Genomic DNA, 70,147 nt, shown 5'->3' with positions numbered 1-70,147 from the left:
TGAGCGGTGAGGGAGTCGGGCTAGTAATCTGAAGGTTGCCAGTTCGATTCCCTGGCCGAGTCAAATGACGTTGTGTCCTTGGGCAAGGCACTTCACCCTACTTGCCTCGGGGGGAATGTCCCTGTACTTACTGTAAGTCGCTCTGGATAAGAGCGTCTGCTAAATGACTAAATGTAAATGGAACAGACAATGTCTCTGTCTGAGACGGTTAACCCTTGTGTTATCTTCGGGTCATTCTGACCCATCAGTCATTGTGACCCACCGTCGTATTGCGACAGATTTACCAAAGACAAAGTGAAGCATTTTCTTTTAACAGCTAGGCTGTCTCAGACCCCCCACATTGCAAAGGTTAAAAGAAAATTATTTTTATTTGTTTTTGTATTGGGTAAAATTGGGTAAACACAACGATGGTTCGTTATGAACCTTTGGGTCATGTGACCCGAAGGCAGCACGATGGTTAATACATCTTCACTGGTATATATTCTTTTCAGATAGTAAAGAAGTGCCTTTAAAAGACGCCTCAGAAGTGATTTAATCTTTCAGTTCAGCTCCTCTGCCCACATCTGGCTGGCAAAGTTGCTGTGATAAAAACACTTACTAACATACAGTTTTCGCCCCGTATTGGTTCAACGGCTCAGAATGTTTTGTCTGTGTACTGGGTAGAATACCTCCTTCGATCTCAGAGAGATTCCATCCACCTCATCTATCTTCCAGTGAAGCTTCAGCGTGCTCGAGTCACTCTGCTTTTTTGACTCTTTCCCGTGTTTTGTGTCCCCACCTCACCTTTGTCTTTGTCCCCCTCCCTCTCCTGTCTGTCTCTGTACGCCCACAACCCTGCTCCAGGTACTCCATCAAGGAACTCCTGAACCACGCCTTCTTCGCCGAGGACACGGGCGTGAGGGTGGAGCTGGCGGAGGAGGACGACGGGCAGAAGGCGTGCATCGCCCTGAAGCTGTGGGTGGAGGACCCCAAGAAGCTGAAGGGGAAGTACAAGGACAGCGGAGTCATCGAGTTCACCTTTGACCTGGAGAAGGAGACCCCGGAGGGCGTGGCCCAGGAAATGGCAAGTGGTTGTTTAGTGCAATGAGTAACACGAAGAACGGGATCGATAGTCAGTCAGTCAGTTTCCCTTAACGCACGCCGGAGCTTTGTCACATACTTAAAAGCCCCGTCAATAAATAATACTGACGTTTTAAAACCCGGCTGGACTTGGCTTAATGGGAATTGTTTTACATTCCGACATTTTCCAACCATTCAAATGACTACTGATCAATTCCAATTGATTTTAAACCCACCATTCGATGAGATGTTTTAAGAGTATAGATGAGAGCACCTACTCCTGAAAAACATCCAGTCATAGATGCGCTGCCTTGCATGTCTCTGTGGTGGTATCAGATTATAATTATTTAGCATTATACACATTAAGAAAAGATATGGAGATGTTCCTATATAGGAATATATTTTACTAAGTGTATTTGTAAAATATATACAAATATAATTAAAATTATAGAGACCTCCAAGGCCTTTCACCCTAATCCACGTAACAGTCTATTTCCTGTCTCCCCAGACACATTTACATTACATTTAGTCAACGCTCTTATCCAGAGAGACTTACAGTAAGTACAGGGACATTCTGCCGAGCCAAGTAGGGTGAAGTGCCTTGCCCAAGGACACAACGTCATTTGGCACAGCCGGGAATCGAACTGGCAACCTTCAGATTACTAGCCTGATTCCCTAACCGCTCAGCCACCTGACACCTAACAGTCCATTTCCTGTCTCCTGTCTTGGCTAGGTGGAGTCAGGATTCTTCCTGGACAGCGATATGAAGATCCTAGGGAAGTCCATACGGGACCGTGTGGCCCTCATCAAGTGGAGGAGGGAGCGGAGAGTCCCGGGGAAGAGCTCCAGTACCGAGCAGAACCTGCTGCAGGTTCCCACGGCAGGCCTGCCCAAGGCTGCTCCTCTGGGCCTGGTGGAGCCGGAGGAACCGGAGGCCGACCAGTGCACCTTGATCTGCCCTGTGCCCGCCCAGGCCTCATCTGCCACGTGTAAGAAACACACACACACACAAACACACACACACACAAACACACCCACACACACAAACACACACACACACAAACACAAACAAACACACACACAAACACACACACACACAAACACACACACACACACACACACTATGTAGAATGTTGACACCTACCAACCCTTTTGTGCCTTCACACACACACACACACACACACACACACACACACACACGAAATAAACGCTGCAGTGTGAATAACAGTGTGTTAGTCTAGCTCTGAGTCATCTCCCTACTTGTGAATTTCAAATGAGGCTCTCTAACCCCCCCCGCCTCTGCATTCTTCTCCTGCTATCCCATCATCTTTCTCTCCCTCCTTTCATCTCCATCCGGGGGAGATTAAACGTGTTCCCTCCTCTCCCCTGTTATTATAGCTGACAGTGGAGCAGATTCCACGGTGCTGCTGGATTCTTTGATCAGCCAGCACAGCGCCCCCTACCAGTCCCTGCCAGAGCCCATCTCCACGGTCCAGATGGTCTACAGCCCCCCTGCACAGCCCCACCCTGAGCTGCACCAGGGAGCCTACCCGCAGCCCACTGCACAACCCCCTCAAGACGACTATTCACAAGCTACAGTGTGCCTGCGCCAGGGAGCCTACCAGCAACAGGCCACTCAGCTGCACCAGGGGGCCTATCAACAACCTACCGCGCAGCTGCACCAGGGGGCCTATCAACAACCTACCGCGCAGCTGCACCAGGGGGCCTACCAGTCTCCACAGGTTAGTTCACATGCAAAAAACTGGCTTCAACTTCGCTCATCTCAGATCTCTTGAGAGGCACCCCTTCTTCTCATCCTCAACCCACCTGTTCTTGTTTTAAATGTACTGGCTCTGTATGGCACAGCACCCAAGAAACTACATATTCACGTGGGAATGATAGAATGAAGACTTTTTAAAGTTTTGTGTTTTTTTTCCCCAACTAAACGTGTGTTTTCCTTTCTGTCGGGGTCGTATCATCGTAGCAGCGCCACTCCAGTGAGCCCTTTTCCTCGCAGGATGCCCCCCTCCTTCCAGACAGCAGGATGTGTCTGGGTGCCAACATGTGCATGAGACGTGGCAGTACCTCACTAATTGAGATGTTGCGTTGTAGGGCCAACTCCCTCCCTAAGACTCTAGCTGCCCCCCACTCCTCTTTGGGTCCCCACCGGAACCTAGGGCTCCCCCCCGAGGTGTTGGACCTGGGGCAGAAAGCCCACGACCACCCCCACAACCCCTCCGCACTGCCTCCACACCTCTCCTGCCATCTTCATCACCTCTGTCATCATCACCCCCACCCGTGGTCCTACTGTGACTCGGCCAATCAGCTGCATTCGGCCATCCAGCTGCTGTCTCAGCAGCAGCAGCACCCTCCAGAAGACCGCCCCGCCCCCTCGTACCGGTTGGCCCCGCCCTCCCCGATGAAAGCGAGGCCGCACGTCCCTTCATCCACCTCCCCGGGGGCCCCGCCCCCCGGACACCTGTCGCCGCTGGCGTCGCCGAGGGCCGTGTGTGAAGACGGAGACCTCACCCTGCTGAACCACTGCCTCCACCACATCGTCAGCGGGCGGAGCCGCTCCCTCACCTTGCCCTTCTGCCCCGCCCACAGCCCGGCCGTGAGCCCCGCCCTCAGCCCTACCATCAGCCCCCTCGTTAGCCCCACTCACAGACCGTCAAACCGCACCTTCTCATTGGCTGAGCACACAGCCCCACCCCCCAACCATTCACCGTACCAGGAAATGACCCTTCTCGTACGGACTCATGACAGCGAGGGCCGGCCGGTAGGTCGAACAGTAGGGGCTTCGCCATGGCCAGTGGCTGCAGTATCAGCAGCCAACCTGTAGGGGTCAGTCCTTCCTGGCTCTGATAACTCCCATGCTTAGCTTTCCCCTCTCTTTCCAATTAACAGCTCGTTTGTCTCGGTTTCAATTCCGCAGTGGAGGATCCCCTTGATTGCTTTGGTGGGAGAGGTGATTGAAGGGGTTATAGGGCGGGTGTTGTGCAGGGCCTGGAACAGCAAGGCCCTGTAAGGCTGGTGGAGAGTGGAGGGAGGATGGATGGATGATGAAACAGCTTGCTTGACTACCCCGCTGTCCTGTGTTGCCTGCAGTTTTTCAGCAACAGCAGCAGTATTGTCATCACCATGCTTACAGTAGAATGACTCATTCCCTCTGTGTGTCCTCCCCTGAATGGTAATGCTCCTAATTTTCCATGGTGGTTGTCCTGGCTCATGCTCTCTTCATTTCATGAATTGTGTATGTGGAGCCTTGATTCTATTCTCGTCTATTTTATTCTATTACATTCTATTCTGTTTTTTTGTTGTTTCAATTTCAATTGTGATGAAACCGTGAGTCAAAGTGAATCTCAAGATGAAAACATCTCCTGGATTTGTGTGTGGTGTGTGTCTACCAGCCCAGTACAACGCAGGTCCAGCAGCGGGTCCCAGATAGCCTCAGCTCCTGCCACTCCAGGTCCTAGTGCCCACCATGTCAGAGCCAGCTTCCCGGACACGGCTCCCGCCACACACACAACTGATCTGGAGGTAGTGTGTTCAACCCATTAACGTACAGTGGGCTGTTTTGAACTGTGGGGCCGTTTGGAATTGAAGCGGTTACTGATGAGGTTATGATCCGGTTTATTCCTCCCTCCCCCCCCCCCCCCCTTCCTTGTGTGTGTTTAGTTCTCTCAGTACCAACTCTATCTTCACCCCACTGTCCTCCTGCCACAGGTACCCCCCCCTCCCCCCAACACCCCCCCCCCTCCCAACACCCCCCTCCCAAACCCCCCCCCCCACACACACACACACACACCGTCTCAAAACACAGACCCACCCAGGGTTCTTAGCTCACCTGCTTCTAACAAGACCCTAAATATAAGTATACTTGTGTGTGTTCTCTTTATGCAATGACGTGAGAGAAATTAAACGTTTATTTTATCAAATGAAACATTTTACGACATTTCAAAGAGATCTGCCTGTCGAGGAATTCAAGCGTGACTGTTGAGATTCTCCTGACTGCTGGTACCAGTTTGCTGACTGCTGTTCACACAGCGACTGTTTGTTGTTCTCTGTGCAGTATGTTCATTAGTCCTGGGTGGTGATGTGACACACACACACACACACGTAAACAAACCCATGCCGTTTTCCAAATAAACCAACCCCTGTGACAGCAGGAGAGTCCAAAGGTGAAAAGGAGAAATAGATTACGTTTGTCTACAGACAGAAATCCCGAATGTTCAACGATGTTGCTTACTCAGTCCGCTCCCTCATCCCCCCTCTCCTTCTGTCTCTCTTTATGTCCCTCGCTCCTACCCTCTCTCTCCCTCTGTCTCTCTCCCTCTGTCTCTCTCTCTCCCTCTGTCTCTCTCCTCTCTCTCTCTCTCTCTCTCTCTCTCTCTCTCTCTCTCTCTCTCTCTCTCTCTCTCCCTCTGCCTCTTTATGTCCCTTGCTCCTCTCCCTCCTCCCCCTCCCTCCCTCCCTCCCTCCCTCCCTCCCTCCCTCCCTCCCTCCCTCCCTCCCTCCCTCTCTCTCTCTCTCTCTCTCTCTCTCTCTCCCTCCCTCTCTCTCCCTCTGTCTCTCTCTCTCCCTCTCTCTCTCTCTCTCTCTCTCTCTCTCTCTCTCTCTCTCTCTCTCTCTCTCCCTCTCTCTCTCTCTCTCTCTCTCTCTTTTCTCTGACAGTTCCTGCCTGCTGCCGGCCAGCCTCTGTCTCAGCAGTCCTCTGATTTATCTACCAGCTGTCAATCAGCTCTGGAGGCCCTCCCCCTCCACAGCCACTGCAGATAAACACACAGGTGTGTGTCCAGGGAATAGCTACAGCAGCCGCTCTGCGAAAAACACACACACACTCACCCTACCAGAGAGGGGAAGTAACGAAGTACAAATACTTTGTTACTGTACTTAAGTAGATTTTTATATTATTAGTGCTTAATTCACTATTTATTTTTCTCATAACTTTAGTATTTTGTGGCATGATCAATAATGTTTATTGTCAGTGCGCACCTTTTATCGTTTCCTGGTATCATGCACAACAATTGTAAACTAGTCTACGAAGCTACCATGGAGCAAGGCAGAATGCAACAAGAAAAATATTTTGAACAAAAAGTTTCGAAAAGTTGAAAAGGTTTTTTGGAAAAAAGTTTTGAAAAAAAAGTTTCACAAGGTTTAAAAAATATTTTGGGAAAACAAACCTTCCCCCAAAAGCTTTGAAAGGTTGGGAATTTTTTTGTTGAAAAAAAGTTACAATAAAAATGTCTGCATCATTGATGAGTACTTGACGAGGACGATATTATACTCTACTGTACTCTATTGTACTCTGCTCTGCTTTAGTATACTCTGTTTTAGGCTTCTATGTTCTAGGCTTCTCTGTTCTCCTCTCCATTCACTGTGTGTGTGAAAAATCCTACTGTATGTCTCAGTTCTGTGGGTTGAGTCATTTCTCTCAGGTTTTTCTGTGAGCTACATCCTCGCTGGTACAAAAGTGGAAGCTGTCTTGTCTCTGTTTATTTTTTCCTTCTCCTTTCTTTCCTCCTAGTTCCTCTCATCGTACTCGGTTATGCCAGCGGGAGGCACTGAGCCCCTCCCCGTACCCCCCCGCCCCGCCCTCTCTAAACCCCAGGAGGGCCCATCCTTTGCCCTACCCCTCCTACTTACCTTTGCGCCCTCACTCGCCTCTACCACACACCCCTATCTCCACTCTGCTCTCCGCCGGCACCCCTCAGACCCCACTGTCTATCTCCCTCCTCGCTATGGCCACCCCCGCTAGGATGCCCCAGCTCCACCCCATGTCCCTCCCCACCCCCCCAGGCCCCCCAGGCTCACCCCGGTCCCCTTCCCGGGCCAGACTTGGCAGAGACACCTGTCCGCCAGGTGAATATTCAGTCACCTTCATGGCTAAAGCACCAGCCCCATATGCCTGTGCTGTCGTGGCCGGCTGCCCACAAACCAAGCCTAGACTGGGACTAAGAAAGCCTGCATTGACATGCTCTTCAGTGGACCAGGCTCAAGCTTTGTTTGGAAACCCTGCCCAAAGGGTGTTCAGAGTTTATACAGCATGTTGCTGCAATACAGAGCACATTGTACATTAAGACTCATGATAGTTATCCATTGAGTTTATGTTACTGTTCATTTGACCTATGTTATGTTGTGTGTTCGATGTTCATTTACATTTTTTGTATTTAATTGTGGATTTCATGTAGTGTCTGTGGAAGTGGGCAGTGGGTCCTGTAACACCTGTTGTTGTCTTGTCCTGGCCCAGGTTGGTGCCCCACTGGAGCCCCAAGGAGAAGCTCCGGTTCTGGCCATGGTCCACTCTGCACCCCCTGTGGTCCAGGCTTCATCCTGGAGGCCCGACGTGGAGCCAGCGAACACAGCAGACCGGACTGTCACTCAGAGTCCAGTCCCGGCCTCCTTAGCCTCAAGCACAGCCCCAGCCTCAGCACCAGCCTCATTTCCAACCTCAGCCCCAGCTCCAGGTCACGTTCCTGCTGTAGCTCCAGTATTAGTCCCAAAAACCACTGGAGGCCCAGATTCAGCCACAGCCCCAGCTTCAGTGCCAGCCTCGATTCCATCTTTAGTCCCAACCCCAATGCCAGGCCCAGCCCCTGCCCCAGCTTCAATCCCAGTGTCAGACCCAATTTCAGCCCCAGCCTCAGCCCCAGCCCCACCCTCAGCCCCAGCTTCAGCCCCAGCCCCAGCCTCAGCCCCAGGTCTGCACAACGTTGGCTTCCAGACAGCATCTCAGGTGCTGGGCTGCGCCAGCCTGGCAACGACTCAGCTAAACCTGGAGACTGCAAATACATCCTCCTCCTTTCAACCAGAACAGAGCCACGAGGTAAAGACGCCCAAACAAGCGTTCAAACACACTATCAAACCACCTCACACACGCCATTCGCACTCACCTCACCACCAACATGTTCCACAGGGTTCCACAGACCACCGCAGTATTTGTATCAATGCAGCAATAGTTTAATGCACAACCCTCCTCCTCGTAGCGTGTGTGTGTGAGACTGTCTGTTGTTCTGTCCCCAGGAGCTGCCTCAGGACAGGCCCACTGCCCTGCCCAGCTATGCCTACGACAGGTCAGCACCCTCCATGACCTCGCCTGAAACCTTCCTGACACTGACCCTCTGGCTTCCATTAGCACACAATCTGACAGACTCATAACAGATCTGGATTCTAAAATGTTTTGAGTCTCTGACCCTGTATGGTTGTGGAGAGGGTGTGGTGGGGGTTGGAGGGAAGAAATGTAGAAGAAATGTAGAAGAAATGTACCCAACATACAACCCAGGTGGAGGTGTTGTGTGTCTGTCTAGATGTTAAAGCTTACTATTCTCCATCTGTCTGCTGGTTTGATGACCTTCGACCCCCCCCTGTTCCCTGCCCCTAGTTTCAGCTCAGACGTGGCATCAGGGAAGGAGACGAGTGATGGGTATGACAGTTTTGCGAGTGCGGGGAAAGGCGAGGGGAAGCCCAGGAAACATCACCGCAAATCGTCCCGCACGCGCTCACGCCAGGAGAAGGCCAGCAAGCCCAAACTGAGCATGCTCAATGTAAGTCTGGCGATTCATGGGATTTCCCCCCTTTCCACAACTACACAGCTACAATCAGAACACTCAGCTACAATCAGAACACTCAGCTGTAATCAGAACACTCAGCTACAATCAGAACACTCAGCTACAATCAGAACACTCAGCTGTAATCAGAACACTCAGCTTCAATCAGAACACTCAGCTACAATCAGAATACTCAGCTACAATCAGAACACATCAGCTTCAGCTTCAGGAGGTGAGAAGAACACACGTGTGTTTCTAGAGACAAACGTGTGTTTCACGCACATGCGAAACGTGTGTTTCTAGATAAAACACTCTACACGTGTTTTATGTATTTTCTAAGTTTGCTAATTTCCCAAGGTTTTCTGTTCAAAGCTACGTTCACAACTCTAAATAAGTTCCTCTCTCTTCACATGGGTGACAGGTATGCAACACCGGGGACAAGATGGTGGAGTGTCAGCTGGAGACCCACAACCACAAAATGGTGACTTTCAAGTTCGACTTGGACGGAGACGCCCCTGAGGAGATCGCCACCTACATGGTAAGTTGGTCCATTAAACACAACACCCTTCGTGTCGTTAACCCTTGTGTTATCAGTCATTGTGACCCACCGTCGTATTGCAACAAATTTACCGCATACAATTTGTTTACATAAACGCTTACATATTTGTTTTTGTAAAATTGGGAAAACACAACGATGGTTCGTTATGAACAGCACAAGGGTTAACAAACATTACATTTACATTTAGTCATTTAGCAGACACTCTTATCCAGAGCTTACAGTAAGTACAGGGACATTCCCCCCGAGGCAAGTAGGGTGAAGTGCCTTGCCCAGGGACACAACGTCATTTATCATTGCCAGGAATCGAACCGGCAACCTTCTGAGTAATAGCCCGATTCCCTAACCGCTCAGCCATCTGAATCCTGATATTCAGCAATAACACAGCAATAACACACGACCACGAGTGCGATAGTAGGGGTAGGCGGCTAGGGTGAATCGAACCGGCAACCTTCTGAATAATAACCCAATTCTCTAACTGCTCAGCCATGTCACAGTGAAGTGTCTAAGATCAGTTGCCAATGATGTGTTATGTGGTTCCAAGCTGTGTGCTGTGTTTTCACCGTGTCATGCAACACTTGCACAGGTGGAGAATGGCTTCATCCTCCACATAGAGAAGGAGATCTTCATAGACCAGTTAAAGGACATTGTGGACAAGGCTGAAGACATGCTGAATGAGGACGGGGAGGGGGAGACGAGCTCAGCCCTGGGGGACAGTCCCCAGCTGGGGCACATCTCTGGGGGGTCACGAAGAGAGGTGAGGGGGGCAGGGTGGAGGGGGTCCAAATACACAGGTAAATGCATAAAATACACAGCTTGAACCCCTGTATAAAATTCACATAACTGAACACTTCAATCAGCTCTCGATACTTTGTTGACAGGCTATATACAGTACGACACAGCTAGAAGATGACAGTTGAGACAATGTTCCCATGGTGACTGTAACTGTTGGTCTGTCTACCTTTCTGTAGAGTCTAACACCTGGATCCTCTCAGCCTGTCTACCAGCAGAATGGTAATCCATCTCTCTCTCTCTCTCTCTCTCTCTCTCTCTCTCTCTCTCTCTCTCTCTCTCTCTCTCTCTCTCTCTCTCTCTCTCTCTCTCTCTCTCTCTCTCTCTCTCTCTCTCTCCATCTCTCTCCATCTTTCTCTGTCTCTCTCTTTCTCCATCTCTCTCCATATCTCTATCTCTCTCTCCATCTCTCTCTCTGTCTTTATCTCTCTGTCTTCACTCTGTTTGCTCTCCATAACTCTTTAGTCCAAGTGGAGGAGTGTGTGTTTGTGGGAGGTTTCATGAAATGGATGTGCAAGTTGTAGTTTCAAATCAACATGCTGCTGTGTGTCCACCTCCCCCACCTCCTCCACCTCCCCCACCTCCCCCACCTCCTCCACCTCCTCCACCTCCCCCACCTCCCCCACCTCCTCCACCTCCTCCACCTCCCCCACCTCCCTCCACCTCCCCCACCTCCCCCACCTCCTCCACCTCCCCCACCTCCTCCACCTCCCCCACCTCCCCCACCTCCTCCACCTCCCCCACCTCCTCCACCTCCCCCACCTCCTCCCCCACCTCCCCCCACCTCCTCCCCCACCTCCTCCCCCACCTCCTCCCCCACCTCCTCCCCCACCTCCTCCACCTCCTCCACCTCCCCCACCTCCTCCCCCACCTCCTCCCCCACCTCCCCCACCTCCTCCTCCACCTCCTCCCCCACCTCCTCCACCTCCCCCACCTCCTCCCCCCACCTCCTCCACCTCCCCCACCTCCTCCCCCACCTCCCCCCACCTCCTCCCCCACCTCCTCCCCCACCTCCTCCACCTCCTCCCCAACCTCCTCCACCTCCCCCCACCTCCCCCACCTCCTCCACCTCTCAGTCCTTCACACAGGGAAGAGGTGGTTCATCATCTGTCCCGTAGAGGAGAACACCACTTTAAGTCTGGAGACCTCTGACGGGACTACAAAAGCACAGGCCGACGGAACTACAACCGCACAGTCCCCTGGGAGTGCAGCCCCGGGCCAGCTTGCTGACAGTGGCGCTGCATGTCCTGCAGCAACCAAAGGTGACTTGAGTTTCTGGAATGTCTCTGTTTCAGCATAATCTCTAACAACCCCCTGGGAACCTGGGGCCAGTATGGGCCAGTGGCAACACAGTGCCCCTTAGTGGCAAATGTGTGAACAACACCGTTAAATGTTACACAGTATGAATGTACCCTTAAACTAGAGACCGTACAGGGGATATCTCGCCTTTCAAACAGCCTGGAAGATGCATTCACGGTTTACCATCAAAAAAACCCTGAAACAAAACTGTCAATTATTTTGCAAACAAGCTTATTAATTTCCACACCGTCCGTTTTTCTATAGGAGGTGAGAGGTCAAGAGGCGAGTCTTCATCGACTGTGTCCGGGGGCAGCGGGGGTTATGGCTACGACGTCTATAGCCTCTGCAGCCCCCGATCATGTCCAACATAGACCCCCTCTTCCTGGCCTCGTTGTCCCCCGCCCCGCCTCCAGAGAGGGGCCTCTGGCGGCCCCGGCCCAGCCCAGGACGCAGCCGTCACAGCCAGCCACAGCTCCGTCAGAACCCCACTCCCTCCGGAGCTCCCTGTCATCCGAGGACCCCCCAGGGGGCGCCCGGGGGCCGTCTCCCCCGTGCCCGCCCTGCCCCCGCCCCCCCCCACCGCCCGCCACATGGCCGAGATGACGAGCGTGGTGGAGGACGTGCCCTGCTGCCCGCTGGTCATGCCCCTTTCCCTCGACGTGAGCGGCGGTGCCCCGGCAGGGTCCCCCTTCACCCCCCTGCCCCCCCAGGACACCACAGTGCCCCGCGATGCCCCGCCTTCCTCCTATCCCCAAGGAGACCGTGCCCAGCAGACCCCCGTGGTGCTCCAGCAGCCCTTCGCCAGTGTGGGCGGAGCCAAGGCGCCCTCCTTGCCCCAGAGCCCCGCCCCCTCGCAGTCAGGGGCAGGGCCTGGGGAGTCTGACGGGGAGGGGAGGATGGGGCGGGGCAGCTTTGTGGACAGCACCATAAAGACCCTGGATGAGAAGCTGAGGAACCTGCTGTACCAGGAGTATGCCCCCATGTACCCCTCGGGCAGTGCCGCTGACACCCCCGGCTCTGGGACGGAGTACGTCCAGTCCCCCCCCGGGCCCGAGAGCGCTGCTGGGGGGTCGGGTAACAGCACCCCCGGACCCATGGGGGAGGGACGCTATCGTACAGGGGAACAACTGGTAAATACATCATGAATCTGTCTGTTTATCCATCTATCTGCCTGTCTATCTGCCTTTCTATCTGCCTGTCTATCTATCTGCCTGTCTATCTGTCTGTATGTCTGCCTGTCTATCTGCCTGTCTATCTGCCTGTCTATCTGCCTGTCTATCTACCTGTCTATCTGCCTGTCTATCTGCCTGTCTATCTGCCTGTCTATCTGCCTTTCTATCTGCCTGTATGTCTGCCTGTCTATCTGCCTGTCTATCTGCTTGTCTATCTGCCTGTCTATATTCCTGTATGTCTGCCTCTCTCTTTCTCTCCATCCATCTATCCATCCATCCACCTCATTCTAGTAATTTAGTCTGTCTGTCTTGTTTATCCTGTCCTGTCTGTCTCTCTCTTTCCCTCTCTCAGCCCCAGATCCCAGAAAGGATGGACAGTTTGAGCACGCTCAGTGATTCAGCCGTGAGTGGTACGTACGACAGGGTACAAACACGCAGGCCTGAGATGTCCAGTCTGACTGTGATGGTAACGTCTGTGTGCGTGTCTGCCCACAGCTTCCATGTCCAGACACGTGGTGCCCCACTCTGTGTCCTGCACAGGAACCAGGGGAAGGTTCAAGGTACTTTAAATCATGAATCAATCATGAGTCACTGTGGTAGTATTATGATTACACTTGCAACTGTTTCCGCAGCAGTTGAAATGAAATGAAGCCAAGCCTGTTGTCCCTGGAGGTGAATGTGACTGCAACACTGAATGTTTTAGACAATAAAAAGGCTTTTGAAACTGTTTCAGGACTTAATTAGATTTTTCATGTTGACGTGAGGTCAGATTTTACATGTCTAATTCGACCTTACGTTCCAAAACCAGTCACTGTTCACCACTCATGTATTTGAACCCTGTAATGAAACTCAGTGGTGCATCAGACATCAACACTGTGTGTGCTGTTTGTCCAGGTGGTGTCAGGCCAGGTGGACGTGGTCAGCAGAGGAGAGCTGAAAACGAGGAGCTGGACCGTCGCTGCGTCTCCCGCGCCCCCCGGTGGCCACGCCTCAGACTACACCCCGGGCCAGGTCGAGACCACGCCCTCCTGCACCACCATCGGCCGCTTCGCCGTGGTCAGCGCCGAGGATGACGTCACCCTCCGCCAGCGAAACAGCCGCTACTCCGCCCCGCCCGACTTCTACCTGGACACGCCCCCTCCCCTGGCCAAGCGCGGCTCGCTGCCTCGGGCCCAGACCTCCGGGTCAGTCCCCGTGGACGTCACCGTGCACGCACACGCACGCTTCCTGTCCTCCGACTCGGGGGCGGAGAGCAGCCCCGCCAAGATGGCACCGGCCACGCCCTCCCGCCACGCCCGCTCTGAGCGCAGGGGGAGTGACCTGATGAAGAGGGCGGTGGCCTTCCTGCGGCGCTCGGGGCGGAGCAGCAGCGTGCAGAGCTCTGATTCGCCGAGCCGGGCCGGGGGGGTGCAGGGCTCGGTCTGCGTGAGCAGCGATAACGACTCGGAGGTGGAAGACTCGGACATGAAGAGAGAACTGCAGAGACTCCGGGAGAAGTAAGATGGCCTGTCTGTTCGTAGATGTCTCTGTAGGAAAGATCTACACAGGGCCGTAGGTTTGTTTTCGAATATGGGTGGGATAGATTTTGGCGGATTGGTCGTTGTCAATTAAACCCACGCCCCCAGATTTCTGGTATTTATCCTGTTTCTGCTAACTCTAATCTCCTTCCATCCCCTTCTCATCCCTGGTCAACTCTCCCAGACACCTGAAAGAGATCTCAGAGCTGCAGGCCAACCAGAGAGACGAGGTCGAGCTGCTGTACCAGCGCCTGGGTAAAGCCCCTCCCCCAGGACTTGGCCTGTCACACACAGCGCCCCCTACAGGCAGGAGGAAGAGGCCCAGCAAGCACAAGTTGAAGGCAGGCAAGCTGCTCAGCCCTCTGGTGCAGCAGTTCAGGAACGCCAAGTCCAAGAGCAGCGATGCCAGCAAGACCAGTGAGTAGGAGGGCGACTCTGAACAGAACACAAACACATTTTTGCTAATCCTAATCCAAATTTCTGGTGCTTAAAAAGAGTTTAGGAATCTGAGGTATCTCTGTGTGTGTCCATGTGCAGACGAAGCCACCACAGTGAGCTTGAACGGTTCCCCGGCCAGAGCACCGGTCCTGGAGGGCAGCGGCTCGGTCTCGGGCCACCCTCAACCCTCCACCCCCCAGCCTCCACCCTCCACCCCCCAGCCCGTCCAGACCCAGCAGCCCTGCTCCCTCAAGGGCTCCCTCTCCTCAGACAACATCTACGCAGGGCTGCAGGGAGAGGGCACTGGTCCGCACGGCCCTCCCGTCCAAGGTGACCCCCTCAAGCGGACTGCAATTCCCAGCATGCAACAGACGAGAACTCGTCGCTAGTGTGTTACTTAGGATATGCAGACCTGTAGGTTCATTCAGGCCAACGATTGGTTAAAGATGATGTTCTATACTGAAGTTGATGAGATGTTTCTTCAGTTTTGGTAGTGTTGAGTCGGCTTTGAAGGGATAGTTGGTAAACACACCTTTTACTATCAAAGCCGCTTGGTGGCTTCACAATAAATCTTACAAAACAGTTCAAAGTCCCTTAATGAACTTCCCCAAGCCTTCTTTCTTACAGTAGAAATATGGCATCCTATGCTGGCCTGCGTCATGTTAATGTCTTTGACAGGGCTAGTCATGTTAATGTTTTTGACATGGCTAGTCATGTTAATATCTTTGACAGGGCTAGTCATGTTAATATCTTTGACATGGCTAGTCATGTTAATGTTTTTGACATGGCTATTCATGTTAATGTCTTTGACAGGGCTAGTCATGTAGGTTCCTAAACTCATGTGCTCTTCTTCACCCTGGTTGTTGTGTTTCTTCTCTCTCTCCTTTCCTCTCTGCCGCCACCCGCAGGCTGGCCTCCCTACCCTCACCCGTCTGAGAGGGTCACCTATAAGTCCAGTAGCAAGCCGCGCGCTAGATTCCTCAGTGGGCCTGTGTCTCTTTCCATCTGTTTGTACCTCCTCCTTTCCTCCATGGCCTCTCTCATTTTCGCTCTCTTTCTCTGTCGGATCCCCGCGCCTCTTTTATGTCCACCTCTATTCTGCATCTCATCTCTTGTTCTTCCCGTTACCCCCTCCTTGTATCTATCTTCCTCCACCTCACCCTCTCCTCTCCCCTCTCAGCTACGTGTCTGGTTCTGTGTTGGCATGATGGCGTGCACGGTCATGTGCTCTGGAAGCTTTGTGTGTCCTCGTCTACCATCCTGTCTGAGTCTGAGCTACTGACATGCAATGCTACACCTGTCCGTTCTGTTGAAAACACCCTGTGGTTCTGTGTGGGCTGGGAGCAGTTAGCTCTTCACTCACTCTCACTCACTCACTCACTCTCTCTCTGTCTCTCTTTGTCTCTCTCTGTCTCTCTGTCTCTGTCTCACTGTCTCTCTGTCTCTCTCTGTCTCTGTCTGTCTCTCTCTGTCTCTCTGTCTCTCTGTCTCTCTGTCTCTCTGTCTCTCTGTCTCTCTCTCTCTCTCTCTCTCTCTCTCTCTCTCTCTCTCTCTCTCTCTCTGTCTCTGTCTGTCTCTGTCTGTCTATGTCTGTCTGTCTGTCTGTCTCTGTCTGTCTGTCTGTCTCTCTCTCTCTCTCTCTCTCTCTCTCTCTCTCTCTCTCTCTCTCTCTCTCTCTCTCTCTGCCTCCCATCCTTTCCCCATCTCTCTCTCTGTCTTATCCTCCCACAGTCTTTTTCTCAGTCCTTTGCAGCTTTCCTTCGGTTTCTCTTCTGCTCCCCTCGCAGTTGCGTTGTGACTGTGTAAAGTGACAGCACGTCTTTTTGATTTGCCTCTGTTTGCTATGTGGTTCACTTCTGACGCTGCATCGCTGTTTTGACCCTTTTTTCTGATGTGAGAGGTACTAATTCAGTTTGTTGTCTCGTAGGGACAACCCTGAAGAGGCTTTGCCTGGGCAAAGAGCGCGGCAGTCGTAAGTGAAGAATGTATTTACTGTAATTGAATCTGTATCTCACGTGCCTAATACGCATCTCTTAGTGTGTTGACCAAAAAATCTCGCAAGTTTGACCTCATGATCATGGTTGGAAATATAATTTAATTGAGAATAAATAGATATTTGGAATTGAGTTTAATTTGAGTTTTAGTTACCTATTACTGGTGTGTGTGTGTGTCCTAGGTTCTGGAGCAGGACCCGGTGCGTCCAATCTGCCCCCGCAGCAGCAGGCAGCGAGCTCCACCCCCCCTCCTCACCGGCCAGTAGGGGGACTGGCACAAGCCCAGGCCAACAACAGCAACAACAAGACAGGCACCTACCCGGGCGCCTACCTGGGCCCCAGAGGGGGGTCCATGACGGAGGACCTCCACCGCCTGGTGGACGACTGGGCCCTGGAGGTGCTGGCGGCCAGCCGGCGTCCGCGTCTCGGCTCCCTCGGCCTCCGCAGGCAGGAGCGCCGGGACGAGGAGGCAGCCACCACCAGGAGCCGTCTAGCGAGCGTTCCCGCCGTTAGTACAACCGTTTTAGAAATACATCAACGGAGCGTGAGTGTGTGCGAGTGTGTGTTTGTGTGTTGACGGATGAGAAGTGTGTGAAGTCTATTTTTTTTTTTTTGTGTGTGTGGGGGGGGGGGGGGGCGGAATGGAATGGAATCCACGTTTTTTATATCTCACGTGACGGCTCAATCTTTTTTCTCCTCAGGCACCAGCCAGCACGGCTCGGGGCCGTACAGGCCCCCAGCTCCCCCTCTCCTGGCCCATGATTGACAGGCACCCGTCAGCGCTGTTGGGCGGCCCCTCAGCAGGCTTCGCTACGGGCTGCGCGAGGCCGGAACCTGAGGGGCTTCTTCCCACGCCCCTCTGGCCTGGCCTGCTCTCCCCCCTCTCCTCACGGGTCTTCACCTTCCCTGCCATGCCCCCTGCCTGGGGGGCACCTGCTCCCCCTTACGAGCCCCCGGACCCCAAAACCAGGACCATCTGACCCCCCCCCCCGCCCCCTCGTCCAGCCCCGCACCCCTCAAGCAGCGCCTATTTCAACCACATTACCAAAAAAAAGGAGCCCTTCTATAGCCCTTCTTCCTCCAGGCTGTACACAGTGCGCTAAAGATAAACATATTTAACCTGCAGCATGTTTGTACATAGGATGCCTATGTATATAGTCTAGTATAAGTTGTTTAGGGTCTTATGTTACATGAACCGTCGACAAACCTCATGTCATGAGCCACATGTATATAACATATTTACCAGTGTGAAAGCGCTTTGCGGTGTGTGATGACCCAGCTGTGCAGTAAATCTCGCAGCAAGTTTGAGAGTGCGTCGTCCATTCTCTTGGTTTGCGCACACTTATCTTTCTATGAACCGAGCTGTTTCTACATGCTTCATTCATACAGCAGGCTTATGTCCTTGCAGCAAAGCCCTTTACGTTTGCGTTTTCCATCAACCTGTATGATTACATCTGTCCCTCATGCATGTGTATAAACCCAAGCTGTGTCCACTCAAGCCTGGTTTGTTAGAACAGTACAGGCACTGCAGGTCAATTGTGCCAATTGTCCCCAAAACAGCAGCTAGCTAATCAGCGGCCGTCACTACGTCTCTGTGTGGTCCTGTCAACATGGCTGCTCCAGCCACCTGCTTCACCCCCCTCCCTTCCTGTCAACATGGCTGCTCCAGCCACCTGCTTCACCCCCCTCCCTTCCTGTCAACATGGCTGCTCCAGCCACCTGCTTCACCCCCCCTCCCTTCCTGTCAACATGGCTGCTCCAGCCACCTGCTTCACCCCCCCTCCCTTCCTGTCAACATGGCTGCTCCAGCCACCTGCTTCACCCCCCTCCCTTCCTGTCAACATGGCTGCTCCAGCCACCTGCTTCACCCCCCCTCCCTTCCTGTCAACATGGCTGCTCCAGCCACCTGCTTCACCCCCCCTCCCTTCCTGTCAACATGGCTGCTCCAGCCACCTGCTTCACCCCCCTCCCTTCCTGTCAACATGGCTGCTCCAGCCACCTGCTTCACCCCCCCTCCCTTCCTGTCAACATGGCTGCTCCAGCCACCTGCTTCACCCCCCTCCCTTCCTGTCAACATGGCTGCTCCAGCCACCTGCTTCACCCCCCTCCCCAGGTTTATCGAAGAAAACACATGGGGGGACTTGAACTTAATCTTCGGGTTCTAGAACCTGAGGGAGTGCCTTTGAACAGTAGTCTTAGTTCATTCCGAACACACAATGAAATGATTTTGAATACGGGGCCGTGGTCTTTATTGACAAGAATGTGGTCACTCCTTTGAATGTTGAATGTAGGAAGAAAGCCAACCTCTTAATGTCTTTGGTAGCTGATGTTTAGAGCACTCTATGGCCCTTATAGTTGACAAATACTTACTGGTTTGTTATGTGGTATCCAAAGTTAAAGTGTGTGTCTCAGTAGGTTACTGTACTGGGAGGATCACATGCACAGGAGTGCATTGTAGCAACTAAAGAAAGCTTGAAGGTGTGGCTCCATCACATCGATCACTGCCTGCTTAAAGCAACAGTTGTTCCAAACCACCCACCAGACAAGCTGTGCGTACTATTATAGCCTCAAACACCTGACTATTATAGCCTCAAACACCTGACTCTGGAGTTTGTTTTGGACAAGCAGAGAGGTTACCTGAGAACATGAGGTCTTTAACCTTTCTATTGAAAATGATTGACAGCATTAAAAACATGCAATACATCTGGAGGGCAAAACTGAGCTAGGAACCTATAATCAAAAGGGTTCCAAACGAAACCTTATTTATCTCCTCAAGTGGCTCTTTGGAACCCTAAACGGTCATATCTGAAGGTTTTCCGAATACAATTTGGTCTATTTTAATATAGACTCAACCTACAGACACCATATTATCAACACGACGACTTACTGTCAACAGTCCACCTGTTTGTCGGTGGAGCTATTTAGCCGGATGGGATTTTTGGATGTTTTGTGTAGAGTTGAATGCATGTGACTTAAACAGAAGGCTCTTGAATGTTATACGCACGTTGGCATATAATGGACTTTTAAATCGCCACGGTATGGACAATTTTAACAGCATAAACTACTTGACACTCCTTAGAGTAGCCGTCACCTGGGATGAGATGTGGTTTAGGGTCAGAGCAATCACACGGTCACTCGAGAGATGTTGTCGCGACAACAGAGAATGGGTGTGTGATCTTCGCGTCATCTTCAGACTGCAGTGAATCCTCTTTCCTCCAATCACGGCATCGCTTTCATGTTTCAGGGGAAAAGGTCACCGAAGGTCAATGTAGAAGAATCCAGCTGTGAACACCGTAACTTCTAAAGCCTGGAACTCTCTGTTAGGCAAAGCTAGCGTTGAAGCGACAACGGATGATACAATGCCAGTTGACTGTAATGTGCAGCTGTGTCAAGCTGGGCTAACTCTCCATATATGTGCTGTCTAGACTCGGGTTCTGCCTTGTAAAGTCTACCATTCATGCTTCTCACTGTTGCTACCTGCTTGTTCCTGCACAGCGTTGATTCAGTTCACTTCAGATTTACGTTGTCAAGGTGACACAGCAGAATCTTCCAGAATAGAGTGTCCTTCCTTATCTCTGTAGATGTTTGGCCTAAGCAGCTTCATTCATGCCGCTTGAACAGAGCAAGGCTTCTCTTTCATCTCTGATCTGTGACGCTTGGATATCAAAGCTCTGTGTACGATTGCTTTTGGCTGCGGATTACTTCTCCCTGCACTTCTCCTGACATGGTCAGTAGCACTCTTTCACAACAATTGTACATACTTGAAGACAGAAATAAAGTAATTTTTGCTTTACGTGAAGGTCTGGTCTCATGTCAATGATCATCAAGGGATTTCTGTGAGAGAACACATTCTGCTTCACACAAAAACAAACTTGACTGCCAAACTGTGTGCGTCTGTGTCTAGTGTGTGTCTGTGTTTTTTAACTATCGGCCCTATTTGTTTTGGAACTTTGCCTATAGTTTACAGCAATTGATTATGTTAATGAGGCAAGTGTTGGTTTTGTGGAACTGTGGAACAGTAAGTAGGTAAACTGACAAAATGTGTACATTGCACAATTGAGGGGGGTATATTATGAGTATTTTGGTGCGTACATTTGTGGGGGTGGCACAAGCAGGTAATTGTCAGGTGGACGAGGTGCTGACCAATAGCTGTTTGGTCGTAGGTATAAAAGGAGGTGTGTGGTTTTGGAGTCATCGTCTCGGTGAATATCGTCATGGAGATGGTTTGGCTACGAGCTGCTCTCCTCGGACTGCTTCTGGTTTGTGTTACCACGGCGCCCATTAACCAGGTAGGACCCCCTCAGGCCCGTCATGATTTGATGACAGTGACTTGACATACTTTGTTAGTTCATACGTGCGTCCTGTTTTATTTTCCGTTTATTTTCATTGACGTTTCTCAGCCAACTGATTTAATCAGGTCCTCCAACAATGAGATGTTTGTGAAATGTAAATGGTTTTTCATACTTGTCCAGTTTTATGTTAGGTTTCAGTTTGTCCTGGCTGTGCAATAGTGATCATTATTATGCCAGTGGAGATTCATTGATCTATTGAGACTCTCCAGGGTCAACGACCTACTGGACCCTGTACTATGTCCCATCTTCTGCGGGTGTGTGTGTGTGTGTGTGTGTGGGTGTGTGTGTGTGTGTGTGTGTGTGTGTGTGTGTGGGTGTGTGTGTGTGTGTGTGTGTGTGTGTGTGTGTGTGTGTGTGTGTGTGTGTGTGTGTGTGTGTGTGTGTGGGGAGAGCGAGGGAGGGGGGTAAATCCGGGAAGTCTGATAAGATGTCAAATCGTGGTGTTTCCCTGCCAAAACCAAATGGGGTAAATGAGATTTCAAAATGACTTCTGTATGTGTCTGTGATGGGGTGCATGTGTGGTACAATATTGTTGTTCTCTTGACCAGAATTGTCCTACAATGTTGCAACTAACCTTAGTAATGACACACATCTAGGTGATGATGCAGGGTTATATCTCAATCTTGGCAGGATTAATGACACACATCTAGGTGATGATGTAGGGTTATTTCTCGATCTTGGCAGGATTAATGACACACAGCTAGGTGATGATGTAGGGTTATTTCTTGATCTTGGCAGGGTTGGAAAATCTACAGCTTTAACATCAACTCCACAGTAAGCAATCGCTATGCTACCACCACCATCACCAGCCGCGTGGCCAATCCGATGGAAGCTTCACAAGAAATCGAATTCCACGTCCAGATTCCTAAGAATGCCATCATCAGTAAATTCCGAATGTGGGTCTGACTTACAAGAATACTTATACTGTATAGATTTAGTTGCTTGTACTAGTCAGTGTGAAACGTGTATCTTGTCTTGTGTCCACTTCTCCCCTTTCTTCACACCCACCCACCCTCTCCCCTCCTCTCCCCTCTCCCCTTTCCCACTCTCCCCTCTCCACCCCTCCTCTCCCTCCCTCCTCTCCCCTCCCCTTCCCAGGGTGATAGAGAAGAAGACCTACGATGGGGTGGTGAAACAGAAGGAGGAGGCTGAGCAACAGTACTCAGAGGCTGTGGCTCGCGGCCACAGCGCTGGCATAGTCAGGTTAGATAAACATGTTTGGGAGTGCGTGGTAGTGAGATAAAAGTACCTGTATCAGAAGAACCACCACCCACATGTTAGAAACATGTCCTCAGTAACTCCAAAGGGAACTAGAGAGGATACAATTTCTGGGGAAATTGTAGGGTGTGCTTGCTTGCGTCGGTTGCACAGGGGTCTGTATATTTTATATAAAAATGCATCGGGCCTACTTATTATTTATAAAGATTACATAGATTTAAAAGCATCTTTTTTTTGCTGCTCATTTACAACTCAAAATACGAGTGAAGTGTAGAATGAAATATGATGTCTTCTCATTTCCCCTGCAAGAGGCAGCTGACAGGCTGAATCAAAACGAATACATTTGGCAGACCTGTGTACAAATGGACCTAATCTCTATGACTTAAACGTCCTTTTAAGTTGTCCCTTCTCGTGATATTTTCAGGCATTTAGCCTACTCATATTGCATTCATTCATTAATAAAGAACCCCCTTTGAAGATTATTCTACGACTTTACCGGCAGAAGATAGAATCGCGATTCAAACAGTACCATCTGCTAACTGAAAATATGCCCCCAAAAACGTAAATAAGCTTGACATTTATTTAGTGGAAAATAGCTCATTCATAAAAAGCTCACTGGTAGCGATCATTGTCAGTAACAACTCAAAATGCGATATAGCCCTGTGTGGAGAAGCTGCCCCGGTAAATTCTACTACTACAGTACAGTACTAGACCACTGCTGTGTTCGTCTTGATAGCGATTGCGTTGGTTGAATTCGATTAAACGTTCCGTTGTACGGTTTAGGCTGAAATTAATTATTTTCATGAACAGATTGACAAAGTTTAGGCTGTGGCAATGAAGTTCAGGTTAGTAGTCAGATAGTTTCCCTACTGAAAGACTTTTGAGTAAGGGGAGTGCCGAACATGTTCTGTTGCCGTTTGACTTAAACAGCTGAGGAGTTGTTGTTAGCTACTCACACTAGTGTCTCGGGTACAGTAGGCTACAGCGTTGCAGTGAGCTACACTGGTTTGAAACCACAGGTAATGGTAATTTCACCAACAAATCGTTTACTAATGTCAGAATAAATCCTACAACGAAAATGTATATGTGAGGAATGTTTATTTTAACGATTGAAAACAGATACATCATAGACCACTGTAGTATGTGTTGCCCGGGCAACACAGGCTAATGTCATGATGCTAATATGTCAGTGAAATAGTAGACTACTGTTTCCGAAAGTAGATGTACTTCCTTAATAATATCAGCTTATATTGTACATTACACATCACAATTGTGTGTCATATCACAAAGTAAAATGAGTAAATATTTATCACCCTGGCCTCTTTGTTTGTGGCGTTTCTGCAGCTGCCTTGCAGTAAAGCTATAGTTAGCCTAGCTATCCCCCAAGTTAACAGATGCGAAACGAATGTTCTGCCAAAGGTAGTCACGCGTGTTTTCGTGACATTATTGCAGACCGGTGTAAAAATTGACCTAATCTCTATGATTTAAACGTCATTTTAAGTTTTTCTCTTCTCATGATATTTTCAGGCATTTAGCCTACTCATATTGCATTCATTCATGAATAAACAACCCCTTTGAAGATTATTCTACGACGTTACAGTACCCGGCAGTAGAAGATGGAATCGCAATTCAAACGGTACCATCTGCTAACTGAAAATATGCCCCCCAAAACGTAAATAAGCTTGACATTTATTTAGTGGAAAATTGCTCATTCATAAAAAGCTCACTGGTAGCGATCATTGTCAGTAACAACGCAAAATGCGATATAGCCCTGTGTTGAGAAGCTGCCCCGGTAAATTGTACTACTACGGTACAGTACTAGGCTACTGCTGTGTTCGTCTTGGTAGCGATTGCGTTGGTTGAATTGGTTTTAACGTTCCGTTGTACGGTTTAGGCTGAAATTAATTATTTTCATGAACAGATTGACAACGTTTAGGCTGTGGCAATGAAGTTCAGGTTAGTAGTTAGATAGACTTTTGATTTAAGTAAGGGGAGTGCCGAACATTTTCTGTCGCCGTTTGACTTCCTAAACAGCTGTGTACTGTAGCTAGATGTTTTTGTAGTGTGTCTCGCGTAAGCTACAGCGTTGCAGTGAGCTACACTGGTTTGAAACCACAGGTAATGGTAATTTCACCAACAAATCGTTTTCTAATGTCAGAATAAATCCTACAACGAAAATGTATATGTGAGGAATGTTTATTTTAACGATTGAAAACAGATAACTACATCATAGACCACTGTAGTATTTGTTGCCCGGGAAACACAGGCTAATGTCATGATGCTAATACTTCAGTGAAATAGTAGACTACTGTTTCCGAAAGTAGATGTACTTCCTTAATAATATCAGCTTATATTGTACATTACACATCACAATTGTGTGTCATATCACAAAGTCAAATGAGTAAATAGTTATCACCCTGGCCTCTTTTCTTGTGGCGTTTCTGCAGCTGCCTTGCAGTAAAGCTATAGTTAGCCTAGCTATCCCCCAAGTTAACAGATGTGAAACGAATGTTCTGGCAAAGGTAGTCACGCGTGTTTTTGTGACGTTAGTGACGCAGTGACGTTAGTAACGTCAGTGACTGTGGCTAGCAAATTAGCCACCGTTAGCTTCACTTTTCGCCACAAAAACTTAACTTACGCTTAAACCATGCAACGGAACGTAAATTCCAATAGAAGCAACTCAATCGCTACCAAGACGAAACTTTTGACACCTACGTTGTCTATGTAGGCCAAGTATTTACTGAGTTTTAGGGGGGCAAAAAGAAAAATAAAAAATAAAAATAATAATAATAATATATATGTGAGAGAACAAAGGTTCTCAATAACTCCTGAGTACGTCTAGGGAGTCAGTTGGCTGAGCGGTGAAGGAGTCGGGCTAGTAATCCGAAGGTTGCCAGTTCGATTCCCGGTCATGCCAACTGACGTTGTGTCCTTGGGCAAGGCACTTCACCCTACTTGCCTCAGGGGAATGTCCCTGTACTTACTGTAAGTCGCTCTGGATAAGAGCGTCTGCTAAATGACTAAATGTAAATGTCTTCATGACCACATGTCGTGTGCCTCAGCTCTGTGGGGAGAACCTTGGAGAACTTTAAGACCTCTGTGACGGTTGCCGCCGGGAGCAAGGTGACCTTTGAACTCACCTACGAGGAGCTGCTGAAGAGACGTCTGGGCGTGTACGCGCTGCTCGTCCACGCCAGGCCCATGCAGCCTGTCGAGGACTTCAAGGTGAGGCCATGACGAGACACATGGGTCATGCGTGTTTAAGCATATACTGTCACAGATTTGTCCCTCTCAAGTGAATCACACAAGTGCCCTAGAGCACTTTCAAATAGTTTAACTTAAGGCGAGGTCTAGCATTTATCAAGCACTTCTAGGATGGTTAATATGGGATCAGGCCACTTCTTGTCCATATTGTTTTAGACAGCCAACACAGACACTGCATTTAGACTAAATGGTCCTGAAATCATCTAATGCTTCAGATAGCCTTTATATTAGTAAAGTACTGTAATATGACTTAAGAGCTGAGTCTACTAAAGCATTACAGTACCTGATAGTCAAGGCTTCAAGCTCCTTCATATTTTATCCAAATCCTAGATGGACGTGTACATAAATGAGAAAGCAGGCATCAGTCTCCTGTCGACATCCGGAGGATTTAACAAAACCCTTGCCGATGCCATCACCAAGACACAGACCGCCGACCAAGTACAGTCCTCCAACACGATCCACCTGTAACTTCCGAGTTCCGACCACATCTCTCGGTCTCAGTTGCAACGTTTCCGACGAACGCTTACAGAAAACAACAGATCAGTCGGTTCAATGCATCTCATGCGCAATTTGGAGTCGCATTAATCACTTTTATTTGATATTGTAGCAAGGACAATAGCAGCCACAACATGCTACTTGTCTAGCGACGTGTCTAGCGGCTTGTTTCTCTCCATAGGCGTGGATTAAGTTCTACCCCACGGTGGAGCAGCAGACGGCCTGCGACGACTGCGGCGAGACGGGCTTGAACGGTGACCTGGTGGTCATCTACGATGTGAACAGGGCCGACTCAATAGGAGACATCGTGGTACGGACTTGCAGATTGTTCACAGCAGAGCGATGAAGCCAATTCTTTATTTTTCTTTGTTTACCCAGTCTTGTACAAAAAAGGATGTCATTTACAAATACCTGCTTTACATAAGGCTCTTTAGTCAGTATTGTCATCGAGCTACAGTTTAGCTGAATAGACTGTCCTTAGTTTCATTGCCTTGACCAGTACTTAACACTCTCATTGTCTATCAAACATCCCTCCAGGAGTCAGGTGGATATTTTGTCCATCACTTTGCCCCAGAGAACCTTCCCCGCATCCCAAAAAACGTGGTCTTCATTATTGATCGGAGTGGCTCAATGCATGGCAGGAAAATGCTACAGGTACCCTGTGAGTGAGTGAGTGAGTGAGTGAGTGAGTGAGTGAGTGAGGGAGGGAGGGAGGGAGGGAGGGAGGGAGGGAGGGAGGGAGGGAGGGAGGGGGAGAGAGAGAGAGAGCGAGAGAGAGAGAGAGAGAGAGAGAGAGAGAGAGAGAGTGAGTGACTGAATGAATGAATGAATGAATGAGTGAGGGAGGGAGGGAGGGAGGGAGGGAGGGAGGGAGGGAGGGAGGGAGGGAGGGAGGGAGGGAGGGAGGGAGGGAGGGAGGGAGGGAGGGAGGGAGGGAGGGAGGGAGGGAGGGAGGGTGAGAAAGAGACACAGAGAGGGAAAGAGAATGTGTTTAGATCTCAACCTACGGTACTGTAGATTATTGAAGTATCACACATGGTTCATTGCGATTGCCTATAGACTCGTGAAGCGATGTTGAAGATCTTGGGGGATCTGGCGGAGGACGATTACTTTGGTCTGATCACCTTTGACAGCCACGTGTCAACCTGGAGGAAGGAGCTGGTCCCAGCCAGCCAGGATAACCTGAGTGCTGCTAAACTGTTTGCAGGAGCCATCCAGGATGGAGGAGGTAAGCAAACAACCAACTTCTCTTCAGTACCTCACTTCTGTGCTCCTCCTATAGAGGGAAACCCCATAGATCCCCCAGTGATGGTGTGTGACATTATTACCGTCTCTCCTCTCAGCTACGGACATCAATGCTGCCGTGTTGAAAGGGGCGGAGCTACTGAACGGACAGACCCGTGGAGGCTCCGCCTCTCTCCTCATACTGCTCACTGACGGAGACCCCACATCAGGTGGACACACTGACACGTACAAAGAACTTACTCAAAGTTCACAGTACATAGTTCAGCGTTATGACTCTTTCAGGTGTATGAGAAGATGGTTCAATTATGTTTGAATGTGTTACATTCCTTCCATTCTCAAAATAGGTGAGGTGAACCGGGAAAAGATTCAGGCCAATGTAAGGGGGGCCATCAGCAAGAAATTTCCGCTCTACTGCCTGGGATTTGGATTCGATGTGAACTTTGAGTTCCTGTCCAGCATGTCTTTAGAGAACAATGGTGTCGCACGGCGAATCTACCAGGAGTCGGACGCAGCGTTGCAGCTGCAGGTGATGCCCGTTGTGACAGGAAAAAACATCTTCATTTGCGCTCACATTACACACTACATATAGTTTTTTCTCAAGAGTCCCCTTAGCCATTTTTGAAAGACCAAACAAGTCATTCTTAGGAGAAAGGGGGAGGTGCCAATGCCCTCTGTGTCATCGACAGGGGTTCTATGAGGAAGTGGCCACGCCCCTGTTGACAGATGTACAGATGATCTATTTAGGAGGAGCTAATCTGACCCAGACTAACTTCAGCCAGTACTACAAGGGCTCAGAGATTGTGGTGGCTGGTCAGGTGACCAGCAACGAAATAGACCTTTCCCCCCAGGTGATCGCCATATCGGTGAGTATGCTTCCATACCAACCTGTTTCAGGTTTGAAGTGCCCAAATCCGTCATATGTGAATTGGGCTTTTTTATTTATAAAGTTTTTTCTCATTAATGGATATTTTCGGATGTAAGCCAACGTCGATCATTCTGAAGGGAGAGTATGTTTCTTTTACAGAAAAGCCGCAAGATGGAGTTTGTGGACGAAAAGTCCTCTTCCCGATCCAAGGAGCCAATAGCAGAGAGCCGTCTCAACAGACTGTGGGCCTACCTGACAGTCAAGCAGCTACTGGATACAGAGTGAGTGTAGGCACAGTGTGCTTGTGCTTTTGGGGGCCCATAATGACAAAGTAAAAAATGTTTGTTTCATATTTTTTATAGATTTGTCCCCCCCCCCAAAAAAAAAAATGTTGTGGGAAAAAATGTATTTCATCCATTTTGGAATATGGCTGTAACATAACATATGGAAAAAGTGAAGAGCTGTGAATACTTTCCATATGCACTATATGATATTTGAATGTGTGTGTACGTCCACAGTATATGATATTTGAATGCGTGTGTATGTGTGCCTTAATGACCTCCGTCTCCACGCGGTTGCTAGGCTGCAGTATTCCGGTCCTGCGAAGGCGCAGGCGAAGAAGGTGGCCGTGGAGCTGGCTCTCCAGTATGGCTTTGTGACGCCCCACACCTCCATGGTGGTCACCAAGCCTGAGGGGGAGGACACCCAGGTGGCTCACAAACCCCAGGAGGGGGAGAAACCAGGAAGACACAGCAGACCAGACCAACACTCCACACGCTCTTCTTCATACACGCGCACTGGTGTTCATGGTGAGCTTAAACCTACCCTGTGAGTGTGTGTATATATATTTACATTTAGTCATTTAGCAGACGCAGACGCAGACAGCAGACGCTCTTATCCAGAGCGACTTACAGTAAGTACAGGGACATTCCCCCGAGGCAAGTAGGGTGAAGTGCCTTGCCCAAGGACACAACGTCAGTTGGCATGACCGGGAATCGAACTGGCAACCTTCGGATTACTAGCCCGATTCCCTCACCGCTCAGCCACCTGACTCCCTTAAATATACACACATACTGCATATAAATGCATACAGGACATGTATACAGGAAACGTGTGTATATTATATTGTGAATTAAGCATATGTTATGTAAATAAATATGAACTGTATGGATTGTCTGCCTTTTTAAACAGATCAACGTTTCAGGAAAACCCAATCAAAAGGTAATGGTAATTTAGTATTTTACTGTCTACTATAAATAACTGTGATATAACATTTGGTATAACCTACCTTCCTACCTCGTGATGTCATGCTTCTATGTGTGTGCTCAGAATGTTCTGTGATGATTCTGTTCTATGGGGAGTCAGGTGGCTGAGCGGTGAGGGAGTCGGGCTAGTAATCTGAAGGTTGCCAGTTCGATTCCCGGCCGTGCCAAATTACGTTGTGTCCTTGGGCAAGGCACTTCACCCTACTTGCTTAGGGGGGAATGTCCCTGTACTTACTGTAAGTCGCTCTGGATAAGAGCGTCTGCTAAATGACTAAAATGTAAATGTAAATGATTGTTACCAGGGTTAACTAGACGGATTGGTTCAGGTGAGTAGGCTGATTGAATTAGATTTTTGAACTAGAGAGGGTACAATTTCTGGGTAAATTGTGAGGTATGCTTGCATCCGTTGCAGATGGGTCAATTTTTTTACTTAAATTTTACAACCTATATTTTGGTGTATTTTAAATAAGTATACTTAAGCATACTCAAAAAATTTTGGGATCAGAATTTGACCATTCGAATACAAGCAATCGGAATTTTGTTTCATGGGATTTGGGGATTTTCTTTTGGAATTTTTGGGATCTGAATGTTACCGGAATTTGAGCTACCTGAATTTCCAAACCTTTAATTTTTGGATCTGATTTTTTTTTTACATTGAAATAAATTCATATTTACATTTTAAAGAAGTGAATTCAAAACCCAAAATTTGGTGGTGTTTAAATTTCAATACTACATATTCAATGCTTTTTAAAATTCAAAACATTATCTCAATGATTTGCTTCCATAACTGGCAGTATCTAATCTGGAATCAGAATTCCAACAGTACCATCTGCAAACTGAAAATATGCCCCCAAAAACGTAAATAAGCTTGAAATGTATTTCTGGAAAATTGCCTAATAAAACAAGTTTACTAAAAGTGATCATTATGTGTTAGTAACAACATCAAGTGCTTACCCAAGGAAAGCACACCCAATAATTATAACATAAGAATAATTTTTTTAATCTGTCAAATTCTAAAATCTTTCTAGCAGGTTTGCATTGATGCAGGCACAACCACACTACAGCTTGCCTTCATTGGATGTGCTCACACCTTTGGCGAGCACAACCATTGTTCTCTCTCATATATATTTATTATTATTGGGATTTTTAATGAATGAATGCAATATGAGTAGGCTAAATGCTTGAAAATATCACTAGATGGGAGAAACTTAAGGTGACATTTAAGTCATAGAGGTTAGGACCATTTTTACACCGAATTTCCCAATATCTTCGTTTGATCCAACTTTTCAACTGAGGCTGCTATAGCTTCTCACTATTCCCTCTTACAGGGGAAATGAGAAGACAACCATTTCATTCTACACTTCACTTTTTGTATTTTGAATTGTAAATGAGCAGCAACAAATGTATGCTTTTAAATCTATTTAATCTTCATAAATAATAAGTAGGCTTTTTTATATAAAATATACAGAAATATCAGTTCTAAAAATTACAGTTAATAAATGGACCCATCAGCAACCGACGCAAGCAAGCACACCCTACAATTTCCCCAGAAATTGTACCCTCTAGTTTATCTTGTCTTTCTGCAAGACACCAACCTCATTGTTAAGATAACACCTTCCCTGTAATACTTTGCCTGTGATTTTACTTCAGAGCTCCCCTCAATTTGTCTGTTATGTTTTTGTAATTTCTTCACAGCTCCACCTAATCCTCAAAGCATGACAGATTCGTGGCTCTTGGCTAGAATGCCTGCAAGATATGGAGGAGGAGGATATGGAGGAGCAGTAAGAGGATATGGAGGAGGAGGAGCAGGAGCAGGAGGAGCAGGAGCAGGATATGGAGGAGCAGGAATAGGAGGATATGGAGGAGGACATGGAGTACCAGATGGAGCAGCAGCCAAATTACTTACTCAAATATACGATCAAGGTGACAATCGATTATTGTCTCAGATTTGGTGACACACACGACAGCACAGCCTCAATACTCAAATTTAGTTACTTTGTACACACTATTCGGGAAGAAATGTCAGTATTCACTTCTCATTGAATTGCATGTAATGTGAACTTGAAACACACTCTTTATTGTGTTTTGTAGACCCTGAATATGAATACATTTCCGCTACTCACACCACAAAAACACAGACTACAACTCCAAAAGGTACTGTTGACAGTGACAATGTAAGATTCCATAAATGTTTATACTCTCTTGATATTTCTGGTTGCCTTCTTCACCTGCTTAGTGCCACCAGGTGTTTAAATTTGAATATTGGGTTTGAAGACTAACATCCTGTCAGATTGTGCCTATCCCTACCGTACAGTATCTTATGGACTCTTTCATTCTCTCCCTTTCCTCCCTCCCTCAATCATTCTCTCTCACTCTCTCTCTCACAGTGAGCTATCTTAGGGTATTGTTGCCAGCTGTGAGTTCAGCCTTCCCCCTGTGTTTTGATGTACCAATACCAAAGCCAGTTAGAATTCTGCAGGACCCCGGCAACGGTAAACTGTCATTCATTTAATCGTTCAACCCAACCATTCATCCAGCTTTCAGTTATTAATAGGTTGAATCTGGTGCTCATGAAAGTGAACTGAATCTCTTTATTTTCTCCCCCCCCCCCCCCAGAGCTGATCATTTATGGATGGTTTGTCAATACTGCTTTTGAAAAAATTATAATCCGTCACCACAGCACAGTTGAGCTGGTGCTGGACTGCACCCAACCTTCACCCAGGCTCTTCTACAGAGATGGGCAGAACACCACAACTTATCCCTGGGCTGCTGGGTCTACCTTTGTTGCAAAGAGGTGCTTTTCCTGAACCAATTCAACAACATGCTTTTTAATAACAATAATATAAAATCATTGACAGTGTGAAAAGATGACATAAGTGCATTTGATTATTGCCATGACCTTTATATTGTGTGTAGTGTTCAGAACTATGTCATCTACCTTTTGATTCTGATGGAGGTGAGATGTGTGTTCATAGGCTGACAGCATTAATGACAGAAAAGGAACTGGACATAAGAGTTGGTGACACACGAATAGTCATACTCCTAAACGAGAAACATGGATTCAGCTTCTTGTGGCCTGTTTTGAGAGAACGTGCATCAGGCGACATTTCTGGATTAATAGGTGACGGATTAAAATGCAGCAGTCAAAACAGTGAAATGTAACCAAACATATTATTTTAATGACCTTGCCTCACTGATGGTTTGCACTTACTCTAGGCGATAGTGTTTTGATTGCACTTGTAGAACAGAGGTCCGACTGGCCACAGTTACTAACTTTAAACTGTGGATATTACAGCTGGAAAACCTGTGGACTTTGAAATCAACGGGTTGATTCCTATTACACTGAAGATGAACAACCAGGAGGTGACGGCTTCCAGGTGTGTGTGTATGTGATGTGTGTGATAAACACAGAGCGAGATAGATAATCTGTCCCTTCAGTACTACCTGTTTGGTTTGTTGACTAGTCCTTTTGCAGTGTCTAAGAATGATGTGTGTGTGTGTGTTTCCATTGCAGGTCTCTTGCTATAGATCACAGTCTGCCTTCCTCTCCTGATGTTGCCTGCCTGCACATCTCTCTTCTGTCTGCCCAGCAGATTGGAGCAGTCAGCAACTTATCCGTCTCATAACTGTAGCTGGCAGCCGTGCATACTGTGACTGAATGGCCATGTGTCCAGAATTAAGATAAAAGTCAAGTTCTTTTTTGGGGGGGAGGGGGGGATATTGTTGCCTGTTTTAAGACTAGATCAAGCAACAGAATTCAATTTCTTTTTTTTTTATTAATAAAAACAATTTTTTTGATTTTGGCAACAACTATTCTTTGTGAGTTTTTCCATTTAATGTATTTACCTTTCTCTCTTTTACACCCTGATTCACACAATTAAGGTAAGGTCAGTGCTATGTCAACTGGGTGTGTTTGTCAGGTATTTGTAGCCCAGAAACACTTTAACCTAGCAACACTGTAACCCAGCAACACTGCTTTGGCACAGGCTTCATTGATTTGTTGGACCCGAAATGCTCCTTGCGGTGTATTCATACTTAAACTTCAGGTTCGGATATGTGCTGTATAAGACAGTATGCGTTACTCATAGTACATTGATTAGTCTTGATTAAGGTGAAAAAGTGTACTGTGTTCAATCTTGGTAAAATAAAAAAGGGTCCTTAATAATCAACTTTCTTCCAAGTAAATGTCTTAAAATGCAGACAATATTATCCACTTGTCACGTGTTAGCAACACAACTATGTGATAAATCAGGTTTGACAACTGTAGTGAACTGTTGTTCACAAGTAAGCAGCCTGATTCCCCGAGTGACTGGAGCCCAAACTGGTTCTACAGGACTAACAGCAACTATGCTGCTGAAGTGAAAAGCAGAATACAACACAATCAATCATTGTTTATCTTCAGCACATGGACTCTGACTAATATAGACAAGTCTGAGTATATACACACAGCCTTGTCTTTAAATACCCCCAGCTACAGAGAATGGACTTTGGTCACCCAGAAGTCTTCAGTTCCACATTTAGTTTAGTAGAAGTGAGCAGACTATCTATGTCAGTATTGTGTTGTGTGCCGTATTAAATCTGTTTTTGATTAGAGTTTGAATATGTGAAACATACACTGATTAAAACTACCAGCATTATCGCTGTTATAAACTGATTGATTTCCTTGACTTTATTGGACCCTGACCTTATTCCTGTTGGTAAATGACTGGATCAGTGTGTGTGTGCGTGCGTGTGTGTGTGTGTGTGTGTGTGTGTGTGTGTGTGTGCGTGTGTGTGAGAGTCTCTGGGGTGGGGTTAAATGAGTCACCTGCTTGTAGACTTCTACAGCCTGCCTACTTCCCAGGAACATGACACAACCAAACATACGGGATATAGTTAAGTTCCGGTGAAACTTAATGGTGAAGATGTGAGCTTTGTAACCGACGGAAAACGTCCCAGTCATGCCAATTCATTTTTTTTGAGGCTTTTGGATCCATTTCTACAATGTAAGTAGGTCAACCTGCAAATATATTTGTGTTAGAAACGTGAAATATTCCTGTCCTAAACTTTTCGATACTACAAAAGTATTGTAAAGGGATATTTGCTACAAATTAAGGACTTTTCCCCCGTCAACAGATCCGATACCAATCCGTTTCCGCGAGAAGCAGAGTATAAAAGTAATTCTCCTTCAACAAATGGTCGGGGGACTTTTGAAATGAAATCGACGATGTCTTGGTTGTCATACTCAGTCCTATTGACATGGTTTTCAACCCTTGCGCTGGAAATGATCTCAGGACCTCAATGCGGACAAGTCACATGTTCACCGGTAGGCTAAACGCTGCAGATTCTTTAGTTATTCATTAGTTAAACATCAAATATATAATTTCATTTTACTTTATCAAGTCGTGCGCCCTGGTCGAAAATTAAATGAAGACCACTTCATTATTATGCATAATACATGTCAGTTGTTGATGCTTTCATTTGACTTATTGTATGCTACAGATGCATCGTAGTGATTAACAAGCGCTGATTGTACTGTAGCGATGTGGAACTAACTGAACCTTGACCGCTCCCTGGGGTTGCTACAGTACTTTAACCTGTACTTTGTTATTATCAGGGTCTTACCTGCGAGATTGAAGGTGAGCTCTCCATTTTATATTTTCATAACATCTCTTTCTAGCCCCCCCCCCCCCCCCCCCCCAACACACACACACACACACAAACACACAAAGTCACATTCCACAGTCACATTCCATATGTACTTCCCTATTGTGTTTCGTATTGCGCACACACAAGCATTATTTGCTGATTTCTCCTGTTTGTGTCAGATGTTCTTCTTCTCCCAACGGACCCAAAGTCTGGTTCTGAAGTCATCGACCTTGAGGTAGTTGCTAAGCTCTGCTGCCCAACGAAACCACCGAATAGGACTACATGCTTACCCTGCATGCTCATCAACATCCAGCTCAACAGCAGTGACAATGAGGAGAGTGGATACGAAGAAAACTTTGGTGTTCGGGATGATAATGAAGATGATGACGGTAATGAATCCGAGTTCCGAGTTAAAAGATACTCTAGGAACACGTATCACTGAAAACGTTCACAGAACCCGCGCTGTCATGAAAACACTTTGCTCATCCTCACATCTCGTATTTTGCAGCGAACGTGGTGGTGTGCTTTAACAGTCCAGAAGCCGTAATACCGTGTAAAAAAATCAACTTCAAAGTAACACCAAGGACTGCACCGGAGGTATGGATGATACATTTACCATCAATAATTTCCTGTGTGCCTGTACTGTGGCGTGTGTGTTATTCGACGTCTTCATCATCTAGCAGGCTCAGCTGTCACTGGTGCTGTGCGAACCGAAGATGGTTCAATTCGGCAGTGAAGTGAGCGTGACGGCGGGCTCAAAGCTCCGCACGGTGGAAGTACCTTCCGTCGACAAAGGTACTGCGCAGTTTTACTGTAAAAACTTTGTTTTCCAGACCGTTTCTTAAGGGCTCTATCCGCTTACTGTATAATGACAACAAAGTGATTGTGAAACAATGACTACACACATCTCTGCCCCACTAGTGTGTTCCACAGAACTTCAGGAACTTGTAGAGGCTTGTAATGGTGAGTGAAGTTAGCTCTGCTCTCTTTTTGTTTGAATTATATTCCTAGCCTGTAGCCTACAAAGCTTTTTCTATTTGAGTAGGCTACTTAATATTACCTACGTGTCCTGATTATTGGTGACGAGAGTTTTCGTTTGTGTCTGCTGGTTGTAGCCTAGGTCAATTTGTTCTGACCTTTTCTGTCATGTCAAAACGGCTTGCATGTTTGTCAGCCCCCAACTTTAGCGTTAAAACAGACCAGGTGAGGGACGTTGTCGATCTGAGGGTTAAAGGCAAGAATACGAGCGCCTTCCCATTAATGATGTGCCTACAGCATGAGATAAGCGGAATTTGCAAGGTTAGTGTGGTGCAATGGTGTCTGTCAATATGGTTATTTCTGAAATTTATAGCTAAAAGTTGTTTTTCTCCTGGCTTATCCTTAACAGCTTTTTATTTTTGTTTTGTGTGTGTAGGAGTGGAAAGAGAAGACCATTCCACTGCACTCTGTCACCCCTTGTATGTGTATTCAGGTACTGCTATTCATAGCATTTAACCAATTTTAACACATCAACACAAGGGCAGTGTCCATTCGAGTTCAGCCAATCGTCAGCTAGTTTAATAAAAAATTGTAAATATTTCAGACTGTTACTGGTTGCTACTTTTCCCTTTTTCACCCTTTGCTGAAATAACCTTGCCACCACTATAATAAGCTGGCTATACAACTTGTTGTGTGTGGCTTGCTAGCTAACGTTAGCGGGTGAAAGCCAGACGACTGTAAATCTAGGTAACTAACGCTGGGGTGATTGATATGAAGCTAACTCGTGCTTTTACTTAGTGGCCTCCTCATATGACAGGAACCCAATCCTTAATTCTGTGTGTGTGTGTGTGTGTGTACGCAGATGTGGTGGGAGAAAAAAAATCAAAGATCACACCGACATAGACGCTGTCCCTTCAGGAACAACACAGGTAAGAGGCTGTGGCAGGCTTCTCCTCTTTCTGTGTCCGTTTTATTTTTTAACCACGGTTAGTCATCAAATCAAACTTGAAAGTTGATGCCTTTTATAAGTCCAAAAGTAATCTGCATATCTTCATATCTACTTTGCTGCTGTATTGTAGGCTACAAAAAAAAACAACGTAAATTTGTGATTGTGATTTTGTTTGTTCAAGAACGTTTTCAACGTAACGTATGGGATAACGTGTCAGTGTCCGTGGCCCGAGGCGAGATGAACAGTGGCGCTAGCATGCTCTCCTGGAACGTGTCGGCACCCTGCAGGCTGGAGGCGGAAGTGTGGCCGTGTCAGAGGGGCGCAGGAGCGGGCGGATGCAGGGAGCAGAGCAACTTCAGGCAGAATCTGGTGGATGGCCCATGGACTGAAAACCACACAGGATTCTGGGTAACCAGACAGTGTTTGATGGACTGTGCTGTCGTAGTTATTTTTTTGTTGAACGTTCAGTATTCTGTTTCGTTGACTGATTTGTTCTTCGGTGGGGTATTGTCGGTACAGTCCAGTATGCTAATTAGCCAAAGTGTGATCTGACGGTGTAATGTCTCTTTTTCATCACAGCGTGTGCAGGGAGCGTTTGAACACGTAGAGCCTAGTGCGGACCTGTGTATGATGGTACAGTGATAATATTAGTTCACATAATCAAATAGGAGAGCTGTTTTAGTCTTGTAGGAGTGTTATGTGGGTGATGTTGTCTTGGTTTGGAGAAGACCTTACTACATGTTTGCAAAACAAGTTCAATCAGTGAATTTGAAAATAAGCTAAATGTATTATAAATATGCAAATGTTTGTGTGTGTGTGTGTGTGTCTATACAGGTAAAAATACAAGGAATGTACCAAAATATCCTATCCTGTCCTAATGCAGAGAGTAAGTATTTTAATTGAATTTAAAGTTGATCCCCCCCTTAAGGTAAAAGTAATAAAAGCTAAAACAAAAACATAACATGCCCTAATTGCTGTGATGGAATTCAACTGTATTCTGACACAAAAGTACTTAAGTTTCAACTATATTTTCCCTTCCATTTACTGAAAATAGGTTCCCTTTATACACAGATGTTTTCCATCAACACTGAGCTTGTAATCTATATAACGACTGGCTGACCCTAATAAACAAAAAATGTACTATGTAGACTCACTGTTGTTCACAACAGTGAAAAATAAATAAAAAATCTAGCTGGATGGGTTACAAACCAAGCCTGTATACCTGCTTGTGTAATTGATGGGTTATTTTGTGTAGTTGTGTAAAAAAAAAAAGAGCTGACAACCTTGCAGTCAGGACTCATCACCATCACCGTCATGTGCCAGATATATTGTCTCTCCCTTTCAGCCAGTAGGTGGCGGATGAGTCTATTGGTTCTGGTTACTGTGCTGCTAATCGGCATAGCTGTTCTCGGAGTGTGTTTCCTACACAGCACAGTGAAACGTGAGTATGATCTGAAAGATCTCTCTCATTCAGGAGACATGCAAAGTCCAACTGTCCAACTGGTGTCTGTGTTTCCTCTTTTTCGCCCCAATCAATGGCTCTCGTTCATGCTGTATGTGACGTACTGAGGAGCTTTTGTCTTGGGACTTATTTACAATATTTGGGAATTTAAGGACACACAGTATGCACTGTACATGAGTTTCGCGCACGCTTGCGCACACAGCAAACTGCAAATATTAAAACGGACTCAGAAACAAGGATGTCCTTGTTCGAGTTGGTCAATTTGTAACCTGAAATCTTTGTCTGACAGGATGGGCATGGAAAGGCCTGCATAAGGAATGGAGTGAGTGAACTGCATGAACATGTTAATCTTCTAGTTGCTGAATAGAACTTGGCAAACATTGCAACCTCTCTCTCTCCTCTCTCTCTCTCTCTCTCTCTCTCTCTTCAATGCCATCATGTGGGCACCGTGTGAGTGTGTGTGCGCGTGTATGTGTGAGTGTGTGTGCGCGTGTGTGAGTGTGTGTGTTGGTGTCACTGCTACCTGCACACGTGTATGTGCTCACCTTGCATGGCTGATAATGTATTCTTCTTCTAATAATGTGACAAACTGTACGTCTATAGAATTGGCTGCAGTGCCCTGTAACCCCCATGTCTCCTGTCCAACTAGGAGCTGGTAGGAAGGGACACATGGTGCTGCTGAGCCCCCCAGATGCAGAAGGGGCCGTGTCCGAGCAGGTGTGTGAGCTGGGCTCCCTCCTTGTTGCCCAGGGCTTCAGGGTATCTGTGGATCTGTGGAGTCGAGCCCAGCTGGGGTCTCTCGGGCCCCTGCCCTGGCTGCACTCCCAGCTGCACCTCCTGGACACCCAGGGGGGCCGGGTCCTGGTGGTCTTGAACCGCTCTGCCTGGGAGAAGGCCCAGCAGTGGGGTCTGGACCCTCTACGACAGGGACTCCTCGCCCAGGGAGAGGACCCTCAGGCTGGGGGAAGGGGAGAGATGGACAGGGACCACTCCGGTGTCCAGGGCTCGTCCCCATACAAGGACGTCTTCTCTGCCTGTTTGAGCTGCATCCAGGCGGACCACCAGCGGGGTGGTGCAGGAGAGCGTTTCACCTTGGTGACCTTTGAATCACACCCTGCCCGGCCCTCCACAGGGAGCCAGCGGGGCCTCCCAGAGCTGCTCCAGGGGCTGCCTTGGTTCCACCTGCCCTCCCAGAGACAGGGGCTGCTGTCGGCCCTGTCTGGGGGCAGGCGAGAGGTGAGCTGGAGGTGGACTGAGGGGCTGAAGGGAGGACTGTCTTCTGTCTGTCCTACAGGGCTTTAGGAGCCACAGAGCTGGGAAGCTCAGTGGGTTTTTACTGATCTTGGGGAAAAGCTGTTTCTGTTAAGGCTCAGCCAATACCTTGAACTCATCCTGCCTTTCTGCACTGATTATGTCACACTATGTATAAACATGAACTACATTCTTTATATTTTGCAGTTTGTTGTGCTACCAAGTTATCTGCAAGTTTTAATTTGATTTGAAGTGAGACTATTTTATACACTGACGTTTAAGATTAAAGAGTCCTTTGTACATGTAGATGAACCTTAAGGGGGGAAAGCACTTTATTTGAAGTCTCTAAGAAAACCTATTAAAGCTGTTTCGATTAGATGTTCCAAATTGCACCTTAAAGAGCTGAAAATAGTTTAGTTTAGAACTGTAGGATTCTACAATGTGTAGATACTTCTTCAAAATGTTATGTTGTTTTAGTAGCACGCATGTTTTTTGGTGTGAATAACTTTCATGCTACCTGTTTATATTGTATATTGATTTTTTTTGCATGTGACACGATATCAGTGTGAAACAAAGATACCATGTCCCTCTCTTGTAAAGCTATAAATAAATGTTCTTGTCCACGTGGTGTCTTGGGTTCTTATTGGCCGTCTTTCAGCGTGGTCGCGCACGGTCACCCTGTTTTTCAATTGGTGCGGCTCAGTGTCATTGCAGACCCAACGAACGGGTCGCTTGTTGGATATCACTTGTTGCGCCTGTCTGGAAGTGTCTGCTAAAGAATGATGACCGAAGGTGGAGCTCCGCATAACCGGCGCGCTTGGAGACTCATATTAAATATACATACAACTGAGCTGCAAGAGATCCAACAGGCGCTCAAAAGTGCTGCAAACTTCTGTCATGTCTTAGCAAGGTGCAGAAAATCAAATCACTGAATTAGTTTGAAACGACGTTAGCCTACTGAAAGGTAATTATCATACATTCAAATTGTGTGCAACTGTGATTTATTATAGATTGTTGTTTGCGGGCATAAAACCAGTTTTTACAATGCTACAACTTTGAAAACCATGCCACTAATGAAGCATAACTAACTTGACAACTTAGATTTAAACTATTTAAATAGGCAACACATGCTTCCAATAATTTACATAATAGGCTAGCCCACATTTTATTTTATTAATCTATAAAGCTAAATATTCTTACAACAATTAAACTTAAAAAAAAAAAAATATATAGGCCTACACTCTTTCAAAACCCAATCATTATGCCATAGGACACCATAACTGAACATTTTTCCAATTTATGTCAGTCAGGTCCTTCACTGGTTGTCCGCCCCCCAGGTACCGTTAGTGCAATAGTACTATCTTAGTACTCTCGTAGGTCTCTTATATCTATTAACCAAAATCTGCTATCCACGCCCCGCACTCGTCTGAAGACGTGGGGATAGAGCTTTTGCCGCTATGGCACCCAGACACTGGAATGCTTTGCCAACCAGCATTAGGTTTGCTGAGAATGTTGAGAGATTTAAGGGACAAGTGAAGGCTCACTTGTTCAGGTTAGCTTTTGAGTAATCTCTGTCTTTTGTCTATTGATAATTTGTATCTGTTTTTACTTATTTGATTTTTTATTATTAGACTTTTATGTTATATTGACAATGTACATTGTAAAGCACTTTGTGACCCTGTCTGTGAAAAGCGCTGTATAAATACATTTTACTTACTTACTAGAGTGGCAGAGCGAGCGAGCGAGGGCGAGAGAAGAGCGTGAGATGTCGGCTCGCTGGCGCCTCCTGCTGGCAGTAGGGCTGTACTCTGTGTTAGCTCAGCTGGATCAGGTACAGGGCTGTCCGGACACCTGTAAGACATGCTCAGGACCAGGACACGATCTGTGTTTGGAATGTACACCAGGCTGGACTATCCACGATAACACTTGTGTAGGTGAGCGAGGTGTAAGTGTGTTCGTCTGTGTGTAGGGAAATTTGAGTCATTTGAAGAAAGAAAAAGGAGATCAAAATGAACATGTCCATGCATCAATACAATATTATAGCGTGTACTTCTCTGTATGTGTGTATGTCCTTCCTCTTGTGTTTCAGACGTTGATGAATGTGGTACAGAGCTGGAACAGTGCCCCACCAACACCTACTGCCTCAACACCCAGGGCGCTTATGAGTGCCGAGGTCAGTGCCGCTCTGTGCAGGACAGCTCCTCCCATAATCACCTCTGGGTACATACATGACACCATCACTCAGAACCAAAACCTTCAATAACTTTGTATTTACTCATCTAAGGACTGGCCTGTTATGTACGGGGAACTTACTGTCAAAGATGCCCCCCCCCCCAATTGCCCCTTCCCCCAGGTTGTGACCCTGCGTGTGTGGGCTGTATGGGCGGAGGGTCTGCCCGCTGCAGAGGATGTGCCTCTGGATACAGACTTACAGGAGCTAAGTGTCTAGGTAGGTGAGACAAGGTTAGTGAGAGAGACAGATTCAATTAAAGAGCGAGTGTGTGTGTCTGCATTTCTCATTTAGTCATTTAGCAGACACTCTTATCCAGAGCGACTTACAGTAAGTACAGGGACATTCCCCCCGAGGCAAGTAGGGTGAAGTGCCTTGCCCAAGGACACAACATCATTGGCACAGCCGGGAATCAAACCGCTAACCTTCAGATTACTAGCCCGACTCCCTAACCGCTCAGCCACCTGATTTCCCTCTTTCTTCCCCCTTTCTGTCAGACATAGATGAGTGTGCTGAAAGGGTGCTGGCTTGCCCAGGACTGGATGAGATCTGCACCAACACAGAGGGCACCTTCAGCTGTGACTGTGCTGAGGGGCTCACCCGAAAAAACAATGTCTGTGTTCAAAAGCGAAGGCCCAGTAAGTGTTCACACACACACGCACACAGTTGCATTGTCATTCCAACGGAGCAGTAAGGGTCCACGAACACACCTGGCCTCATCATTCTCACCGATCTTCTCCTTCACCAGGTGACCATGAGAGAAGTTTGTTTGAGGACATCCAGGAGGAGGAAGTGGAGGTTCTACAGCAGATGTTCTTTGGTGTGCTGCTCTGTGCACTGGCCACTCTGGCTGCCAAGGGAGACATGGTGTTCACCTCCATCTTCATGGGGGCCGTGGCGGCCATGGCTGGTTACTGGCTCTCAGACAGGGGAGAACGTGCCATGAGCCGTTTTCTGAAAAGGCCCTAAGCTAAAAGGCCATTTTTGTATCTTTGTTGGTGAAATGAAATGCTTGGTGGCCATTTCGACACGATAATCACACTTGTATAGGCAGTCTTAGGTTTTTATCTGGTGTGATTTGTATCAAGGTCGATACAGTTTATTCTGTATGGGTCCAGTTTTGTTCAATATGTTAACCAAATTGATATTTTGTTTTTATCTTGCATGTCCTGAAATGTGTATGGTTGCATACGACACCACAGTCTTACCACAGTGTGACCGTTTTGATGAAAGGTTCTCAAACTGCACAAAATAAGTTTGACTCCTAGTTATTGTAAAGGTGAAGTAGTGTCACATCTTGAATTACTTTAAAGATCAATAAGGTGAATTACATATAAGTCTCAACATATATGTAGACGGTTTCATTTTATATGTACTGGTTTGTCATTTAACATCAACACTGATGTCTTTAGGGTGAAGCACTTGTGATTAAGGTTAATGTAGGACTTCAACAAAAAACTGTACAACAACCGAAAGGTATACAAGTCTTCACCGGACAGAAATTGGAACTATTGTCGTCTGTTTTTTCCGACCAAGTAATTTGATTGGATAAGAGGAATTCCAGGATATTTGGTGATAACATCACCGTGACTGTCACTCCACTTACATGATCACCATTAGACTGACAACTAGAACTCTTGGAAATGCGATCGTGGATTATTGCTGAATATCAGCCAGCTGGGATGCAGTCTTGGAGGCTGCAGGAAGTGCTGAAAACCGAGCCTCATGCAATTTCGCTTCTTGTCTGAGCGCCATTTAATAAAACAATACCATTGTCAATAACCTGGTAGTACCATGGCCTTTGTATACCCAAGATGAGGACCACAGGTGTAGAAACCAACCCAGTTTTAGTGATGGATTGTGCCAATGTAACGACAACAGGGAAACATCTTGACATGGAAAATCAATAGCCTACACATTTATACAGTAGCACTGAAACCCAATAATTCTCTCCAGAAAGTCACTTCAGCTTCCTTTGTGAGGGGCAGACAAATGCAAACACTATCGGTCTTGACTCAAGTGAGGAGGCTTACCAACTGACTTGTAAATGTATATTAGAGTACACAAATCCAGTTGGCAGAACTGCATGTTAAATCACAAACTCAGTCAAGTGTCAAACCAGTTAATGATCTCAAACATGCCATACAGAAATGAATTTTTACAGCAACACATTCCAATCCAGTCAGTTTAAAGTTAAGAATTCTTTATTTAAAAAGTGCAGAGGTGACATTACACAACTACTCAAAAAAGAATTGTTAAGAGTCACTTGCTACGAGTCCTCAGCAGGTGGAGGAGGGAGGGCACCCCTACTGCCAGAACCAAACCCAGGAATCCTCCTCTGGTCCTCGACACTAGCAGTGGTGGAAGACTTGGGGGTCCCTGTTGGAGCCTGTGTAACATTCGACTGAAGTGAAGCATCGTCCTGGAACATGATGTCGTACACTGGTGGGACCATCTGCTTAACCCTCTTTGCTTTGCGTTTGTAGTGGGTGGAATAAAAACAGGGAGGCCTCTGGGGATGAGTGGGTCTGGGGGAGCCGGGGGACCCTGGCAGCCCTGGATACTGAGGGGAGCCGGGGGACCCTGGCAGCCCTGGATACTGAGGGGAGCCGGGGGACCCTGGCAGCCCTGGATACTGAGGGGAGCCGGGATACAGAGGGGATCCTGGGGACCCTGGAAAGGGAGGGGATCCAGGCAGCCCTGGATACTGGGGGGAACCTGGCACCCCTGGAAACGGAGGGGACCCGGGGGAACTTGGCAGCCCTGGATACTGGGGGGAACCTGGCAGCCCTGGAAACGGAGGGGAGCCAGGGGACCCTGGAAGCCCTGAAAACGGAGGGGACCCGGTGGACCCTGGCAGCCCTGGAAACTGGGTGGACCCTGGCAGCCCTGGAAACTGGGTGGACCCTGGCAGCCCAGGAGACAGAGGGGACCCGGGGGAACTTGGCAGCCCTGGAAACTGAGGGGACCCGGGGGAACCTGGAAGCCCTGGAAACGGAGGGGACCCGAAGGGGACCGGTCCAGGGAACACAGGGTAGGGAGGCAGCTCAACTGACTCAGAAGATCCAGCAGTAGTTGGGAACGGTCTGGGGGACCCTGGCAGCCCAGGAGACAGAGGGGACCCGGGGGAACCTGGCGGCCATGGAAACTGAGGGGACCCGGGAGAAGCTGACGGCCCTGGAAACTGGGGGGACACTGGATATTGAGGGGACCCGGGGGACCCTGGAAAAGGAGGGGACCCGAAGGGGACCGGTCCAGGGAACACTGGGTAGGGAGGCAGCTCAACTGACTCAGAAGATCCAGCAGTAGTTGGGAACGGTCTGGGGGAACCTGGCAGCCCTGGATACTGGGGGGACCCGGGGGAACCTGGCGGCGCTGGATATTGGGGGGACCCTGGAAATGGAGGGGACCCCAGGGAACCTGGCAACCCTGGATACTGGGGGGACCCAGGGGATCCTGGCAGCTCTGGATACTGGGGGGACCCAGGGGAACCTGGCAGCCCTGGAAACTGAGGGGACCCAGGGGAACCTGGCAGCCCTGGAAACTGAGGGGACCCTGGAAACTGAGGGGACCCAGGGGAAGCTGGCAGCCCTGGAAACTGAGGGGACCCAGGGGAAGCTGACGACCCTGGAAACTGAGGGGACCCAGGGGAACCTGGGAGCCCTGGAAACTGAGGGGACCCTGGAAACTGAGGGGACCCAGGGGAACCTGGCAGCCCTGGAAACTGAGGGGACCCTGGCAGCCCTGGAAACTGAGGGGACCCTGGCAGCCCTGGAAACTGAGGGGACCCTGGCAGCCCTGGAAACTGAGGGGACCCAGGGGAAGCTGACGGCCCTGGAAACTGAGGGGACCCGGGGGAACCTGGCAGCCCTGGAAACTGAGGGGACCCGGGGGAACCTGGCGGCCCTGGAAACTGAGGGGACCCGGGGGAACCTGGCGGCCCTGGAAACTGAGGGGACCCAGGGGACCCTGGAAACTGAGGGGACCCAGGGGAACCTGGCGGCCCTGGAAACTGAGGGGACCCGGGGGAACCTGGCGGCCCTGGAAACTGAGGGGACCCAGGGGAACCTGGCAGCCCTGGAAACTGAGGGGACCCTGGAAACTGAGGGGACCCAGGGGACCCTGGAAACTGAGGGGACCCAGGGGAACCTGGCAGCCCTGGAAACTGAGGGGACCCTGGCAGCCCTGGAAACTGAGGGGACCCGGGGGAAGCTGACGGCCCTGGAAACTGAGGGGACCCGGGGGAACCTGGCAGCCCTGGAAACTGAGGGGACCCGGGGGAACCTGGCGGCCCTGGAAACTGAGGGGACCCAGGGGACCCTGGAAACTGAGGGGACCCAGGGGAACCTGGCAGCCCTGGAAACTGAGGGGACCCTGGCAGCCCTGGAAACTGAGGGGACCCAGGGGAACCTGGCAGCCCTGGAAACTGAGGGGACACTGGATATTGAGGGGACCCGGGGGACCCTGGAAAAGGAGGGGACCCGAAGGGGACCGGTCCAGGGAACACAGGGTAGGGAGGCAGCTCAACTGACTCAGAAGATCCAGCAGTAGTTGGGAACGGTCTGGGGGAACCTGGCAGCCCTGGATACTGGGGAGACCCGGGGGAACCTGGCGGCGCTGGATATTGGGGGGACCCTGGATATTGAGGGGACCCGGGGGACCCTGGAAAAGGAGGGGACACCAGGGAACCTGGCAACCCTGGATACTGGGGGGACCCGGGGGACCCTGGCAGCCCTGGATACTGGGGAGACCCTGGCGGAGCTGGAAACTGGGGAGACCCGGGGGAACCTGGCGGAGCTGGAAACTGGGGAGACCCGGGGGACCCTGGCAGCCCTGGAAACTGGGGGGACACTGGATATTGAGGGGACCCTGGAAAAGGAGGGGACCCGAAGGGGACCGGTCCAGGGAACACAGGGTAGGGAGGCAGCTCAACTGACTCAGAAGATCCAGCAGTAGTTGGGAACGGTCTGGGGGAACCTGGCGGCTCTGGATATTGGGGGGACCCAGGGGATCCTGGCGGCGCTGGAAACTGGGGGGACACTGGATATTGAGGGGACCCGGGGGACCCTGGAAAAGGAGGGGACCCCAGGGAACCTGGCAACCCTGGATACTGGGAGGACCCGGGGGATCCTGGCGGCGCTGGAAACTGGGGGGACACTGGATATTGAGGGGACCCGGGGGACCCTGGAAAAGGAGGGGACCCCAGGGAACCTGGCAACCCTGGATACTGGGAGGACCCGGGGGATCCTGGCAGCCCTGGATACTGGGGAGACCCGGGGGATCCTGGCGGAGCTGGAAACTGGGGAGACCCGGGGGATCCTGGCGGAGCTGGAAACTGGGGAGACCCGGGGGAACCTGGCGGAGCTGGAAACTGGGGAGACCCGGGGGAACCTGGCGGCCCAGGAGAAAGAGGGGACCCGGGGGACCCAGGAGACCCTGGCAGCCCTGGATATTGAGGGGACCCGGGGGACCCTGGAAAAGGAGGGGACCCGAAGGGGACCGGTCCAGGGAACACAGGGTAGGGAGGCAGCTCAACTGACTCAGAAGATCCAGCAGTAGTTGGGAACGGTCTGGGGGAACCTGGCAGCCCTGGATATTGGGGGGACCCTGGAAATGGAAGGGACCCCAGGGAACCTGGCAGCCCTGGATACTGGGGGGACCCAGGAAACTGAGGGTAAGGAAGAAGGTCTGGCGTATGGGGATAAGGGGTTGCCGGAGCAGCAGGTGTAGATGGGCAGGATACTACCAACTCTTGGCCATTCAGCAGCATGTAAACAACATGTACTTCATCCTGTAAAAACATAAAAGCATTAGTGGAAGACCCCCAAGGTACCATTTACATGTGATCAGTTATAAGTTGGCACCAAACCTCCATCTTGACGCAGGGTTCTTTGTAAGGAGCCCTGATCGTCAATCCTCTACGTGAGGAAGTCAAAGTAAAGCCACACAGTTGTCTGGATGACCGCAGGGGCTCCCATACGTTGGAGACTAAACACAAGTTAACGCTAGTCTTTAACAAAACGGTTGTCAAATTACAGCTCCTCGATTGGCATGTTTCATAACATATCTCATGAGAAACTGCTGAAATGTACCTTTTACGAAGAGAACCTCTGCTGCAATATTACCCATATTCAACACCATGCCGTTCCTGAGGCAGGAGACTTTAGGGCGAGGAGGTGCAAGTGGACAAGACATTGTCATGGATTCCCCCCACAGCTTCAGATGCAGTACATGATCCCCACCCTGTTGGAAGAGTAGGCCACTTGGCTCAAATTCAACCAAATAGAGGTGCGTTTAGTCAGTGTCATGCTCTCATTGGGAATTACCTGTTCAGTAACATGGCAGCCTTGGTATGGAGCTACAAAAAGCACATCTCTGCGTGACCTTCTCACAGAAAATCCACACCGAGAAGGCATCCGAGTCAAGGGAATGAGAGTCCCGTCACCTGAAAGCAGATCCTCAGATCAAACTACCCTCCGTTTTCAACCGGAAACCCACAGAAACGCATCATTGATCTCACCATTGTCAACCAGAAAATGGGGAGCCTTCCCTCCCTTCACCCGCAAGGTCATAGCATCTTCAGCGCACCTCACCGTAGGTCCCATGCGCTTTAGTTTAGCATTCATCAACAGGTGCCAAGCTAAGATAGCAAAAGCAAGTTACATATAGTGGAGGAACCGCTAGGCACACGCTGGCCAACTTCAGGGATGCTGTAGGCTATACTCACAATCCATGCCTGTAGTTTGGTTGGCCTCCCGATCATCTGAATCAAAGGCAAGAGAGCCGTTTCTAGTAATGACGCCAGGCGGAGATCTGGGCTCATTTGCGTCACGAAGAAAGCCTCTTCTAAATTTGGTTTCGAATTCCGTCGGATCGGTCTCTTCATTTGTTAACCTAAATGTGCTCCCATCTCTAATACTTCCATAGGAAACTGCTACAAAACATGCCAACGTCCTCAGTACCAAGAAGCAAAACTGAGAATTACACCGCACCATGTTGAACAACCTCTCAACACCGCCCTACCCAACATAACGCAAATACACATTCTACACAGCTTTAAGGTGCGCACTCAAATTGGACGACCAATCAAATTGCAGGTTGGCAATACTTTATTCTAACGCACCTGAAGTGCAATTGGATCACCATCATGAAGTGACTTTCTCTGTGGTTGTTCAGAGTAGAGGGGTTTCTTCACTTTGATCCTCCCAATTGGCAATTTGTTTAGTCAATTTAGTGCTGATGAGCTCATGCCAATCCGACTTGGAAATAATATAAATAATTTTTATTACATCCAATTATTTAGTTATGTCTGTTTTTGAACTTACAGTTTACTTCTGAAATATTTTGGATATTATTTTACAAGATGTTATTGTGTTATTGTGATTGCAATTATTAAATTATTCCTACCATACATGGATGTTAATATGAGCTAATATAAAGTGTAGCCAAACCTTTTATGTAATTGTAAAGTGGTGGCCAAGTGTTGGTAAAGTAGAGTGAGTCTATAGTTGTAATGTAAACAACAACATTCATTATTACTGACCTTGAGCCCTTTGACGGCTAACAGCACCTAGATAATATGACAGGAAGTAAGATGAACAATAAACAAACCATTCAGAGCTACCATCTTCTGAAACAAGACATTTAAATTAAACAATGTTTCCATACAGCATCAGACATATGCATATCTGCAAATTATAATATAAATATAAACTCACAGAGGAAGAGGACGACTGACAACAGTGGACCTGTGTTGGAGTGCAGCAGACCCATGTTACAGAAGGACAGACATTAGCAGTGTGTGAACACAACTGGGGGGCTGGTGTGACTGACTGACATGACGTTGAAGCATCAGTAACCACACAGTGAGCTCTGAATGTGAGAACTGAAAAAAAGCATGTGGTGAGCTGAATCAAGAGAGTATAAGTATTCACACTTTGTCACGCTGTCAGGCCTGCACCTGTAGGACCTGCAGTCACCAGCAGAGGGCAGCAGAGGAGTTCTCTGGAGTTAACTGATTATGATTAGTTTTCGCTTGTGCCTTATTTGCCTGTTTGTTATTTCGGACCGCTGGGTTCCCTTGCTCCTCTTTCCTTGATATGTTGACCTGTGCAGCTGCCTAGTTCTTCAGGTTTTGGGGCTTTTCCCTGCCTGGCTCTAGTGAAGAAGCCTCTCTGCTAATCAAATCAAATGTATTTGTACAACCCTTTTTACAAGCAATGTCACAGAGGGCTTCACATACACATCCTATAAGTTCATCATCGAGGAAGACCCCGTTTTTGCTAACAAGTTCAGGAGAGGGTGATGCCTTCTGATCCCCATCTGCACCCTCAGGTGGTTATGGTGACTCCTCCCTAGCATTGAAATGGTCAGAGGCAGTCTCTAGTGCCTGACCTGTAAAACCACATGTACAATAAAATATGCAGAATCGTTAAAGATATATTGTTGGCCTTTATTAGACAGAGACAGTTGAGATAGACAGGAAATGTAGGGGGAGAGAAATTAATAAATGACCGGCGCTGGATTCGAACTGAGGCCGTTGCATCAAGGTCTCAGCTCACATGAGCCACGGTGGCACCCACAATCAAATCTCTATTCTTAAAACTTTAAAATATCTACAACAAAGGCTATCGGTTTAAGTAGCTTGTTCGTAAGAATCGATAAGGTTTGAGAAAAAGGCAAGGCTACATTTTAAAGTCTGCACGGCAATCGTTACAAATGTTTTGTTCGATTATTCTCAAAACATGAAAACCAGATGAAGGTGCTGACAGAACTGTGGTTTCAGTGTGGCTGCTGAAGACTGTAGAAGGTGTCAGCCTGGGCAGCTGTGATGGCTCTCTCAGTGATGGCTCTCTCAGGGATGGAGCAGTACACATGGTACGTGTCAGACTAGAGGAAACCACAGATATCTAAGATTAGACACGCGTCTACAGAGCTGTACATACTCAACACTGATGCAGCCAACAAGGCACGTAAAGAATTGAGACACGATTAGACATTTTACTTCATCGTTGTCCGATGTCCTTGCATTCTCTCCCGAGGAGCCTGTGTGTTGCAAATAAATATTTGTGTTTGTTTTAGTGTGTTTGTGAACATTACCCCACAGTCAGGGTTTCCATACATATTCAAACTTTCAAATTTCATCTGCCAACAGTTCTCAAACTATCCATGAGATACTCTAGCCTTTCATGCACAAACCAGTAAGAGCAGCGTTTGAAAGTCAGGTGGCTGAGCGGTGAGGGAATCGGGCTAGTAATCCGAAGGTTGCCAGTTCGATTCCCGGTCATGCCAACTGACGTTGTGTCCTTGGGCAAGGCACTTCACCCTACTTGCCTCGGGGGAATGTCCCTGTACTTATTGTAAGTCGCTCTGGATAAGAGCGTCTGCTAAATGTAAGTGTTTCACTTGAGCTGTTTTGACAGAGTTCATGTATTGAATGTGAACTCCCAGGAGCTTTAACCCAGGAGCTTTAACCCAGGAGCTTTAACCCAGGAGCTTTAACCCAGGAGCTTTAACCCAGGAGCTTTAACCCAGGAGCTTTAACCCGGGGGCTTTAACCCGGGGGCTTTAACCCAGGAGCTTTAACCCAGGAGCTTTAACCCAGGAGCTTTAACCCAGGAGCTTTAACCCAGGAGCTTTAACCCAGGAGCTTTAACCCAGGAGCTTTAACCCAGGGGTGGTGAGTGAGCAGGATGGAGAGGCTCACCTGAGGGCACAGCCACAGGTGGGACTGCGGTGATCAGACTGTAGAGCCCAGGATTCCCAGGCTCCACCTACAGGTTGGGGAAAGATTTTATCTGTATTTGACAGTTTATCTGCTGTAACATAATTTAAAAAAAGTTTTTTTGCAACATTATCTTATAATATTAACATTAATTACATTTGATATGGAGTTCTCAAGTTAACAATCTGAAATTACTCAAAAAATGAAGATTTAAACACCCAACAAAAGAGACAGTGTACAGCAACCACAGTATCACACTCACATGGCTTCGACTGCTCACAGGCCCCATGCGCATTTTATCTACAACAAAGACAACATTCTGTAAATGCGACTTAAATAAAGAACCATTTTTAAGGTCATTAAACCACCAGAGCTCAGAATTTGCCCCTGAAGTGGAAGCGGGCCTGTTGTGCCTGCCTGAACAGGAGGTGTACTTGTAGCAGCATGTGTTTGTTACTTTGTTTCTCTGGAGCATACCTTGACTGCTGTATACAGGGGTGGCAGCACATACAAGAGAAAGAAAAAGGATGTACTCTAAATATTTTACCATGAACTAAGAAGCAAGATCTCTCAAGATGCAAAGGGACTTTCCTACCTTTTGCAGTGATTTTTCCCTGTAAAATACAACCAAAAGAATTAATCCCTGAACACACTGTACTGTATGGAGTTGTGCAAAAGGCTTCTCTACATTACAGGTCAGGCCAACGCTTGTGAGTTGCAACTGGAGAATCTTCCTTAGAGAAAGTATCCAGTCAGATGTACTCACTGCTCCTCCAGCGGACACAGACAGCTATCAGACCCCCCAGGGTCACACCAACAGTAGAACCAGCCACACCCACCACCACCAGCCACATCTGGGCTCCTGTATGGGGACACGATAATAAGCCATTGGCTGTAAAGTTATTGTTTAAAATGTTTAAAATTCAGCCACGTGACAAGGTTTTTTCACTTGAAGTGCACGTCAGAAAAGCAAAAAACAGGTAACCTGTAATCGTGACCCATCTGGAATCAGAGGGCACAGCAGAGCTCACAGGGGAACCTGGAGATGAGTCGACTCTTGTAGACCGCTGAGGTTCTGGACGTGACATTAGACCACAAGCAGTTAAGAACCAAATAGAGGAAGAACATATACAGAATGACTGCCTGGGTTATACAGATCAACACTACCTCTTTTACAAGACTAATGAGTAATACTGTAACACACCCAGTGAACTACAAACATCTTTGTACTTTATACATTACTGGGCCAACTCACTTGCACTACTTGAATGCGTTTGGGTATCAGAGGAAGAATATGTTGTTCCTGCTGTTGTACCTGCTGAAAAGTACTTATGAATTATCTGAACTTAGACCATTATACCAACTAAAAACACAAGGATTGGTTTGAAAAAGCTGTATTTTCAATGCAGACCACTGTAAATAACAGTTGCTTCATTCCATCCATCTAAAGTGAGACGCTAGCTTACAGGTAGCATGTGAGTCCAAAACATATTGAAAGCTTCTCCTTTGGTTCTGTTTCTGGTGGTCCAGAGGAGGAAGAACCTACTCACCAGCAGCAGAACTCTCAGTAGTATCAGAGGGTGCAGAGGTACCATCAGTCAAACCTGGACACCAGAGGGACAATAATCACAACTCAACAATCAAAGGTGAAAGATGAACAAGCCATCTGTGTTTAAGAAAACGGAAACCTTATGGTTGCTCTCAAACTCACTTGAAGTTTGATATTTTGAGGGAAAAGTAGAGGTAGCCATTGAGCCTAAGGAGAATTGAGCATAATCATGACATATATTAATATTATACAAGTGATTTGCATTAAATTAACATAATTAAGTTATGCCAAAAATAACTATTCCTACCTGATGTTGCTTTTGGTGTCTGAGCAGTTGTTGGATCAGGAAAATCAGCTACCATCACATCTAAAACCAGATTAGATTGCCATGGTTCTATTATGGGGTAAGTAACACTGCTAATGTTGACACAGTAGGTATATGGAGCAAGGTTTGTTAAATTATGATATCCTAAGTGACTCACCTGCTACGTTGTATCCATCACTGCGTGGAGACAGAAAGTTTAGTGCTGGACCCACTCCATAGTCACAGCTCACCTCTTTACGCATCTCAGGCTGGAGACGTCTGAGCAGATCATCTTTAGAGACGAAGAACTGACAGAACCACTGCAGACTTGAGGATTGTTTGTGGTTGATCTGTTGTGTTAGGAAATGCTTCCTCTCATCTCCAATGTAGAGATTACACCTGGTGTCAGTAAGGGCAGATCCAGGAAGCGAACAGATGATGATTATGTTCTCACCAGCATGGACACTCAGCACTGGACTCTGTCCTGCCAAGCAAAGAGAACGGCACAATCAATGACCCATCATTACTACCAGTCTCAGCTCTCTTCAAATGAACTGTGAGGAGAAAACAAGTTTATATTCTAAACTGTGGCATAATGATGTAATTCACATATCACCATGGCCTCAATAGATACACTTTAATGACCAAACTGCTACAGAAGCTTTGTCCCTGTATCTCTGTTGACAGGAGAGATTATTGTGTGTGTCTTACCCCCCTACAGCACTTCTTCCTTGATGTAAGTCATTGTGGTAAATTAGATCAACACTTGTGCTAAATGTCTTACCTAGAACAGTGACTGAGACAGGGTCACTGAGAAGGGATGGAGTCGAGCTTCCTGCAGGGTAGTAGTAACATTTCACTGTGACCTCAGCAGCTGACCTTTGACCTGTCATTGTGAGGAGGGCAGTCCCTGTGTATGTGATCTCACAGGAGTGGAGAGGTTGCTCGTTCTCTATGACGATGTAACACTGAGGCAGGAGGAAATATGGAGGAGTCTCACATCTCAGCAGAACAGAGTCTGTCTCTCTGATGACTGCTGGAGTCACAGTCATTCTGGGCTGAGGAGGACCTGTGAGATATAAAGACAGGAATAGTCTGTGTTTATCACTGATTCATTGTCATACTGAAGTTAACTACTTGTACTCACTGTAAATGATATTATTGTTGCTTGCTTTCCTACAGGTACACTCTTGCACTTTTGAGGTTCATGTTGTTTAATTTGTAATTTGTTTAACTACATGCTCTTATGTCTCTTCCTATTGGCACTTATTTGCTTATCACAATGTATGCTCATGTTTTGACTACCGGGTTTGTTTTTGGGGCTATCTTGTTGTTTTTGATCATTGACCGATGCACTTTTTGTAAAGCTCTCTTGGAAGTTGCTTTGGATAAAAGCTAAAGAATAAATGGAAATGGAATACATCTGCAGATAAAAATTATAAATCTCACTCTTATAGTCCACCAATATTCTTGTTAATTGCAATACTTTTTCTATTGTGCTATTTTAAATAGGTTAAATGCTGCCCATTTGCATGTACAAGTGCACATGACAATAAATGTAAACTTTAACTTAACGACTTAAGAAACTTTTTGGAGGCACACACATTTACAAATCTTTTTGACAGGCTATTAAAAGCACTAAAATGAATAAAAAAATATAGGGAAACACTTTACATTCAGGCTTCATAAACTACGGGGCGTCCCTGTGGCTCACTAGGTAGAACACGTCACATAAGGCCTTACTGCAGCAACCCGGGTTCGAACCCACATTTACTGCATGTCGTCCCCTCTCTCTCTCTCTTCCTGCCTTTTCTGTCTCTCTCAAACTGTCACTATCGGAAAATGAAGCAAGAATTGCCAGAAAATATTGTCTACATAAAAGTCGGTTACATAAAGTATTATAAAACTTCCTAGCATCACTGACAGTAAAACCTTTTGTAGTTACATAGAAACTGCCATGCAGTTACACTGGACTCTGTCCTGCCAAACAAAGAGAACGGCACAATCAATGACCCATCATTACTACCAGTCTCAGCTCTCTTCAAATGAACTGTGAGGAAAAAACAAGTTTATATTCTAAACTGTGGCATAATGATGTAATTCACATATCATCATGGCCTCAATAGCTACTTTAATGACCAAACCGCTACAGAAGCTTTGTCCCTGTATCTCTGTTGACAGGAGAGATTATTGTGTGTGTCTCGCCCCCCTACAGCACTTCTTCCTTGATGTAAATCATTGTGGTAAGTTAGATCAACACTTGTGCTAAATGTCTTACCTAGAACAGTGACTGAGACAGGGTCACTGAGAAGGGATGGAGTCGAGCTTCCTGCAGTGTAGTAGTAACATGTCACTGTGACCTCAGCAGCTGACCTTTGACCTGTCATTGTGAGGAGGGCATTCCCTGTGTATGTGATCTCACAGGAGTGGAGAGGTTGCTCGTTCTCTATGACGATGTAACACTGAGGCAGGAGGAAATATGGAGGAGTCTCACATCTCAGCAGAACAGAGTCTGTCTCTCTGATGACTGCTGGAGTCACAGTCATTCTGGGCTGAGGAGGACCTGTGAGATATAAAGACAGGAATAGTCTGTGTTTATCACTGATTCATTGTCATACTGAAGTTAACTACTTGTACTCACTGTAAATGATATTATTGTTGCTTGCTTTCCTACAGGTACACTCTTGCACTTTTGAGGTTCATGTTGTTTAATTTGTAATTTGTTTAACTACATGCTCTTATGTCTCTTCCTATTGGCACTTATTTGCTTATCACAATGTATGCTCATGTTTTGACTACCGGGTTTGTTTTTGGGGCTATCTTGTTGTTTTTGCTCATTGACCGATGCACTTTTTGTAAAGCTCTCTTGGAAGTTGCTTTGGATAAAAGCTAAAGAATAAATGGAAATGGAATACATCTGCAGATACAAATTATAAATCTCACTCTTATAGTCCACCAATATTCTTGTTAATTGCAATACTTTTTCTATTGTGCTATTTTAAATAGGTTAAATGCTGCCCATTTGCATGTACAAGTGCACATGACAATAAATGTAAACTTTAACTTAACGACTTAAGAAACTTTTTGGAGGCACACACATTTACAAATCTTTTTGACAGGCTATTAAAAGCACTAAAATGAATAAAAAAATATAGGGAAACACTTTACATTCAGGCTTCATAAACTACGGGGCGTCCCTGTGGCTCACTAGGTAGAACACGTCACATAAGGCCTTACTGCAGCAACCCGGGTTCGAACCCACATTTACTGCATGTCGTCCCCTCTCTCTCTCTCTTCCTGCCTTTTCTGTCTCTCTCAAACTGTCACTATCGGAAAATGAAGCAAGAATTGCCAGAAAATATTGTCTACATAAAAGTCGGTTACATAAAGTATTATAAAACTTCCTAGCATCACTGACAGTAAAACCTTTTGTAGTTACATAGAAACTGCCATGCAGTTACACTGGACTCTGTCCTGCCAAACAAAGAGAACGGCACAATCAATGACCCATCATTACTACCAGTCTCAGCTCTCTTCAAATGAACTGTGAGGAGAAAACAAGTTTATATTCTAAACTGTGGCATAATGATGTAATTCACATATCACCATGGCCTCAATAGATACACTTTAATGACCAAACCGCTACAGAAGCTTTGTCCCTGTATCTCTGTTGACAGGAGAGATTATTGTGTGTGTCTTACCCCCCTACAGCACTTCTTCCTTGATGTAAGTCATTGTGGTAAATTAGATCAACACTTGTGCTAAATGTCTTACCTAGAACAGTGACTGAGACAGGGTCACTGAGAAGGGATGGAGTCGAGCTTCCTGCAGTGTAGTAGTAACATTTCACTGTGACCTCAGCAGCTGACCTTTGACCTGTCATTGTGAGGAGGGCAGTCCCTGTGTATGTGATCTCACAGGAGGGGAGAGGTTGCTGGTTCTCTATGACGATGTAACACTGAGTCACGAGGAAATATGGAGGAGTCTCACATCTCAGCAGAACAGAGTCTGTCTCTCTGATGACTGCTGGACTCACAGTCATTCTGGGCTGAGTACGATCTGTGAGATCTGAAGACAGGAATAGTCTGTGTTTATCACTGATTCATTGTCATATGGAATACATCTGCAGATAAAAAATATAAAATTCACTCTGATAGTACACCAATATTGTTGTTAATTGCAATACGTTTTCTACTGTGCTATTTCAAATGGGTTAAGTGCTGTCAATTTGCATACATTTAAAAAGTGCACATAACAATAAACGTAAACTTGAACTTAGTCACTGTCATTTTTGGCTGATCTATAAGGCAACAGCATAGACAGATTACTGTACATCAGTCTGGAATGAAGGTTTGTCCTGGAAGATATCTAAGAATTAAGAAATTGTTGAACTTTCATGACATTTTTATATACATTTTGCCAATGCAATAGTCATTCCATACAAATGACAAGGTACAGTACATCATTTCATGCGGTACATTTCAGTGTAAGAACAAAGGGATACATTATCTTACCTTTGATTGCGACAAGAGTGAACTCACTGTGTAAGGATTGATATTTCCAACCTGAAGCTTTGTAATAACATTGTAGTTTCACTTCATCTGGAGTCCTTTGACCTGTCATACTGAGAATCTGTGTTCCTGTGAACGTCTTATTACAAGGTGGTTGTTGGGTGTGGAAAGTCTTCCAATTAAAGGAAAAATAACATTCAGACACAGAGAGAGAAGATGGAGTCTCACATCTCAGCAGAACAGAGTCTGTCTCTCTGATAGTTGCTGGACTCACAGTCAGTCTGGGCTGAGGAGGATCTGTGAGATCTGAAGACAGGAATAGTCTGTGTTTATCACTGATTCATTGTCGCCTGCAGTACTAACCTTTTTTACATTATAAACTCATACTTATTCTGGATGCATAGTACACCAATATCAGTGTTAATTGCAATACCTTTTAAATTGGTTAAATTCTGTCCGTTGCATACATTGAAAAAGGTTTCCATGGCTAAGTGAATGTTAACATTGATTATGTTTTGGTTAATCAACCTTCGATTGCATCTTTACAACATCCACTTAACCCTTACACCCCTACCCCATAATGTGCCTTCTTACACTTTGAAAACAATTATTCCTACCATACATCGAAGTTAATGTAAGCTAATATAAAGTGTAGCCAAACCTTTTATGTAATTGTAAAGTGGTGGCCAAGTGTTGGTAAAGTAGAGTGAGTCTATAGTTGTTATGTAAACAACAACATTCATTATTACTGACCTTGAGCCCTTTGACGGCTAACAGCACCTAGATAATATGACAGGAAGTAAAATGAACAATAACCCATCCATTCAGAGCTACCATCTTCTGAAACAAGACATTTAAATTAAAAAATGTTTCCATACAGCATCAGACATATGCATATCTGCAAATTATAATATAAATATATACTCACAGAGAAAGAGGACAACTGACAACAGTGGACCTGTGTTGGAGTGCAGCAGACCCATGTTACAGAAGGACAGACATTAGCAGTGTGTGAACACAACTGAGGGGCTGGTGTGACTGACTGAAATGACGTTGAAGCATCAGTAACCACACAATGAGCTCTGAATGTGAGAACTGAAAAAAAGCATGTGGTGAGCTGAATCAAGAGTATAAGTATTCACACTTTGTCACACTGTCAGGCCTGCACCTGTAGGACCAGCAGTCACCAGCAGAAGAGGTAGATCAGTTCTCTGGAGTTAACTGATTATAATTAGTTTTCGCTTGTGCCTTATTTGCCCGTTTGTTATTTCGGACCGCTGGGTTCCCTTGCTCCTCTTTCCTTGATATGTTGACCTGTGCAGCTGCCTAGTTCTTCAGGTTTTGGGGCATTTTCCTGCCTGGCTCTAGTGAAGAAGCCTCTCTGCTAATCAAATCAAATGTATTTGTACAACCCTTTTTACAAGCAATGTCACAGAGGGCTTCACATACGCCCATAGAACTGCCCCTCAGCCAACCTCAACCCTCAACCCTAATCGCAGTAGTAATAAGCTTTTTTTTCTGTGTACCATCAGCAATGTTACATTTTCTTTCGTATCATTCAGGTGGCTGAGCGGTTAGGGAATCGGGCTAGTAATCTGAAGGTTGCCAGTTCAATTCCCGGCAGTGCAGAATGACGTTGTGTCCTTGGGCAAGGCACTTCACCCTACTTGCCTCGGGGGAATGTCCCTGTACTTACTGTAAGTCGCTCTGGATAATCTGATAAATGACTAAATGTAAATGTATCATCATAGTCAATCATCATAGTTTCAACATAGGAAGACTAAATTCAGAAGAAACCTACAAAAACTTGATAGTGTACTTGACATTCATCCAACACGTGTATTGATCTGGAAACATGACATTTTCACAAGAAACTGAGACTGGTTTTCTGTAACTTGGTGTCATGGCATTTCATATGGGGTAAAGCAAACCTAATTCACGATGCTTCTAACTTTGAGACTCTCTGGGAAATATCCCCAGACAGACATGTAGTAGAACCCACTTCCATGTAGAAGCTGAGTCAGGATGCTGGAGGTTGTCTAAGTACCTGCATAAACGGCTCCATCTGCTGAACTCTGGAGTTGTTGCTGCACCAGTGAAAGACCAGCACATGACAGGCACAGGTTTACACACATGGGACCACATCATCTTCACCAAACCCTGTTCTCTAACTACTGCTTCTTCTTCATCCTCACCAAACCCTGTTCTCTAACTACTGCTTCTTCCGGTCTGGGAACTCAGGTAGAGACAGGCAGCCACCACAAGCTGAGCAGTTGGCTTCTCTTCGTTAGTCATCCACTTGTTAGTCTTGGTGTTGTTTGAAATATAACGTTGGATTTCATGATTGAGAGCTTTTGGCGAATTTACCTTGGACACCTTTTCCTTCTTGTCCCTGTTTATGCAGATAAAATGCCAAACTGCTTAACTTAACTGCAAGCTCCTGTCTGCTTGCTCTATGCCCCCTACCCTGCTGGTAATAAGCTACAGTACCTCACGTCCTCAGACTTACAGTTTTCATTTTCCAATGATAATGACTTTGCATTTTAAAATCAATCAGGACACCCATATTGATTGGATCATTTATTGCAGTTGAAAGTTGTTTTACTTCCTGCCTTGGAGAAATTAAGATGGCACATGTAGGTACATACATACAATCAAAGGCATTTTTACAGTGGGTGTAGGGGGTGCATTTGCTGTTGGGATGAATTTTTTTTTTTTTCAAATCAATGTAAAAAATATAGTAAATAAAGATAAAATGAATTTTGAACATTTTAAAGTGATGTCAGAGACGAGTTCTATATTCTATCTTGATTTGTTGTACTCTAATGATTAATTTTGGGAGTCAGGTGGCTGAGCGGTTAGGGAAGCGGGCTAGTAATCAGAAGGTTGCTGGTTCGATCCCCGGCTCTGCCAAATGACGTTGTGTCCTTGGGCAAGGCACTTCACCCTACTTGCCTCGGGGGGAATGCCCCTTTATTTACTGTAAGTCGCTCTGGATAAGAGTGTCTGCTAAATGACTAAATGTAAATTTTACATTTTAAGATCTACTATGTAATTTGAGCATGTTTTTGTAAGCAAAAAACTACCCTTTGCACGCCCAGTTTGAAAACCTAGAATCACCTATAACAGAGCAGTGAGTATCTAGTAAAACTCCTCTGATGGACAAGAATACAGACAGCATGGGGGATGGTGGAGGGAAGCAACAAGCTGCACAATATGCAGATACATAGAAACTTACTGTTGTGTGAGCATATGTTTCTAATAATACATGCAGCACTAGTGTCGCCATAAGACCTTATGAGCTTCAATTAAAACACCTGCGATTGACTAAGTTAATCTGAAACAGTCAATCGATGGCATGACTGGGCTGTGCCCCATTTCTGTGACCAGCACTTTTCTATTGTAAATGTTCAATTTTATTATATAATAGAGTACTTGTTTTATCCCTATCATACAGTGTTTCTACCTCTATGTTTATTGTATGTACCGACCCACCACAGCAAATTCCTTGTTTGTGTTACTCACTTGGCAATAAACCTGATTCGGATTCACACAAAAATAATATGACTGTTCCTTAAAACCTTACAAACACGACCACATAACAGGCTTTAGGGTTTGTTAAGAAGCTTCATCAGGCTTGCAGAAAGAACAGGCTGGATTTTTAAGTCTGCAATACAACTCAAGTTTAGTTTATCCTCAGCTTGTAAGCGGGCTGTGTATTTTTGCAACAAGCTTGAGAGTACCGGATGTACCCAGGGAAGTGGTTTCTGTGTGTATGCAGAGTCCAACACACCACAACCATTTCGACTGCTGTGGTATCTGCCTTTCTAAAAAGTGCTGTACACCACAACTGTTAGGTCTGCTGCTGTGGTGGATCTGTCAGGCATGGAGCCATACAGATGACAAGGGTCACACTAGAAGAAACAACAGATAATATAGACATCAGGGTACAGAGCTGTACATAGACTCAAAACTGATCAATTAAATCAAGCACATTAAGAACATTGATGGAAAACATGACCAGAACAACCATGATTATACACTTGTACTCACTTCATCCTTGTCGAATTCCTTCCCTTTCACTCCAGGGGGATCTGGAGAAAAAGATTTGTTTAGCATGTGTGCTTGCTCATGGTTTGTGTGTGTGTGTGTGTGCTTGTGTGCATGCGCGTAGAGTACATGCAGACTTGGTACGTGTCACTGATTCTTCTGACACACCTAAAGATTTAAGGGCATTGAAAGAACATTTTTAACTGGAGCTGATGCATTAAAAAAAGGTTTACCTTGATTTAAAATGCCAGTTGCGGAGTGTTTATTATTAATTATTAATGTATTTTCAGTTCAAAATGTACAGTAAAAGTCCTATTTGATTTACACATAACCAATTATTTATCCTTTTCAAAAAATACAATTAATTTCGCTTTTCTACTGATGTATAAAACCTCATCATGCTCAAGCTTTATTGTTTAGACAAGGCAGCTGCAACTGGAGAATCTTCCTTAGAGAAAGTATCCAGTCAGATGTACTCACTGCTCCTCCAGCGGACACAGACAGCTATCAGACCCCCCAGGGTCACACCAGCAGTAGAACCAGCCACACCCACCACCACCAGCAACATCTGTGCTCCTGTATGGGGCCACGATAATAAGCCATTGGCCGTAAAGTTATTGTTTAAAATTTGGCCACATAACAAGGTTTTTCCACTTGAAATGTGCGTTTCAAAAATAAAAACAGTTAACCTGTAATCGTGACCCATCTGGAATCAGAGGGCACAGCAGAGCTCACAGGGGAACCTGGAGATGAGTCGACTCTTGTGGACCGCTGAGGTTCTGGACGTGACATTAGACCAAAAGCAATTAAGAACCAAATAGAGGAAGAACATATACAGAATGACTGCCTGGGTTATACAGATCAACACTACCTCTTTTACAAGACTAATGAGTAATAATGAGGGAGTCAGGTGGCTGAGAGGTAAGGGAAGCGGGCTAGTAATCTGAAGGTTGCTAGTTCGATTCCCGGTCATGCCAACTGACGTTGTGTCCTTGGGCAAGGCACTTCACCCTACTTGCCTCGGGGGAATGTCCCTGTACTTACTGTAAGTCGCTCTGGATAAGAGGGTCTGCTAAATGACTAAATGTAAATGTAATGTAATACTGTAACACACCCAGTGAACTACAAACATCTTTGTACTTCATACATTACTGGGCCAACTCACTTGCACTACTTGAGTGCGTTTGGGTACCAGAGGGAGGATATGTTGTACCTGCTGAAAAGTACTTATGAATTATCTGAACTTAGACCATTATACCAACTAAAAACACAAGGATTGGTTTGAAAAAGCTGTATTTTCAATGCAGACCACTGTAAATAACAATTGCTTCATTCCATCCTTTTAAAGTGAGATGTTATCTTACAGGTATCAGGTGAGTCCAAAACATACTGAAAGCTTCTCCTTTGGTTCTGTTTCTGGTGGTCCAGAGGAGGAAGAACCTACTCACCAGCAGCAGAACTCTCAGTAGTATCAGAGGGTGCAGAGGTACCATCAGTCAAACCTGGACACCAGAGGGACAATAATCACAACTCAACAATCAGAGGTGAAAGATGAACAAGCCATCTGTGTTTAAGAAAACGGAAACCTTATGGTTGCTCTCAAACTCACTTGAAGTTTGATATTTTGAGGGAAAAGTGCTAATGTTGACACAGTAGGTATATGGAGCAAGGTTTGTTAAATTATGATATCCTAAGTGACTCACCTGCTACGTTGTATCCATCACTGCGTGGAGACAGAAAGTTTAGTGCTGGACCCACTCCATAGTCACAGCTCACCTCTTTACGCATCTCAGGCTGGAGACGTCTGAGCAGATCATCTTTAGAGACGAAGAACTGACAGAACCACTGCAGACTTGAGGATTGTTTGCGGTTGATCCGTTGTGTTAGGAAATGCTTCCTCTCATCTCCAATGTAGAGATTACACCTGGTGTCAGTAAGGGCAGATCCAGGAAGCGAACAGAGGATGATTATGTTCTCACCAGCATGGACACTCAGCACTGGACTCTGTCCTGCCAAGCAAAGAGAACGGCACAATCAATGACCCATCATTACTACCAGTCTCAGCTCTCTTCAAATGAACTGTGAGGAAAAAACAAGTTTATATTCTAAACTGTGGCATAATGATGTAATTCACATATCACCATGGCCTCAATAGCTACTTTAATGACCAAACCGCTACAGAAGCTTTGTCCCTGTATCTCTGTTGACAGGAGAGATTATTGTGTGTGTCTTACCCCCCTACAGCACTTCTTCCTTGATGTAAGTCATTGTGGTAAATTAGATCAACACTTGTGCTAAATGTCTTACCTAGAACAGTGACTGAGACAGGGTCACTGAGAAGCGATGGAGTCGAGCTTCCTGCAGTGTAGTAGTAACATTTCACTGTGACCTCAGCAGCTGACTTTTGACCTGTCATTGTGAGGAGGGCAGTCCCTGTGTATGGGATCTCACAGAAGTGGAAATGTTGCTGGTTCTCTATGACGATGTAACACTGAGGCACAGGGAGATATGGAGGAGTCTCACATCTCAGCAGAACAGAGTCTGTCTCTCTGATGACTGCTGGACTCACAGTCAGTCTGGGCTGAGTACAATCTGTGTGATCTAAAGACAGGAATAGTCTGTGTTTATCACTGATTCATTATCATATGGAATACATCTGCAGATAAAAAATATAAAATTAACTCTGATAGTACACCAATATTGTTGTTAATTGCAATACGTTTTCTACTGTGCTATTTCAAATGGGTTAAGTGCTGTCAATTTGCATACATTTAAAAAGTGCACATAACAATAAACGTAAACTTGAACTTAGTCACTGTCATTTTTGGCTGATCTATAAGGCAACAGCATAGACAGATTACTGTACATCAGTCTGGAATGAAGGTTTGTCCTGGAAGATATCTAAGAATTAAGAAATTGTTGAACTTTCATGACATTTTTATATACATTTTGCCAATGCAATAGTCATTCCATACAAATGACAAGGTACAGTACATCATTTCATGCGGTACATTTTAGTGTAAGAACAAAGGGATACATTATCTTACCTTTGATTGCGACAAGAGTGAACTCACTGTGTAAGGATTGATATTTCCAACCTGAAGCTTTGTAATAACATTGTAGTTTCACTTCATCTGGAGTCCTTTGACCTGTCATACTGAGAATCTGTGTTCCTGTGAACGTCTTATTACAAGGTGGTTGTTGGGTGTGGAAAGTCTTCCAATTAAAGGAAAAATAACATTCAGACACAGAGAGAGAAGATGGAGTCTCACATCTCAGCAGAACAGAGTCTGTCTCTCTGATAGTTGCTGGACTCACAGTCAGTCTGGGCTGAGGAGGATCTGTGAGATCTGAAGACAGGAATAGTCTGTGTTTATCACTGATTCATTGTCGCCTGCAGTACTAACCTTTTTTACATTATAAACTCATACTTATTCTGGATGCATAGTACACCAATATCAGTGTTAATTGCAATACCTTTTAAATTGGTTAAATTCTGTCCGTTGCATACATTGAAAAAGGTTTCCATGGGTAAGTGAATGTTAACATTGATTATGTTTTGGTTAATCAACCTTCGATTGCATCTTTACAACATCCACTTAACCCTTACACCCCTACCCCATAATGTGCCTTCTTACACTTTGAAAACAATTATTCCTACCATACATCGAAGTTAATGTAAGCTAATATAAAGTGTAGCCAAACCTTTTATGTAATTGTAAAGTGGTGGCCAAGTGTTGGTAAAGTAGAGTGAGTCTATAGTTGTAATGTAAACAACAACATTCATTATTACTGACCTTGAGCCCTTTGACGGCTAACAGCACCTAGATAATATGACAGGAAGTAAAATGAACAATAACCCATCCATTCAGAGCTACCATCTTCTGAAACAAGACATTTAAATTAAAAAATGTTTCCATACAGCATCAGACATATGCATATCTGCAAATTATAATATAAATATATACTCACAGAGAAAGAGGACAACTGACAACAGTGGACCTGTGTTGGAGTGCAGCAGACCCATGTTACAGAAGGACATTAGCAGTGTGTGAACACAACTGAGGGGCTGGTGTGACTGACTGAAATAACGTTGAAGCATCAGTAACCACACAAAGAGCTCTGAATGTGAGAACTGAAAAAAGCATGTGGTGAGCTGAATCAAGAGTATAAGTATTCACACTTTGTCACACTGTCAGGCCTGCACCTGTAGGACCAGCAGTTACCAGCAGAGGGCAGCAGAGGAGTTCTCTGGAGTTAATTGGGTGTGCTCAAGCCTTCGGCGAGAGCACAACCTTTGTTCTCTCACATATATATTTATTTATTTATTTATTTATTTATTTATTTATTTATTTATTTATTATTTATTTTCGGCCCCCTAAGGATCAGTCAATATTTGGACTACATACACAACGGCGGTGTCAAAAGGTTCGTCTTGGTAGCGATTGCGTTGGTTGTATTTTTATTTACGTTCCGTTGCATGGTTTAAGTAGAAATTGCGTTTTTGTGGTGAAAAGTGAAGCTAATGGTGGCTAATTTGCTAGCCACAGTCACTGACGTTACTAACGTCACTACGTCACTAACATCACGAAAACACGCGTGACTACCTGTAGCAGAACATTCGTTTCACATCTGTTAACTTGGGGGATAGCTAGGCTAACTATAGCTTTACTGCAAGGCAGCTGCAGGAACGCCACAAGCAAAGAGGCCAGGGTGATAACTATTTACTCATTTTACTTTGTGATGTGAAACACAATTATGAAATGTAATGTACAATATTAGCTGATATTATTAAGGAAGTAGGCCCACATCTACTTTTGGAAACGGTAGTCTACTATTTCACTGAAGCATTAGCATCATGACATTAGCCTCTGTTGCCCGGGCAACACATACTACAGTGGTCTATGATTCATCTGTTTTCAATCTTTAAAATAAACATTCCTCACAAATACATTTTCGTTGTAGGATTTATTATGACATTACATTACAAGTAAACGATTTGTGGGTGAAATTATCATTACCTGTGGTTTCAAACCAGTGTTGCTCACTGCAATGCTGTAGCCTACGCGAGACACTACAAAAACATCTACACAGCTGTGGGAAGTCAAACGGCGACAGAACATGTTCGGCACTCCCCTTACTTAATCAAAAGTCTATCTAACTACTAACCTGAACTTCATTGCCACAGCCTAAACGTTGCCAATCTGTTCATGAAAATAATTAATTTCAGCCTAAACCGTACAACGGAACGTTAAATCCAATTCAACCAACGCAATCGCTACAAAGACGAACACAGCAGTAGTCTAGTACTGTACGTAGTAGTACAATTTATCGGGGCAGCTTCTCCACACAGGGCTATATCGCATTTTGCGTTGTTACTGACAATGATCGCTACCAGTGAGCTTTTTATGAATGAGCGATTTTCCTCTAAATAAATGTCAAGCTTATTTACGTTTTGGGGGGCATATTTTCAGTTAGCAGATGGGACTGTCTGAATCGCGATTCCATCTTCTACTGCCGGGTAACGTCGTAGAATAATCTTCAAAGGGGGTTCTTTATTAATGAATGAATGCAATGAGTAGGCTACATGCCTGAAAATATCACGAGAAGGGAAAAACTTAAAATGACGTTTAAGTCATAGAGATTAGGTCAATTTTTACACCGGTCTGCCAAATGTATTCGTTTTGATTCAACGATGAGGCTGCCTCTTGCAGGGGAAATGAGAAGACATCTATTTCATTCTACACTTCACTCGTATTTTGAGTTGTAAATGAGCAGCAAAAAAAAGATGCTTTTAAATCTATGTAATCTTTATAAATAATAAGTAGGCCCGATGCATTTTTATATAAAATATACAGACCCCTGTGCAACCGACGCAAGCAAGCACACCCTACAATTTCCCCAGAAATTGTATCCTCTCTAGTTGATTATGATTTCATTTTCGCTTGTGCCTTATTTGCTCCTCCTTCCAGCTTGATATGTTGACCTGTGCAGCTGCCTAGTTCTTCAGGTTTTGGGGCCTTTTCCCTGCCTGGCTCTAGTGAAGAAGCCTCTCTGCTAATCAAATCAAATGTATTTGTACAACCCTTTTTACAAGCAATGTCACAGAGGGCTTCACATACGCCCATAGAACTTCCCCTCAATCAACCTCAACCCTATCCGATAATTGCAGGAGTAATAAGCTTTTTATTCTGTGTACCATCAGCAATGTTACATTTTCTTTCGTATCATTCAGGTGGCTGAGCGGTTAGTGAATCGGGCTAGTAATCTGAAGGTTGCCAGTTCAATTCCCGGCAGTACAAAATGACGTTGTGTCCTTGGGCAAGGCACTTCACCCTACTTGCCTCGGGGGAATGTCCCTGTACTTACTATAAGTCGCTCTGGATAAGAGCGTCTGCTAAATGACTAAATAAAAATGTAAATGTAAATGAAGCACATTAACCCTTGTGTTATTTTGGATCATCTGCAAATAAAAAATATAAAACTCACTCTTAGTACACCAATATTGTTGTTAATTGCAATACTTTTTTTATTGTGCTATTTTAAATTGGTAAAATGTACGGAGGCCCTGAAGGGACTTTTAGGGAATACTAATAAAAAATAGGACAGTTTCTCGTCCGGACGATAAATTAATTTGAAAGGAACTGGTTATTTGCACGAAAAGTATATTAGTTTCAAGTTTACTTGCCACTTATATTTACAGGTATGGCTACATTGTAATTAGCTGGGCCTGCTCCTCTACATAACCCTTTATTAAATATAAGTGTCGTCAAAGTTGTGTCCCAAGGACACAACGTCATTTTTCACAGCCGGGAATCGAACCAGCAACCATCTGATTACTAGCCCGATTCCCTAACCACTCAGCCACCTGATTCCCCTGGCAGACATGTAAACGATACAAGTGTCTTGAATGAAGCTAATGAAGCTAGGGGTAAAGCGAGAAACGTTCTCGTTCGGACGAGAAAGTGGTGGCCAAGTGTTGGTAAAGTAGAGTGAGTCTATAGTTGTAATGTAAACAACAACATTCATTATTACTGACCTTGAGCCCTTTGACGGCTAACAGCACCTAGATAATATGACAGGATGTAAGATGAACAATAACCATTCCATTCAGAGATACTATCTTCTGAAACAAGACATTTAAATTAAACAATGTTTCCATACAGCATCAGACATATGCATATCTGCAAATTATAATATAAACTCACAGAGGAAGAGGACGACTGACAACAGTGGACCTGTGTTGGAGTGCAGCAGACCCATGTTACAGAAGGACAGACATTAGCAGTGTGTGAACACAACTGGGGGGCTGGTGTGACTGACTGAAATAACGTTGAAGCATCAATAACCACACAATGAGCTCTGAATGTGTGAGAATGTCTGAAAAAAGCATGTGGTGAGCTGAATCATTACATTTACATGTAGTCATTTAGCAGACGCTCTTATCCAGAGCGACTTACAGTAAGTACAGGGACATTCCCTCGAGGCAAGTAGGGTGAAGTGCCTTGCCCAAGGACACAACGTCATTTGGCACGGCCGGGAATCGGACTGGCAACCTTCAGATTACTAGCCACCTGACTCCCATCAAGAGAGTAAGCGTTCACATTTTGTCAGCCACCTGACTCCCTAGTCCACACACACACACAGTGCACACACACACACACACAGTGCACACACACACACACACAGTGCACACACACACAGTGCACACACACACACACACACAGTGCACACATACACTCACACACACAGTGCAAGCAAATAGTAGCAATCAGGTTTTATTCTGTTAATTCGTAGTTTCAGGATACCAAGACCAGAAGAAGCTCAGAAGACACGTAGTATTGTCGTGGACATTCATTGATCTAGGAACTCAACAGTTTCACAGACACCTGCTGTCTTTAACCTGGCATCGTGTTCCTCTCTGCATCCCAAAGATGGTAATAACCACCAGGGGTGAAGAACACTGAGTCAATTCCAGGGGCGTAGGTTTGTTTTAAAATGTTGGTTGTACTGTTTTTTTTAATTGAGGATGCGGCCGTTAAATATAATTTAATTGTTAATAACTGGGAGGGAAAGATTTGCCGTTTTCAATAAGTGTTTAATGTACAATGAAACCAAGTCTAACACTTCAATTACATGATCTCCGCTTCCTGTTGAATGTGTCAGTTGTGGCCATAAGCCAAAAATGGGAGGCGCAGCTGAGTAAGAGCTTCCCTAATTACATGTTATCCAGTTGTGTTCCATAAACTTTCGTAGATATTCCCACCTTTCCTCAACTCTACACAGACGGTTCTGAGGTCAAGATAGGTTAGAGTGGAGTGAAGGGGTGAGAGCAGGAATGTTAGATGTTAGGCGTCAAGGCAGGGGTGAGACCTGGGAGGTTATGGATGAGGGGAGGGGTGCATTTAGTATAGTATACATTACAACAGAGAT

General features: G+C 46.3%; 4 protein-coding genes and 1 long non-coding RNA gene across 6 annotated transcripts in view; 4 read left to right on the top strand and 1 right to left on the bottom strand.

Annotated features, from left to right (window-relative positions):
* LOC136941877 (serine/threonine-protein kinase WNK2-like) overlaps positions 1-17,354 on the top strand; it is a 25,273-nt gene extending 7,919 nt beyond the window's left edge. The window contains 26 exon segments of the mRNA XM_067234558.1: positions 844-1,063; positions 1,793-2,048; positions 2,458-2,657; positions 2,691-2,801; positions 3,077-3,838; positions 6,859-6,921; positions 7,310-7,526; positions 7,695-7,885; positions 8,083-8,132; positions 8,441-8,603; positions 9,028-9,144; positions 9,749-9,919; positions 10,134-10,176; positions 11,031-11,206; positions 11,526-11,598; positions 11,601-11,729; positions 11,770-12,383; positions 12,778-12,835; positions 12,921-12,985; positions 13,320-13,921; positions 14,127-14,383; positions 14,489-14,710; positions 15,289-15,387; positions 16,308-16,352; positions 16,557-16,882; positions 17,076-17,354. Of these exon segments, the coding sequence (XP_067090659.1) occupies positions 844-1,063; positions 1,793-2,048; positions 2,458-2,657; positions 2,691-2,801; positions 3,077-3,838; positions 6,859-6,921; positions 7,310-7,526; positions 7,695-7,885; positions 8,083-8,132; positions 8,441-8,603; positions 9,028-9,144; positions 9,749-9,919; positions 10,134-10,176; positions 11,031-11,206; positions 11,526-11,598; positions 11,601-11,729; positions 11,770-12,383; positions 12,778-12,835; positions 12,921-12,985; positions 13,320-13,921; positions 14,127-14,383; positions 14,489-14,710; positions 15,289-15,387; positions 16,308-16,352; positions 16,557-16,882; positions 17,076-17,354 (5,509 nt within the window).
* Positions 17,355-20,588: 3,234 nt separating this feature from the next.
* On the top strand, positions 20,589-32,877 carry LOC136941798 (inter-alpha-trypsin inhibitor heavy chain H4-like). Its single transcript, XM_067234437.1, has 21 exons — positions 20,589-20,663; positions 21,465-21,622; positions 21,825-21,929; positions 25,007-25,169; positions 25,539-25,646; positions 25,885-26,013; positions 26,241-26,357; positions 26,763-26,931; positions 27,047-27,157; positions 27,293-27,474; positions 27,635-27,811; positions 27,973-28,094; positions 28,396-28,622; positions 29,005-29,034; positions 30,774-31,001; positions 31,170-31,232; positions 31,466-31,570; positions 31,695-31,872; positions 32,054-32,199; positions 32,374-32,455; positions 32,593-32,877. Exons 1-21 carry the CDS (start codon positions 20,589-20,591, stop codon positions 32,702-32,704), a joined length of 2,787 nt encoding a protein of 928 aa, XP_067090538.1. The 3' UTR covers positions 32,705-32,877.
* A 1,064-nt stretch (positions 32,878-33,941) lies between these two features.
* Positions 33,942-39,974, top strand: LOC136941105 (interleukin-17 receptor C-like). 2 transcript variants are annotated; one of them, XM_067233519.1, is made up of 16 exons: positions 33,942-34,063; positions 34,194-34,383; positions 34,675-34,696; positions 34,886-35,095; positions 35,215-35,303; positions 35,390-35,501; positions 35,628-35,669; positions 35,881-36,005; positions 36,121-36,177; positions 36,547-36,613; positions 36,815-37,041; positions 37,213-37,266; positions 37,468-37,519; positions 37,979-38,074; positions 38,385-38,417; positions 38,745-39,974. In XM_067233519.1, exons 2-16 carry the CDS (start codon positions 34,273-34,275, stop codon positions 39,395-39,397), a joined length of 1,950 nt encoding a protein of 649 aa, XP_067089620.1. In that variant the 5' UTR covers positions 33,942-34,063; positions 34,194-34,272; the 3' UTR covers positions 39,398-39,974. The 2 variants fall into 2 exon arrangements, with proteins under 2 accessions (XP_067089620.1, XP_067089613.1); XM_067233512.1 differs by having other exon boundaries at positions 35,387-35,501.
* A 222-nt stretch (positions 39,975-40,196) lies between these two features.
* Positions 40,197-43,358, top strand: LOC136941117 (protein disulfide isomerase Creld1). Its single transcript, XM_067233532.1, has 6 exons — positions 40,197-40,310; positions 41,071-41,280; positions 41,436-41,519; positions 41,700-41,795; positions 42,074-42,214; positions 42,325-43,358. The coding sequence occupies exons 2-6, from the start codon at positions 41,112-41,114 to the stop codon at positions 42,543-42,545; spliced, it is 711 nt and encodes a 236-aa protein (XP_067089633.1). The 5' UTR covers positions 40,197-40,310; positions 41,071-41,111; the 3' UTR covers positions 42,546-43,358.
* Positions 43,359-47,451: 4,093 nt separating this feature from the next.
* Positions 47,452-47,977, bottom strand: LOC136941152 (uncharacterized). Its single transcript, XR_010876447.1, has 3 exons — positions 47,903-47,977; positions 47,669-47,819; positions 47,452-47,564 (listed from the first exon to the last, which is right to left on the bottom strand). It is a non-coding gene; the product is annotated as an uncharacterized lncRNA (long non-coding RNA).
* Between the last annotated feature and the right edge of the window lie 22,170 nt (positions 47,978-70,147).

The sequence above is a fragment of the Osmerus mordax genome, chromosome 1 (genome assembly GCF_038355195.1).
Source record: "Osmerus mordax isolate fOsmMor3 chromosome 1, fOsmMor3.pri, whole genome shotgun sequence".
Lineage (NCBI taxonomy): Eukaryota > Metazoa > Chordata > Actinopteri > Osmeriformes > Osmeridae > Osmerus > Osmerus mordax.
Note: the sequence above shows the minus strand (reverse complement) of the source record. Positions and strands in the feature narration are given on the sequence as shown.

Excerpts from the sequence above, each read along its gene's own strand:
- LOC136941798 (XM_067234437.1), top strand. The coding sequence starts at position 20,589 with ATGGAGATGGTTTGGCTACGAGCTGCTCTCCTCGGACTGCTTCTGGTT. Across the intron at positions 21,930-25,006 it reads CACAGCGCTGGCATAGTCAG|CTCTGTGGGGAGAACCTTGG; the intron begins GTTAGATAAACA and ends CGTGTGCCTCAG. Across the intron at positions 31,233-31,465 it reads ACAGACTACAACTCCAAAAG|TGAGCTATCTTAGGGTATTG; the intron begins GTACTGTTGACA and ends TCTCTCTCACAG.
- LOC136941105 (XM_067233512.1), top strand. The coding sequence starts at position 34,273 with ATGAAATCGACGATGTCTTGGTTGTCATACTCAGTCCTATTGACATGG. Across the intron at positions 35,096-35,214 it reads TGATAATGAAGATGATGACG|CGAACGTGGTGGTGTGCTTT; the intron begins GTAATGAATCCG and ends CGTATTTTGCAG. Across the intron at positions 37,267-37,467 it reads GTGCGGACCTGTGTATGATG|GTAAAAATACAAGGAATGTA; the intron begins GTACAGTGATAA and ends GTGTCTATACAG.
- LOC136941117 (XM_067233532.1), top strand. The coding sequence starts at position 41,112 with ATGTCGGCTCGCTGGCGCCTCCTGCTGGCAGTAGGGCTGTACTCTGTG. Across the intron at positions 41,520-41,699 it reads GGGCGCTTATGAGTGCCGAG|GTTGTGACCCTGCGTGTGTG; the intron begins GTCAGTGCCGCT and ends CCCTTCCCCCAG. Across the intron at positions 42,215-42,324 it reads TGTTCAAAAGCGAAGGCCCA|GTGACCATGAGAGAAGTTTG; the intron begins GTAAGTGTTCAC and ends CTCCTTCACCAG.